Source organism: Pinus tabuliformis, chromosome 1_2 (genome assembly GCF_031772625.1).
Source record: "Pinus tabuliformis cultivar Carrire ecotype Pingquan chromosome 1_2, CPIR1, whole genome shotgun sequence".
Taxonomy (NCBI): domain Eukaryota; kingdom Viridiplantae; phylum Streptophyta; class Pinopsida; order Pinales; family Pinaceae; genus Pinus; species Pinus tabuliformis.
The window spans coordinates 1,018,599,962-1,018,672,050 of record NC_142298.1 but is presented as its reverse complement, the minus strand read 5'-3'; the positions used below and the strand labels follow the sequence as shown (position 1 = coordinate 1,018,672,050).

General features: G+C 39.8%; 3 protein-coding genes across 4 annotated transcripts; all 3 read left to right on the top strand.

The window, feature by feature from the left end:
* Nucleotides 1-21,426: 21,426 nt before the first annotated feature.
* LOC149209567 (disease resistance protein RUN1-like) lies at nucleotides 21,427-23,251 on the top strand. Its single transcript, XM_089398676.1, has 2 exons — nucleotides 21,427-22,117; nucleotides 22,240-23,251. Exons 1-2 carry the CDS (start codon nucleotides 21,570-21,572, stop codon nucleotides 23,249-23,251), a joined length of 1,560 nt encoding a protein of 519 aa, XP_089254802.1. The 5' UTR covers nucleotides 21,427-21,569.
* Nucleotides 23,252-29,659: 6,408 nt separating this feature from the next.
* Nucleotides 29,660-32,130, top strand: LOC149209565 (uncharacterized). Of its 2 annotated transcripts, XM_089394277.1 has the most exons (3): nucleotides 29,660-29,777; nucleotides 29,880-30,239; nucleotides 30,382-32,130. In XM_089394277.1, exons 2-3 carry the CDS (start codon nucleotides 29,997-29,999, stop codon nucleotides 30,625-30,627), a joined length of 489 nt encoding a protein of 162 aa, XP_089250403.1. In that variant the 5' UTR covers nucleotides 29,660-29,777; nucleotides 29,880-29,996; the 3' UTR covers nucleotides 30,628-32,130. The 2 variants fall into 2 exon arrangements, with proteins under 2 accessions (XP_089250403.1, XP_089250404.1); XM_089394278.1 differs by lacking the exon at nucleotides 29,660-29,777 and having other exon boundaries at nucleotides 29,784-30,239.
* Nucleotides 30,724-32,130, top strand: LOC149209566 (protein SUPPRESSOR OF npr1-1, CONSTITUTIVE 1-like). The gene is made up of 3 exons (XM_089398675.1): nucleotides 30,724-30,820; nucleotides 31,010-31,014; nucleotides 31,056-32,130. The coding sequence occupies exons 1-3, from the start codon at nucleotides 30,724-30,726 to the stop codon at nucleotides 32,034-32,036; spliced, it is 1,083 nt and encodes a 360-aa protein (XP_089254801.1). The 3' UTR covers nucleotides 32,037-32,130.
* Nucleotides 32,131-72,089: the final 39,959 nt, after the last annotated feature.

Below are 72,089 nucleotides of genomic sequence, written 5' to 3'. Positions count from 1 at the left end.
TTCATCAAGTAATTACCAAAACCAAAACACAAAGATTAGGGAAACTAAATATATGCACTCAGCCAGGGCTAAAACCCCTATATAGGGGGAAATCCAGTCAAGAACACTTCCTTCAGTAATTCAAATTGAGATGGACCAAGACCCTAGACCAAAAAGCCTTCCTCCTCCAGCAAGTAAACCTTCCAAGATGATATAGTAGTTTCTTCATATCCAACAGCTTCAGCCTAGCAATAATCCAGAGATTCGACTTCCCAATTGCAGAATTTCAACCCCAGAAGAATAATTTCAGCCTCCCAATTACTGTAAAATTTTGGTCCCTTCCAAAAACTACACAACTTCACACATGTGGGGAAAAGTGAGAGGATTTTTACTTTTTATGCTTGAGAAATACCTCCTTCTTTGCTATCCCTCTTCTTCTTCTTCCTTTAATTTCACACTTTTTCTTATCCCAAAAACTGCAAATAGAACTTGTTATGTGTGAGTGACAAATGAGCTCGAGTTTCTAACTTTATATAGTGATTCTACTCCTTAGTTTAGGCCGAATTTTCCAGTTTGAGTTCGACTTGGTGGAAGAGGCCTAAAATACCTAAAATATAATAAAATAAATTTCTTCTTTGACAAATAAATCCCAAGAAGGGTTATTACATTATGACATGGACAAGGACACTTGACATAAACCCTAGAAGCATGCAATGGAGGCTTTGGCCTAAAAGTAATTAACCCAAAGAACCCATGCTTTAATAAGTCAATTTAGTTAATAATAAAATTTATTTTTCTTTCTTTTGCTAAATATATTACACCGTGAATCAAGTATAATTATGAAGACTGACACTAGTTACATTCTTCAACACTCCCTCTTAACTAGGGAGGTATTCATAATTACCTATATATAAAGGTACATGGAAGATCTCTGAAATGAACTACGAAGAGTTCTAGCACACTTAGTGTTGCGGACTAGATATCTGACCTTCGTAATCTATTTAGGTGGGACTAAAATGGACTCAAGCTTTCAACCAGTCTAGGTACCATCAGAATTACTTGTTAACCAACCCAGGGATATAGGTGCATATCCAAGGTCAGAGTTGTGAATATTCTGGAAATCGGAATCCTATTGCAACAACTGGAAATTATTCTCATAATTGCGAATTTTATTTAACAATTTATTTGTTGTTTTCTACAACAAATATTGAATATCACATTGAAACCTTCACAAATAAAATACCGCAAATAAATAAAATGTTGGAAGGTGAGAAATGCTAGCACACACACATAAAATTAACACAATTACATTTTGACAAATGTTCCCAGAAAAACCCAATGCAGTAAAACTAGTGAAAAAACTAAGGTTTTTATTATTATGCAGCATTGAGAAATTTTGAGTACAATTGGATGCCAAAATATAGCAATCCTACAGATAAAAATACTGAAAAAAAACTAGTGAGAAATTTCCTCACCCCACAGGAAATCTTTGACACAACTTTCCTTCATAAATTCATCCCTCTGACCTTCTGCGTCAACCCCTGTGCTTCTTTGTGTAGCCTTCTCAAATTCAAGCCTCTAACTAGTCTCTGATGAAGTCATTATGCCCTCTGATGGTTGGGAAAATGCTTCTTCGAAACTCTAGGACTCCTTCCTGACCTCTGGAATTGAAGACATATTTCCCCCTTAGCAAATCAAACTTACCTCTAGAATTTGTTGCGTTGTCCCTGCGTCATCTTCTTTATGGCTCTTTTGCCTCTCTGCAAATGAATTCACTGGATTTGGAATACTTCCTTCAGCCTCACTGTCTCTACTCGCTCACTCACTCCTTCGATGTCTAACTCTCTTCGGCAACTGACAGCTGATACTCTGGAAATCGTTCTACCAAGAAGTTGAACTGCTCAAGTGTCTTCTCCATCAACACATCGATCTCCTCTTGTAATCGTCTCTTGCAGAACCAACGACTAAGACTAAAACATAATCGATGAATATGATCATCTCTGGATCGATCTGTGTGAGTTTCTAAATGATTCTCTCCTTGACTTAATTAATATTTATTAATTAACCGTATCCCCTAAGTTTAGACTTAGGAAATATTTAAAAATTGGTTAATAATATAATTAAGTCATTTCTAGAAGGAATTTCCAGAAATGATTCATGGGTTTTGGAGATCTCATGTATTCTAGCCTCTCCACCAAATTTCATGGCCAAAACACTTCCTATGCTACAAAAACTAACACTCCCTCTTAGCGAGGAATGTGTTGTAGTGTTGCACTCCTTGCCACAACACACTGTCATTGCATAATCTCTCTTCACACTGTTGATGTCCGGTTGTTGTTTCCCACCAACCATTGAACAATTATGATATATGTTGCATATGTTTTCTATTGACCTTGTTGTATTGTTGCCAACACTACATCTGCAATGGAACTCCCTCTCATCAAGTGTTTCTGCAACTGTGACATATGTGACTGAAAAGCATCCAAAATATTGAATCAAATGTGATCACTATGATGCATTTGTCTCCCAAGTCTTTGACTTATACTAGAATTTTCACTGTCTCTGAAGAATCTACTAGCATTTGCACTGTCTCTGAAGAATCTACGTTGCTACTGACTTTTCACTATGCTAATTGCAATGCTTCCAACTCTGCACTGCACTTCCTAGCATCTTACTACTACTAGTCTGCAACTTTCACTCTGGTACTAACTGCATCAACCGTCACTGATCCATCTTGCTACTGAATATTATGGGCACGCTGTAGCCAAGTAATGATCCATGAGGTGGAATCCTCAAGGATCCTACCCAACTGTAGCACTTTGGAGCCGCAACAAAAAATCACCCCACCTCACTCCTAGAGGTATATCAACGAACATCGCGAAGTCTTCCTCCTACTTGGAGGAGAACCCGTCGATCTCTATTGAAGCTGCATACTTCTCCTCCTTGTCCTTCTTCCTGAGAGGACACTGGGTACTATAGTGACTGAGCTCACCACATCTGAAGCACTTGACCTTTGACAGGTCCTTATTTTTATTTCTTTATTCCCAATGTCCCTGACTAGGACCCTTTGATGCGAGGGCCACATTCTCCTCTTCCTTCAACGTCTTTGATCCGTTGTTGCCGCCACTGATGGAGCTCTTTAATGAAGCTTGTTTCAACTCCTCTTACTGCAAATTATCCCACATTCTATCCAATTGTGGTAGCCTATCTCTACCCAATATGCTTTGGAAAAAGACCTTCCACTCCTCTAAGACACCCTTGAGTGACAATCACACTAGCTCTGTGGGTTAAGGCATTGGCCCAACAACTGACACCTGATCTCAGACTTCCTGAATCCTTGTAAGGAAGGGGTCTATGCCTTCCCATTTATGTATCTATATGAGTCTCAACTTCTCCTCTGGGTACATCTTCAGCTACCTAGAAGTACCCTAATACAATGTGGAGAGAGCATCCCACATCTGCTTGGCAATATCCTTTCCAGCTATATGTGAGACAACATGATCCCTGACTCCATCTAGGATCAACCGCTTCGCCCACATCATCTCCTTCTTGTATTCTTTCTGTCGATCTGCATCCTGAGGAACTTCCACTACAATATCAATATAGGATTTCAGGCCATATTCACCTAGAAGGAAGGACATCCTTGCCTTCCAAATGACATAGTTGGAAGTGTCATCCAACTTGTCTTGATTACAAAGCCCAACAGTGGGCATCTCAATGAACTATCAAAAAAATCCTCTTTCCTTCTACTCAGTTGTTGTTCTGCTACTCGTACTCCCTTACAGAGTGAGAAGATATTCTTCCAACTATTGTCGATCTGCAAGGGAAAATCGAACTTATTGAGACTAGAAGTTCCCTGAGGAAAATTTTCCCTCTGTTTGTGCTATTTTCTCTTCCACAACGACGTTGGCTCTACTCTAGCAAATTGTTGCAAAAATCTCTGCGTCTCACTAGATATTTGCCCAACGAAAAATCTGAGATGCTCCCTCTGCCTCTGGAATCACTCGATCTGGAAGGATCAAATTTTTCTTCCCCTCTCAGAAAAATCGGTCTTCCTCAAGCAACTCAACCTCCTGGCAAAAGAATGCACTTCCCTTGGGAATTTTGGATTGCTGCCCACACTAAGGAGCGGAATTCCTTCTTTTTTCCTTTGATCTCTCTGGCTGGTCAACTGCGCTCTGATACCATGTGAAAATTCCGGAAACTAAAATATTATTGTTGTAACTGGAAATTATTCTCCTAATTATTCATTTTATTTAGTAATTTATTTATTGTTTGTTACGACAAATATTGAATAAATCACACTGCAACCTTCACAAATAAAATATTGCGAAAAAATAAAATGTTGGAAGCCGAGAAATGCTAGCACACACATAAAATTAACACAATTATTTTTGGAAAAATGTCCTCGAAAAAACCCAATGTGGGAAAATAAGAGTAACGACTGAGGGTTTTATATTATGCAACAGTGAGAAATTCTGAGTACAACTGGATGCCAAAATCTTGCAATCCTACAGAGAAAAATACTGGCAAAAAATCTAGTGAGGAATTTCCTCACCCCACAAGGAATCCTTGACACAACTTGCCTTAATAAATTTAGCCTTCACCCACTACGACAACCTCTATATTGCTCTGTGCAGCTTGCTTGACATCAAGCCTCTCACTGGGGTCATTCTACCCTATGCTGGCTGGGAAAATGCTTCTTTGACACTTTGAGATTCCTTCCGGGCCTCTGGAACTGAAGACGTATTTCCCTCTCAGCGAACCGAACTTGCCTCTAGAAGTTGTTGTACTACCCTTGTGTCATCTTCTATGTGGCTCTTCTACCTTTCTGCAAATGCACTCGCCAGATCTAGAATACTTTCTCCAGCCTCACTGTGTCTGCCCCTCACTCACTGCTATGATCTCTAACTCTCTTTAGCAACTGACCACTGCTACTCTGGAAATCAATTTGCCTACAAATGAATCAAGTGATGTAGAGACACCAAAGTCTTTTAGTAGAGTGAATTTGTACGAAGTGCCATGTGTCACCGTTTCAACCTTCGGACCTTAAAACGATGCACATAAAACTACGATCCATACTCTTTCTGTAACTTCTTACGAAATTGTAATCTGATACTCAAAGAGAAATTTATGATGATTTTCCCAAGGTCACATGTTTGGGATGTAATTCGGGAGCCTAAAAAAACCATAACTTCATTAGATCACATCTCCGAAAATATAGTGAGACAAGATCTAAAATTCAGACCTGAGGATCATTGTGATTTTGGGTCAAATGGGGTTTTTTTCCGCCTCTGAAACGTCGTAGAAAAAAAGTTATAGAGAAAATTCCATGATGACCTGTTTGGAGCAGTGAAACCCTAGAGTCCAAAGCTCTGATACCAAATGTTATGAACCAGCTCACAAAAAGATAGAAAAGATAAATAAACGACTTCAAAATCAGCCTCTTTGAGGGGGAAACCTCCTTTACATTACACAAATGAACAATTCTTGGATGATACGAATGACTAAACCTCCTTTCTATATATAGGAGTCTAAGGGGTCACAATATAATCAAAGCTAACATAACAATAATAATATAAGGGCAAAAACACTTCCTTAGCATAGCAGAGGAGCCTCACATTGACAGATCATGGTTCATCAACAAATTCACAAAGTTCATTCCTAAGCTTGTAACCAGGGAAGACAACCACAATCTTAATAGGCGAGTTTCAGAGGAGGAGATTAGTAAAGTTATCAATGAAATGAAAAATGGGAAAGCTCAGGCCCTGATGATTTCAATGTGGACTTCTTCAAAGCTTGCTGGAAAATAGTCAAATAAGATATCCTTGAAGTTGTGGAAGCCTCTAGGAGATCCAAAACTATTTTGAAAGCTCTAAATGCCTCTTTCATAGCTTTGATTCCAAAGTAGGAAAAAGCTATGACACCAGACAGATTCAGACCCATAGCCTTATGTAATGTGGTGCGCAAAATTATCTCCAAAGTGATCGCTAACAGACTCAAGCCTCTTCTTCCTGATCTTGTTTCAGAGGAGAAAACTGGTTTTGTGGAAGGAAGACAGATTCTCAACAACATCATACAAGCTCACAAGGTGTTACACTCTCTTAAGAGCAATAAGCAAGCTGGTATGATAATGCAATTGGACCTAGCGAAAGCTTATGATAAGCTAAGTTGGGAGTACATCAAGGAAGTGCTAAGAGATTATGGCTTCGACCACAACTGGATAAGATGGGTTATGGCCCTTATATCCATGGCTAGCTTCTCAATTCTACTTAATGGCTCTCCATCTAGAACCTTTATTCCCTCTAGGGGTCTTAGACAAGGGGATCCGCTCTCCCCCTTCCTCTTTGTTCTCATGATGGAAGGACTAGGAAGAGCGATCAAAAGGGAAAATGCTGAAGGAAGAATCCGAGGTCTGAATATTACACCGGATGGGGATGCATCCACTCATCAACAATTTGTGGATGATACAATGTTGTAGGGCATTCCTACGGTCAAGGAAGCCAGAGATTTCAAACCAATCCTGAATGACTTTGCTTTGGCAGCTGGTATAGAGGTAGGCCTTGACAATTCAAAGGTTTTTTTTTTAATACTGACATTGGTATTTAGAGGAACCTCACCAGGATTCTTGGATTTCAAAGGGCTCAATTACCTTCCAAGTACCTTGGAATGCCTCTTACTGACAAACCTCTGAGTAAGGGAGTGTGGGAACCGGTCATCAATAAACTTCAGGACAAAGTTAGGAAATGGACCTACAGATCTTTGAACTTGGCAGGACGCCTTGTGCTTACAAAGGTTGTCCTGCAGGCTATACCCATATTCATGTTTTCAGTTCTCCCTGCTCCTAAAGGTGTCATACAACATTCAAAGAGATTTTCTTTGGGGCAAAGGGGAAGAGAAAGAAGTGGGTGCTGGTAGCATGGAATAAGCTCTGCAAACCTAAGGCCCATGGAGGTTTGGGGCTTCATGACCCTGAAATCCTAAGCAGAGTTTCGGGAGCAAAACTATGGTGGAGGTGGCTCAAGGAATCAGAAACTCCTTGGGCCAAGCTTTGGAAGCAGAAATATGCAAGTAATTGGCAGGAGAGGGATCATATCATAATGTCAGGGCTCATCAAGGGCTCCCACATTTGGAACCTTGCTTGGGAGAATAAAGGCATTGTCTAGAAGCATAGCTTTTGGGAGATCTGAGCTGGTAACCTTGCATGGTTTTTGGAGGATAACTGGCAACAGGAAACAAATCTGTTTAGAGAAGATCTAACTGCTCTCAAAAATGACACCGATAACAAAGGTTTACTCATGGTAAGTGACTTCTGGGATCAGGTAAGGCACAATGAAAAATGGAGAATGTGGAAGAATCTTGGATACAGTGAAGAGAGCCCTTTGAAAGCCCAGGTAGACTCCCTTGCTCTAGACTTGGAGAAGAGGAATATTTTAGTGTCTTCCTCATCTGACCAATTGAGATGGGGTCGAAACACTAAAGGCACTTTAACCTCAAAGAAGCTAAACGCATGGCCCTAGGTTTTGATTATCCAAACCCTGACCAGGTTTGGAATAAACTTTGGAGGAACTCGCAGTGGATGAAAGTCAAGTTATTCATGTGGTTAGTGCACCAAAAGAAAATTCTCACTTGGGAGAATTTTCTGAAAAGGGGATTTGTTGGCCCATCCAAATGCCATCTATGTGGCTTATAGGAAGAAACGATGGATTAGTTACTAAACCTCTGCCCCTTCACCTCTACCTTGTGGGATTGGGCAACCTCAATCTTTAGAAAACTGATAGAGACAGACTCAGCATCAACAACACCTTGAAGAATTGGAGGAAAGACTTCTTCGACAATGAAATCATTAACAAGGTTTGGACTCTGGTTCCGGTCTTTATTATATGGGATGTTTGGAAAGAACGCAATGGCGGGATTTTCAAGAACAAAATAGGCTCGACCCAGAATATCATTGCCCAAATTCTAAGACAGATCAAAGATACAGTAAAAGCCCTTATGTGAAAAATTCCTGAGGACCCCCCTTCAACCTAGGAGGCTCACATTTTGAGACAGTTGGATCTCCACTCTCTAGTTGCCCTTGGAACTGTTAAGGGAGGGAGCAAAAAACTACTGGTAAATATTTCTGGCAGCCTCCCACTCATGGATTTTTGAAGATCAATATAGACGGGACCTCTAAGGGAAACCCAGGGATGGCTGGTTTTGGAGGTGTCATAAGAGATGAAAAGGGGAGCATAAAGGATATCTTCCATAGTCATCTAGGGACTGCCACTAATAACATGGCGGAGCTAATGACCTTAGAAAAATGCCTGGAAACCCTGATTGAGTTAAATTTACACAATGCCATCATTGAAGCTGACTCAGAATTGGTCATTAATGCAGCCAAGAAAATGTGTAATGGAACGACACTTGGAAAAGTGTCAAAACACTGGAGACTCTCGCAAGTCTTTTAGCATATTCATTCCCACTTACGAACCCTGAGAACCGTCAGTTTTGTTCATGTGCAAAGGAAAGCAAATATTTTAGCTGATCATTTGGCGAATGATGGCGTGATATGCAAGGAGAGCTATATTTGGTATGACTGGGATTCTATACCCTATGGTAAACTGAGGGACGATTGTCATTTACAGGCAGCAAAAGACATGGAGTACTTCCAGATCATGGAAAATAAGCAGGAGGGAGACTAGTGGGCATGGGCAAGGGTGGAAGTCCTGGAACCTGGTTGAAGTGTCGACGTGATTCCTAACCGTCAATCCTACTGTAACTACTTTTTCCTTAGCCAGCTACGAAAGCAGAGGACATGTTAAACAATGTGCTTGTTGAAGGGCTGCAAACCATAGGTTTTGTTGGCCTTTGATATCGAATGGATATCAGGTTTCATTTTTATCGGAGTTTAAGAGGTTGAGTGGACCCGATATCTTTTTAGACCAAGGCTATAATCTAGATTGGGTCCGTATAGCGGATAATTACCACGTATGTTTCTGAAGCGATATCTTGTGGACTGCCAGATCAAAAGGGTTTAGATAAACGGTGCAGGATTACCGTGCAACTCGATTGATCGGAGTGAGTATCTACTGTCTGATTAAGGTTAGCTCGACGGTGGATCTTAGGAGTGCTCGGTTGATCGGAGTGAGTATCTACCGTCCGATTGAAGGCTAGATCGACAGTGGATCTCAGTAGATCTTGGTTTATCAGAGTGAGTATCTACCGTTTGATTGAAAGGTAGATCGACGGTGGGGTTTGATGGATAAGATTTGGGGAGATTGAGTAGTAAGACTTGAAGAAGAAGAATTGCAAAGTGATCAGCAGTCTGTTCACTTAGCATTTTTTCCCAGGGGGCTTTTGTGGTTATGTATGTAAGGTTTTAGGTTCTGTTAACATGGTTGTTTGTTGTTTTTTCATCCGGTCTATCTTTTGTTGGTCTTTACACTTGTAAAGACGTGTACAATATGTAATCTTTGTTCGGTTAATTGAAGGTTCCACTCTTACTTGACCATATATATATATATATATATATATATATATATATATATATATATATATATATATATATATATATATATATAGATATAGATATAGATATAGATATAGATATAAGGGCACAAAAATAACAATATTGGGCTTCTATGGGGCACACTAATAACAATATGGGGATAATAGGGGCACAATAATAACAATAAGGGCTACAATGACAATAGTAATGGGGGAATCACTAGTATTACAGGGACCTAACAATATAATTATAAAATATGATGAGACAATATCATCATTTGTCATCTTAACAGTTCTTAGTTCATTCTTGAGGCTTACTATTTGACCAATGTTCTTGATTGTGAATAACTTGGAGAGAGGCTCATACATTTCTTCAACATAAATTATGTTGGATATGTATGGAATTAGGTTATTCTTAACTCCATCCATTACTAGGTTCATAGCCAAGATTTCGGTTTCTTTGAACTTTGGTTTCTCTGCATCACTTAATTCATTTGTAGGCTTCTTTATTTTTCCTTGAACTAGATCCAAAAGTTTGTTCTTTTTGAGAATGAGGTCTATTCTCCTTTTCCATGCCCTGTAATTGGATGCCCCTTCTAATTTGTTTTCTCCCTTCATTGAGTTTGACATAGTTCTTGTAGGCAGTGGTGTTTTAACTATATGTGATATTCTCGAATTTTCATTGATCTCTTTTTCCTCAATTGATCTTTAACCTACATTTTTCTTCCTTCTTCACCTTAGCTCTGATCCCATTGTAGAATATAAGAAAGGCATAAATATTTTCTCTAGTTGATAATTACTTTTGATGTCTTTGAATTCTTATTATCTTTCTTTTTTTCCTTTTTTTCCTAGTTCATCAAGTAATTACCAAAACCAACACACAAATATTAGGGACAATAGATATAGGCACTCAACCAGGGCTAAAACCCCTATATAGGGGAAAACCCAGTTAATAACTCTCCCTTTAGTAATTCAAATTGAGATAGACCAAGATCCTAGACCAAAAAATCTTCCTCCTCAACCAAGTCAGCCTTCCAAGATGATATAGTAGTATCTTCTTATCCAACAACTTCAACCTAGCAACAATCTAGAGATTTGACTTCCTAGTTGCAGAATTTTGACCCCATCAGCAAAATTTTGGCCTCCCAGTTAATGCATAATTTTGGCCCCTTCCAACAACTGCATAACTTCACATGTGTGGGAAAAAGAGAGAGAATTTTTCCTTTTATGCTTGAGAAATACCTCCTTCTTGTTTTTTATCCTTCTTCTTCTTCTTCCTTGAAATTCATAATTTTTCTTAGCCTATAAATTGCAAATCAAACTTGTTATGTGTGAGTGAAAGAGGAGGTCGTGTTTCTAGCTTTATATAGTGATTCTTCAGCCCAATTTAGGCCAACTTGTCTAGTTTGAGGCCGACCTGGAGGAGGAATCCCAAAAAGGGATCTTTACATTATGACATGTACAAGCACACTTGACATAAATCCTAGAAGCCTGCAATGGAGGCTTTGACCTAAAAATAATTGACCCAAGCATGGAACCCATGCTTTAATAAGTCAATTTATTTAATAATAAAATTTATTTTCTTTCTTTTGATAAATATATTACATCATGACTCAAGTATAATTATGAAGATCGACACTAGTTACATTCTTCAACACAAGCTACAAAAAAACTCCTTCAAAGGGATCAAAACCCATAAACATTATATTCTTATAGAATCATATCAAAGTGAGATATCCAAGACCCATGGTGATAGAAAAACTTCAACCCCCTAGATGCCAAGTCAGACCCTCCTTCACAATAAATCCATCAGTAAGAGACCAACAACAGATCTTCAATAAGAGATTTGATGAGGGAGAACTTCAACAAATCATACTTTAAGAGAAAACCCTTCTTAAATTTCAGATTTTGGCCCTCCTCTTCTTTGGTATTCCTCTTTGGAATATTTCAGACCAACTCATGTGAAATTTTGTATCCAAATGAGCTCCAACTTCCCTATATTTATATTGTTCAAAGGGGTTTGAATATACATGTTATTTGGGACAGGGCCGACTTGACAAGAAGAGTCGACTTGGCCTCTAGAGTGAATTTTGATCCAAATTACATATTTTAAAATTATTCTTCCAGACTATAAATAAGCCTTTGACTTTGACCAATACAAATCATAATGAGCATGAAGAACATTATTAAATAATTATTATTTTGACTTGAGCATGAAACCCATGCTTGAAAAATAAAATTTCTCTTTCTTCTTTATATATAAAATATACAGTGACATAACTACAAAGATCATTATGAAGGCTGAACCTAGTTATATTTTCCAGCATATGAGAACCATCTCTTCATGTGAGATTTTATATCCTACATGATGCAATTGGTCTTTAATATCTTTAGCTCCATCATTCCATGAAGAGGCATGCTCTCCCTCTACCATCTTGCATGCATTCAACTTGATTTTGAGTAGCATCTTTCTTGACAAGCTCAAAGACTCATATATGTACTTTAACATGTCCCATAAATCTTTAGTTATCTTGTAACTTCCTGCATGCATAACCAAACTCGATATCATATTCACTGAGATGATCATATGAGCCTTGATATCATTCTTACTCCACTCAACCTTTTTAGTGGGATGTTTTGGTTTTGGTTCTATTACATGAAAAAGAAAATAAGCACCTTGTTTAATGTGGATGAGTTTGATAAAATAATTTCAAGAACAATAGTTGGATATTCCTTGAATCTTTTTAGAATTGCTAAACAGTTGTAATTCATTTGCAAATTTTTCATAAAGAAAATAAACTTAGGTTTAAACAAACGCACATGCCTTTTATTTTGCATACAAAAAAATATATATATGAAAATTTCCAAAGACAATGCACATCTAGTAAATTCATCTTACGTTTTCTCACCATGCACATTTACTTTCATAATAACAAAAGATAATATAGGAAAATTATACTATCCAACTTCAATTGGTTAGCTATGTAAACATAAGAAGGAAATCTCTATTTCGGATAATAATGCAACCAACATAATCAACATCTATGAAAACATACAACAATTCTCTAGAAATTTGAGTTCCACAATCAATAAGAAGGTACAACACTAGCAATTATTGCTTCCATAAAAATTAACCAATAGCTACATGGAATATATTGTAACAATATGGCTTTTGCTTCCCTTTCTTTTAGCAGCGCATTTTTGTGTTTCTTCCATGCACATGGGAAGAAAACAAACTTTTCTTGATCTTTACAAGAGGATGAAACTATTCTACCACTAACATGTAGTCTCTCTACTCTCATGATTCTATTTAATTTTTTGTTTTTCATTTTATTTAGGGGATTGAATTTGATAAGATGATAGGAAACACGAAAACCAAAACTTTCTCTTTCATGGTGTCTCCCAAATCCTTTAAAATATCTACTCTGAAATAATTGAAGAAGGAACATTGAAGTTGACATGAAGAGAATCGTAACTCAATAATATTGAATTATTTATCTTATTGAGTTCAAACTTAATTTAGACATAGAGGTCATTATTTAAATATAGACTTACAATCTTATAGAAACATTAAACCCAACAACTCAACTCAACAACTCCACCTTTTAATTTAGGAAAACATCTTATTGATTTATGTAGCTTGGGAGTACCCAAGCCCTAGGGTGCAGGGTTTGGAGGGAAATGCGCCACAAGAGTTACTGGTGGGCTTGGAACCCAAGTATGGGGTTTTGCACCAAATCGTGTTTTGGGAATTTCTAGGAGCACATTTATACATTTGATGGCATGAGACGATGATCTGAAAATGGAATGTACTTGTTTAAGGGTGCAAGGTATCCATTTCCATTAATTTCAACTGTGAGCTAGACACTCCAAATGACCTCTAAAAATGTGTAAACTTCTTATTTCTTATACAGAGATAGACTGTAGGGGCATTCACCGGACATGTCACCTCTAAAAAGAGGATGAGTTCCAGAGGCTACCTGGCCCTCTACAGGCTCTGCCTAAAGAATTAACAAAGTAAACACTTAGAAGTCTTTGACATACACATACTTGAAGTTAAGGTCTTGCGGAATAAGACAAGTAACTTTCTGCAGCTGAATAGGTGATTATGTGTGTATGCAAGTTATGAATATTTGTTGTTTAATACTTTATATCAGTTTTGTTTAGCATATCATCTTCAGCAAATAAATACATCAAAATGATAAAGCAGTTCACCCCCTCCTGGGCTACATCTGCTGGACCAAGCCTCTCCAACTAGGCTTGTCCTCTTGTATTAAAAATGCTACAAAGGCTAATACAAGAATTTGAATGTCTCAAAAGATAGATCTGACTGTAAATACAGAATCAGAAGATAGCAATTAGCTAAACATGCTCTTTCCCAAACACTAAACAGTGAATTTTGTACCTTTTATAGTACTTTCCCCAATTGGCCCTGGTAGCCCTTTAAACTTGCATGGAGAATTTCTAGGTGAATATGACCTCAATTGGTTCTGAAACCTCTTCCATTAGACTCAGAAGGTCGAAAATAGCAGACATAGGCTTTTGAAGCACCAAAAACGGATGAACATAGCCACCAAACAGCTCATGCACTGAAATGGCCCTAGTGGCCCTGAAAGCTTCCCTGAAGCTAAACAGTGAGAAGAATGCCTCAAAAGACAAAACAAACTGTAGAAATGGATTCAGAATGCTGAAAAACTTCAGGAATGGCCTTCGTTCCACATTCACTGGCTGCACAATTCCCAATGCAGCTCCCAAACTGATTTGGCCCTAGTGGCTCCTAGAACTTCCACGAAGAAAAAACACTTGAAAATGACCTCAGATGACTATGAAACCTATTCCAATGGCTTCATAAGGTCGAAGAGACCCAAAATCTAAAAAAAAAATCATCCAAAACGGACTTTCCTAGCCAAAGTTATGGCCAATTAAAGTTTTCCTCTAGTTATGCCTAGAAACACTCCAGCTAACTTTAGTTGGAGACCAGTTAGGCCCGCCAAATATGGCGGGCCCACCAATTTTGGCGCTCCTGCCAGAATCTCTGCCAAACGAAGTGCAGTTACATTAAATGCTTATGCATGGAGGGCGGTTTATCTCGGATTTCGTGCCCGGTGGTTAGGGGGTTGAGCCCACGGTTAGGGGCCCATGGTCATATGGGATGGGGGGTTGGCCCCCTTCGGGCCCCGCCCAATAGAAAGTTCAAAATTTAAAAGACCTTTTTTCCGCCAATATGACAGATCCGCTCCTGTGGCCTAACGGTAAGGTGTTGTATTGTTACAATGGAGGTCGTGGGTTCAAAACTTTCTAGTGCTAAAAAATTTTCATATGTGCCCATTTGGATATGCTGACGTCATCCTTGGGCCACGTGGCAGCCTCCGGGCCTGCCACGTGGCATCTTGTGATTGGCTATGCAAAGGGAATATTTCTGGAATATTCCAAGGAATATTCTGTAGAATATTCCTTTTTTAAATTTTTTTTTGAAAAATTAAAATTTCCAATGTTATTGACAAATTCTTCTTTTTGCCATAACTTTCTCATACGGCGACCGTTTTTCGAACCGTTTGTGGCGCCGGAATCAGGAAGACGAGCTCTATCCAGTCATTTAGGTTCCAATCAATTCTGAGTGCTTTCATTTTTGACCATTTTACGACACTTGGTCCTGAGCTCCTGATCACAGCTCCCAAATGAGAAGGCTTTTGGTCCCCAAAAGCTCACTGAATCTCTGAAATGAACTATACAGCACTTGAGGAATAGAAATATCCTCTTTCATTCAGCCAACAACTGTCACGATGCCCATCCATGGCACCTCCGCTCCAAAAGAATCACTGCCTCCCAAATGAGAAGGCTTTTACAAAGATGAAACACTTCATCATTTCTCCTCTTTCAATCTTGGAGATCAAATTAACTTTTTTCCAAGTCAATATTACATTACATGCATGGTTAAAAACAAATTAATCAACCCTTCAAGTTAATCACACATACATGTTTAAAATACAAGGAAATCATCATGATCCCTGTGCTCATGCATATCATTCTCATGCATGCAGTTTATCCTTCAACTTTCTCTTAAGTACAATCATAAGTACAATATCCTCGATCACATGTACATGTACTTTCAAAGCTGAAATGAATATAACTTTTGTTGCAATAAAATGAGTCTCATACTCAGCTTTTCCATCCTGCAACTTGCATTCCCTTAACAAATAAATGCATTCAATCAAAAGACATGCAACTTTAATTGGATAAGAATTATAACCATTTCTTACCAATCCATTTCAAAGGCGCTTCCTTTAACTGCACATCGATATCAACATGTGTATCATCTTGACACATATCAATGATGGAAACTTCCTTCCCATTCTTGCCATACTCTTTCTCCAATTTCTTCAATTTTCGTGGAAGCATTGTTGGATTCAAAGTCCAACACCTTTCAGCAGTAAGTCCTTGTTTATGGCAATAAGTGCAACACATGTTCATCTTCTTGATAGCATGATTTGCATTGTTCAATGGAACTTTGGCTTCTTGCCTCCTTTCCTTCAAAAGTTTCCTGTATGTTGCCATTCTTTTCCAACATCTAGAAACACTATGGTTAACCAAACCACAAAAAGAACATGCAATTCTTTTCCAATGCTTGTGTGGAAATTTTTCATGCTTTACATGATCAAAGGAAATATGATTGAAATCAGATTTATACCTTTCCCTTTCACCTTCATTACCTTCATGAGGAGGTGAATCAAATGAAGAAGAAGCTCCGTTTGGAACACCATCAATCCCTTCAATGGTTTTAGAGCTTTCACAATTCTCTTGTTCAAGTGCATGCTTATGCACACCTTCCTGCAAAGCATGTTTCAAACTATTGCATTCCTCAAGGATACAACCTTTACAACCTTGAGATAAAGAACCTGAAATGAAACTCCTTCTAGGAACTGTTTCAATTGCCTTCAGAGCTACTTTGGAACTTTCTCCATAAGATTGTCCATAGCCAAGACCCAAATTCTTAGGCCGTACCTCAACCATTATTGGCTCAACTATACCCTGTGCATGTTTGCCCAATCCTTTTCCTTCATATCCCATTTTGGATATCAACTTGGACCCTATGCCTCTGGTATGTTTCTCAAAAGAACCAACATAAAAATTCTTATCAGAATTTGGAGACAAACTAGAATTCTTTACCTCTTCTTCAAGCTGATACTTGGCTAAGGCTTCTTTGACAACAAGGAGTTGTGTCTCCAACTCATGCATCCTTTCCAGATTCCTGTTCGCAATATGAAGTTGGCCTTCCATTTCCTGCAATTGGTTAGAAAGCAACTGCTTCTCTTCCCTCATGGAATTCAACTGCTCTTGAAGTCTAGAGCTCTCTCTTTCATCCTCATACATTTCTCTCACCATATTCATCATGATGAAAAATTATTGCTTCAAGCCTTCATAAAAAAATCTTGTGACGGAGGACGATTTTGAGAACTCACTTATGGAAGTTGTCATTATAAAAATGAACAAAAGAGCTTCAGCAACTCAAACAACAAGTAGTTTGCAAAATAATAAAGCAGTCAATCTTCAACACTGCTTAAGACACCTTTCAAGCTACACAATCAAGCTAGTGATGTCAGTCAAGCAAACCTAGTCCTCTGATACCATCTGATATGAAAATGGAATGTACTTGTTTAAGGGTGCAAGGTATCCATTTCCAATAATTTCAACTATGAGCTAGACACTCCAAATGACCTCTAAAAATGTGTAAACTTCTTATTTCTTATACAGAGATAGACTGTAGGGGCATTCACCGAACATGTCACCTCTAAAAAGAGGATGAGTTCCAAAGGCTACCTGGCCCTCTACAGGCTCTGCCTAAAGAAATAACAAAGTAAACACTTAGAAGTCTTTGACATACACATACTTGAAGTTTAAGGTCTTGCGGAATAAGACAAGTAACTTTCTGCAGCTGAACAGGTGATTATGGGTGTATGCAAGTTATGAATATTTGTTGTTTAATACTTTATCTCAGTTTTGTTTAGCATATCATCTTCAGCAAATAAAGACATCAAAATGATAAAGCAGTTCACCCCCTCCCGGGCTACATCTGCTAGACCAAGCCTCTCCAACTAGGCTTGTCATCTTGTATTAAAAATGCTACAAAGGCTAATACAAGAATTTGAATTTCTCAAAAGACATATCTGACTGTAAATACAGAATCGGAAGATAAGAATTAGCTAAACATGCTCTTTCCCAAACACTAAATAGTGAATTTTGTACCTTTTACAATACTTTCCCCAATTGGCCCTGGTGGCCCTTTAAACTTGCATGGATAATTTCGAGGTGAAGATGACCTCAATTGGTTCTGAAACCTCTTCCATTAGACTCAGAAGGTCAAAAATAGCAGACATAGGCTTTTGAAGCACCAAAAACGGATGAACATAGCCCCCAAACAACTCATGCACTGAAATGGCCCTAGTGGCCCTGAAAGCTTCCCTGAAGCTAAACAGTGAGAAGAATGACTCAAAAGGAAAAATGAGCTGTAGAAATGGATTCAGAATGCTGAAAACCTTCAGGAATGGCCTTCGTTCCACATTCACTGGTTGCAAAATTCCCAATGTAGCTCCCAAACTGATTTGGCCCTAGTGGCTCCTGGAACTTCCATGAAGCAAAAACACCTGCAAATGACCTCATATGGCTGTGAAACCTATGCCAATGTCTTTAGAAGGTCGAAGAGACCCAAAATTGAAAAAAAATTCGTCCAAAATGGACTTTCCTAGCCAAAGTTATGGCCAATTAAAGTTTTCCTCCAATTATGCCTAGAAACACTCCAACTAACTTTAGTTGGAGTCCAGTGAGGCCCGCCAAATATGGTGGTCCCGCCAATTTTGGCGCTCCTGCCAGAATCTCCGCCAAACGAACTGCAGTTACATTAAATTCTTATGCATGGAGGGCGGTTTATCTCGGATTTCGTGCCCGGCGGTTAGGGGGTTGAGCCCACGGTTATGGGCCCATGGTCATATGGGATGGGGGGCTGGCCCCCTTCGGGTCCCGCCCAACAGACAGTTCAAAATTTAAAGACCCTTTTTCCGCCAATATGACAGATCTGCTCCCATGGCCTAACGGTAAGGTGTTGTATTGTTACAATGGAGGTCGTGGGTTCAAAACTTGCTAGTGCCAAAAAATTTTCATATGCGCCCATTTGGATATGCTGACATCATCCTTGGGCCACGTGGCAGCCTTTGGGCCTGCCACGTGGCATCTTGTGATTGGCTATGAAAAGAAAAAATTCCCTGGAATATTCCAAGGAATATTCTACGGAATATTTTATTTTTAATTTTTTTTTTGAAAAATTAAAATTTCCAATGTTATTGACAAATTCTTCTTTTTGCTATAACTTTCTCATACGACGACCGTTTTTTGAACTGTTTGCGGCGCCAGAATCAGGAAGACGAGCTCTATCTGGTCGTTCAGGTTCCAATCAATTCTGAGTGCTTTCATTTTTGACCATTTTATGACACTTGGTCTTGAGCTCCTGATCAGACGATAAAGAGCGGGAGAATTGAATGCTTCAAGAATCATTGAATTTCGAGTTGTAGAAGTGGAGATATGAATTTCTTAAGGTTAATTATGGAGTTTTCACGTATGTGTCAAGGTTGGCTTGGTGTAAAGTTGACATATGACAGTGGTTGAAGCCTCGAATTACAACATTGGAGGAGCCCTTGTGTTGATCTAAATACAAGGTGATTAGAAGGCTTAAAGGCATCCAAACTTGCGCAACACACACAACAATAAGGGACTCGGTGGAGGCTAGGGAGATCTAAATTAGTCACAGCAAGAGGAGGACACCTACAAGAAGGACGAAGGCAGATCAGGGACTATTTTAGGGCTGGTTCAGGGGTACACTAATTGCTGGAAGAGGCCGAGGGAGATTGTTGGCAGGTCGAGGCCTTAAGGAGCTACAACACAGGTTTGTCAAGGATATTTTGTGTGGGCTGAACCTTGATGAAGGGTGTCGTGAACCTACAGGAGTGTTGTGTGGTAGGTCGCATGCCATACCACCAGCACATTTGAGGGTTGTCTTGTGCCCTATACCTTCAGCGAAGAGGAGAAGACCTATACAAGGAGAGGCCGCAAATTTTGAAGCTTGTTTTGCTGACTATTGGAGGGTTGTTACAATAGTGTTTGGTGCCCTAACTAGTCATCATGATGAAAACAACGAAATAGACTTGTTGCAGTAGTTGAATTTGTGTTGGGTCAAGGATATTGACTAGATTTGGATCAGTTTGTTATTGCAACCTGTTGGTTTCTTGTGGAGGACTTTCCGCGGAGGTGAAGAGTCCATCTTAGGAGCAGAACTGACAATGAAGTATTGGGCATCTTTGGATTGTTGGAGGGCAGCGTGTGGATGTCCAAATTAGCCCTAGACTAGCGTCTTGAAGTGACGAAATATCTAAAGATTGGGTGAAGTTTGCAGCCTTATGAGTAGCTCTTTGATGGAAAAAAGAGGCTACTAGAAGGAAGATTGGAGCTCGAGAACTAATCAACCTAGGGAGCAGATTGATGAGCCCGTGTACATGCAGCAGAAGTGACATGCAACAGTGTTAGGTGGCAGCCCTCCTGGAGTCTCAATGTGTTGTCCTTTGAAGGACTAAGGGGTAGCTAGTGAGCAGTACGGGTGTGAAGGACCGACGGGACAAAATACGACAAAGAAGCTACAACGAAGATTGTCATTATATCTTGTATACCATAGTTTGTTGTATTATTCAGATTTGGTTTAATAGAACGAAGATTAAGTTGTACATTATTGTACAATTTTATCGTTGAAATTCTTAGTTTGATAATGCGATTGATTTTAAAACTCTAACCTAAACTCAAAATCTTTGAAATTCAACACATCTCTTATATCTAAATAAGAATATATAAATAAGATTAATATCCATTGAACTTACCACTAACCCACAATTAAAAAATGATAAATGGGCATACGTAGAATTCAATCGCTTTTCGAGTGGCCCGCATTTTGTGGAATTTCTCTTACACCGACGGATGTCGATCATCTCGTCCATGTGCGAGTGACCCCACATTTTGTCATTTTGTCGACTTTTGCATTTATAGACGCGGTAGAGCATCTTGTCTCGTCCATGTGTGACGACCTTTCATATTTTGTCGTTGTGCTACACCAAAGATAAAATTCCACCTGTCAAGGGCATATCTTCTCTTCACAAGTAGGAGGACCATTCTCTTTCACATTTTGCAGTTAAAGGTGTACCCTTTTACGGATCATACAGGTCATACCTGTCCAGGGCTTACCAGGTATACATCTTCTCATTTGCTTCCCTATTGACTTCTCGTTCCTTACATACAGAGAGAGATAGGGATCGGTAGTCGACTTTTGCATCTCCTTCACAAGTAGGAGGACCATTCTCTTTCACATTTTGCAGTTAAAGGTGTACCCTTTTACGGATCATACGGGTCATACCTATCCAGGGCTTACCAGGTATACATCTTCTCATTTGCTTCCCTATTGACTTCTCGTTCCTTACATACAGAGAGAGATAGGGATCGTCTGTTTTGATGCCCACAAAATCGCGTTAAATACGAAAACGCATTAAATTTGTGTGTACATCATCAACATTCTTCACTGCAAATTTTCCCAGAGTTTCTGTTCTTCTCAGACTCTTAGTTAATCTAAATTTGTTGGTGTACATGCACTTAGACTAGCTGTGTTGGTGTACATGCACCTAGATTAGCTCCAGTTAACTTATTGCTTGCATGTGGCACATGTACACTTAGTTTTAGTTAGCTTTAGTTATTGCATGCACAACTAAGCTTAACTTAGTTGCTTTTGTGTATTTATTCTAAAACTCATATTGTAAATTCAACTTTCATTCTTTTCTCAATTCTTGCTCGCTTTCTTCCTTCTCTTGTAAGCTTGTTATTGTTTTTGCAGATCTAGATCTATCTGTGTTTCTCAAAAATCTTACAAAATTTCTCCTCACAATTTTTCACTGCAATTTTCCCCAGAATTTCTGCTCTTCTAAGACTCTTAACTAATCTCATCCCTCGCAAGCTGCTCCAGTAGCCTCAAACATATTTACCTATTTCTCATTTCTATTTGTATTTTGGAAACAACAATGGCTGACTCTTCCTCCGCCGCAGCCTCCACCTCCACCTCCACCTCCACCTCCACCTCCACCGCTCCTAATTTCGACTACGATGTGTTTATTAACCATCGTGGTCCGGATGTCAAGAAAACTTTTGCCAGCCATCTCTACCGGCGTCTTCAATCATATGGTTTGCAAGTGTTTCTAGATCAGCCTGAGTTGCAACGGGGTGAGTATTTAACTCCTCAGATTGAACGAGCTATTGAGTCTGCCTCAGTGCACTTGGCCATTTTCTCTAGCGGATATGCCGAATCAACCTGGTGTCTTAAAGAACTAGTTTTAATGTTGGAGTCAAATTCTCGAATAATTCCAGTGTTTTACCAGGTGAAGCCTGATGAGCTCCGGTGGATACGGGGAGGGTATGCTAGAGCCCTCGAGGGACTAGCAAAAAAGACAAGCACTAATCCTCAAACTGGTGAAGAGAAGTTGCGGTATGGCTCCAGCGTGATTGAAAATTGGAGAAATGCACTTTTTAAAGCTGCAGGAATAAGCGGTTTTGAGCTGGAAGCGTGTAACGGGTGAGAACTTAAAACACTTGTCTACTTATTGTATTGTTTTCTTTTCATAGACTTCTGCTTATATGCATAGACTTCTTTTTCTCATTAGGTCTCTTTATTTTTCTTTTCTTGTGAATAACCAGCGATGAGGGAGAGCTGGTAGAGAATGTAGTTGAAGAGGTTTTAAAAAATGTGAAGAAACGAGCTTTGGCCGTTGCTAAATATCCAACAGGTTTGGATGATAAGGTAACAGACTTTGAAAATACAATTCTTTTGCCGCGACAGCAGAGCGGAAAACCTCAGATGTTGGGGATCGTGGGGTTAGGTGGTGTAGGAAAAACCACATTGGCAAAAGAACTTTTTAATAGGAAGAGTTCTGGTTACAGTAGATCGTGCGTTTTATCTGATGTCAGAGATAAAGCAGGTAAAGGCTCTTTAAATTTGTTGCAGAAAGAACTTCTTAAGAGCTTGACAGAGAGCTTGACAGGTTGGGATAAGCCCATAGACAATATCCATGAAGGAAAAGCGATTCTCAAGGACCATATTTCATCTCCTAACATCTTAGTCATTTTAGATGATGTAGATACGCTGGATCAAGTTGATGAACTTTTGCCTGATCAAACTTTGCTCCATTCTGATAGCTTAATACTTATCACATCTAGGAGCAAAGATGTTCTCAGAAGGTCGGGAGTCGAAGAGTCGTCAATATATAACCTAACTGGCCTTAGTACAGAACAATCTCTTGAACTCTTCTGTTTGTATTCCTTCAACCAGTCACATCCACTCCCAGGGTTTGAATCTTTGGTATGGAAGTTCATAGAAGCATGTGGTGGATTGCCTTTATCTTTAAAGGTGTTTGGGGCACTTCTCAATGGAGAAAATACATGTTACTGGGAAGCCCAAATGGATAAACTTCAACGCATACTTCCCAAGGAGATAAAACAAAGACTTCAAATCAGCTATGAGGCACTCGATATGGAGGACCAGCAGACATTCTTAGATATTGCCTGCTTTTTCATAGGAGAAAACAGGGATATGACCATGAGAGCATTAGATGGATCAGGCCGTAATGGTTTGTGCGGATTTCGAAATCTAGAGAACAAATGCCTCGTAGAGGTGAATAGTGCAAACGAAATAAGAATTGTTGAAATCTAATTTCAACGCAGCTGCCAGAAACCAGTGAATAAACCTTGCCGGAAATCTCTCGGGTTGATTTCAGGCAGAAGGAATAATCCGGCAAGGAGGTCCGAGAAAATATGGAGCTGACGCGTGGTTGACCCCTGACGTAACGCAACGTCATTTTCTCGGAGGTTAACATTCAGCACTTGTTGGTCTTCCGATATGGTTATCCACCGTCGGATCTGCTCCACTCTCCTCCGCCGTTGATCACCTGGAGCTGCATACGGACCCACATCAATTCAATGTTTTGCGTGGAGTGAAAGGTTTATGGGTTGACCGCCGCGAGGAAATTTAATGTTTTTATTGTTGTTCGTAGAAAGTAGGTAGTTTGTTTTTATTTCCTTATGGCGCATGGTATTTCTCATAGTTTTAGGTGGATATCATAAATTTCGTTATGGGCACGTTTTATTTTTTTATATATTTACATACGGCATGTATTAAATGTAAAAAAAACGTATGTAATAAGTTTTTTTTGAGTGTGTTGACTTTTTTTTGTATGAATCGCACATGGGAGAGAACAGAGTGTTTTCTACAGCAGCGTAAGAAGAACGATGGCACAGTAAAAGAAATACACACAGCAGTGTGTAAAATGAGAAGAACCAGGTGATGTAATTTCTGGAATAGCAAAAACCATGTGTGGTTTTGCACAAGCAGTGCATAAAGAAAATGGTGGAGCCTAAGTTGTTTTTACACCAGTGAATGTAAATTTTGTTTTACAGCAGTAAGCTCATGTAAACTTTTGTTACAGCAGTAAGTTGTTTTTCACAGCAGTGAATATGAAAATGATTTTACAGTGGTAAGTCTTTGTATCAGGTTTTAATGAATAGAAATTTTTTTTGTGGTGAAATACTCTGTCTCTCAGTGAAATTTTTTTTGAGTCTTCCTGTGCACAAAAGGATCCTGGAGTAAAGTAAAACAGAGCATTGTCTCTGTGTGTGTTTGTTTATTTGGTTTTTGGTATTTTCCCCATCAAAAATACCCAACAGTGGTATCAGAGCAGGCTTAGGCTCTTTGAAGGTGACAAAGAAGCTGAAGGGAGAAGGTTTGTAGCTGCAGCAAAACTTCTCAGGCAGACAGAAGACTCAGACATCAAAGGATTCAGGTATTTCAAAAGTTTTTTTTGTGTTGCTGAAGAAACAGTCAGCTGTTTTAAACACACAGTCAAGGATTTAGAGACATAGATCAGAATACAAGGAATGGCTAGCACAAGCACTGGTATGGGTTTGTTTAACACCCAGCTCCCACAGTTTAATGGGAAGAACTATGACTACTGGTCAATAACTATGACAGCCCTGCTTGCTTCCCAAGATTTATGGGAAATAGTTGAAGAAGGTTTTGAAGAACCAGCAGATGAAACTGAGTTCAATGCATTAACTCAGGGAGAGAAGGATCTGTTGAAGAACAATAGGAAGAAGGACTCAAAAGCCCGTGTGTTGTTGTATCTAGCAGTAGACCAGAGTATGTTTCCAAGGTTAGCAGCAGCTAAGACAGCCAATGAAGCATGGCAAACCCTTAAGACAGCCTATCAAGGCATGGAGAGAGTGAAGACAGCAAAACTACAATTGCTGAGAAAGGATTTTGAAAACTTGAACATGAAGGAGTCAGATAACATTGACTCATTCTTCACTCATGTGATTGGTGTAATCACACAAATGAGAACTCATGGAGAAACCATTGAAGACAGAAGAATTGTGGAGAAAATATTGAGGGTCTTACCCTCAAGGTTTGATGCCATAGTCACCACCATCGAAGAGACAAAGGATCTCTCAAGTTATTCAGTTGATGAGCTACATGCATCACTGATAACACATGAGCAGAGGTTGAGTAGGAATGAAAACTCATCTCTTGAGCAAGCCTTCAAGACCCAGATGTCCTTTGGAAGAGGAAGAGGTCAAGGCAGAGGAAACAAGAGAGGAAGAGGTAGAAGCCAGAACAGAGGTGGAAGGAACAGCCCAGCAAATGCACAAGGAAGAGGCAGCAATCCAAATCAGAACCAAGGTCAGGGCAGCAGCCAACAAGGAGGACAACATCATGCTCAAGGACAAAGGTATGATAAATCTAATGTTCAATGCTATTATTGCAAAAAGTATGGACATTATGCTAGTGATTGTAGAAAGAAACAGCATGATAAGAACAGCAGACAAAATGCAAATGTTACAAGAGAAAACAGCAGTCAAGACAATGTCCTGTTAGCTTGTAACATGGCTGAAACACATAGTGAGGACATATGGTTTTTAGACTCAGGTTGCAGCAACCATATGACCGGAAACATAGCCTTCTTTTCTGCCCTAGATAAAAATGTGAAATCAGAAGTCACACTAGGAACTGATAGTAAAGTGTCTGTTATGGGAAAAGGAGAAATAAAAATACTTTCAAAGCAAGGAGAAAGGAAAACCATAGTAGATGTCTACTATGTCCCCGGAATGAGATGTAACCTATTGAGTGTTGGACAGCTTATCCAAAAGGGTTACAATGTTTACTTTGTAAATGATGTGTGCACCATCATGGATATACCACCCAGCAAAAGATGCATTGCTGAAGTGAAGATGACAAGGAACAGGATGTTCCCTCTCCGGATCAGGGCAGACATGAAGAACAAAAGGGAAATGGCAGCAGTCACCGAAGAGGCCTTCCAAAGCGTGCCAAAGGATGAGAACTGGTTATGGCACTTGAGATTTGGGCATCTAAATTTTGGAGGTCTAAACTTATTGAGCAGAAAAGGAATGGTAAGAGGATTACCATTGATAGAGAAACCGGACAGCCTATGTGAAGGCTGCATTTTGGGAAAACAACACAGAGAAAGTTTTCCATCAGGGAAGAGCATAAGGGCAAAGGCACCCTTAGAGATCATCCACTCAGATTTATGTGGACCAATGCAAGCTCCATCATTAGCTGGCAGCCTATATTTCTTAACATTCATTGATGACTGTACAAGAAAGACTTGGATATATTTCCTTAAAAACAAAAGTGAAGTGTTTGAGAAATTCCAAAATTTCAAGGCATTTGTTGAAAACCAAAGCGGGCTGCATATAAAAGTTTTGAGAACTGATAGAGGAGGTGAGTATATCTCCAAGGAATTCCTAAGATTTTGTAGAGAAAATGGAATTCACAAACAGTTTACAGCAAGGTACACTCCGCAGCAAAATGGAGTTGCTGAAAGGAAGAACAGGACCATCATGGATATGGCAAGGAGCATGTTGAAGGCAAAGCATTTGCCAAATGAGTATTGGGCTGAAGCTGTACATTGTGTAGTTTATATATTGAACAGGTGTCCTACAAAAGCAGTGATGAACAAGGTGCCAGAAGAGGCATGGAGTGGGAGAAAGCAAAGTGTCACCCACATGAGAGTTTTTGGGTGTGTGGCCTATGCACACATTCCGGATCAGCTAAGGAGGAAGTTGGACAGCAAAGGGGAGAAATGCATCTTCATTGGATACAGTGATGAATCCAAAGCCTACAGGCTATACATTCCATCTACCAAGAAGTTCTTTGTCAGCAGAGATGTTCAATTCATTGAAGAGGAAGCTTGGGATGGAAGCATAGAGAAAACAGTGAATGTCAAAAACTGTTTGTCTCACGATGAAGATGAAGAGGAGGTGGCTGAAATGAATCCCCAAACAGCAGCGCCAACACAAGGACAGCAAGGGACACCATTGAGGATCAATGAGAATGTTTCTCCAAGCACACCACAAGGAGGAAACTCAAGTGCATCTTCAAGCACTTGCACACCAAGTGAAAGAGGTAAGAAGTTTAGAAATCTAAGTGACATTTATGAAGAAGGAATGAATTCCTTATTTGCCTTGTATTGTCATGTTGATGATCCTATTCATTTTGAAGAAGCAATTAAAGATAGGAAATGGATAGAAGCTATGGATGAGGAGATGAATGCCATAGAGAGAAACAAAACATGGGATTTGGTTGAGTTACCAAAAGGCAAAGAAGTTATTGGTGTGAAATGGGTCTACAAGACCAAGAGCAATGCTGAAGGCAAGATTGAAAGGCACAAGGCAAGGCTGGTTGTCAAAGGCTACAAGCAGCAGTATGGGAGAGATTATGAGGAGACTTTCGCCCCGGTTGCAAGAATGGAAACTGTGAGAGCAGTGTTGTCCATGGCAGCACAAAACAAATGGAAAGTCTACCAAATGGATGTGAAATCAGCATTCCTAAATGGAGTGTTAATGGAAGAGGTTTATGTGGAACAGCCTCTCGGCTATGAGAAGAAAGGTGAAGAGCACAAAGTGTGCAAATTGAAGAAAGCTCTTTATGGGCTGAAGCAAGCGCCAAGAGCATGGTACAGCAGGATAGATTCATATCTATTGGATAATGAATTTGACAAATGTGAAGGAGAACCCACAGTCTACATCAAGGAAAAAGATGGTAAAATTTTAATTGTTGTTTTGTATGTTGATGATGTGATTTTCACAGGTAATGATGATCAGCTCATTAAAAATTTTAAATCAGTCATGAAGGATGAATTTGAAATGACTGACATGGGTTTCTTGAGATACTTCTTAGGCATAGAAGTAGATCAAAATGAAAAAGGAATTTTTATATCTCAAGTAAGATATGTAAATCAAATTTTGAGCAGATTTAAGATGGAAGAATGCAAGGCAGCCATCACTCCCACAGTAATGGGATTAAAGCTCAGCAAAGAGGACAGCAGCAAGGATTTTGATCCTAGTTTGTACAAGAGTATTGTAGGCAGCCTCATGTACTTAACAGCTACTAGGCCTGATTTAATGTATGCTGTTAGTTTAATTTCCAGGTTCATGGAGAGGCCAAAGGAGGCACATTGGCAGGCAGCAAAGAGAATTTTGAGGTATGTCAAAGGCACCAAAATGTTTGGAATTTTATATCATGCCTCAGAACATTCAGATTTGATTGGATACACTGACAGTGATTGGGCTGGAAGTGTAGATGATCGGAAGAGCACTTCCGGTTATGTTTTTAATATGGGTTCAGGAGCCATTTCATGGGCTTCTAAGAAGCAGTCCATTGTAGCATTGTCTACAGCAGAGGCTGAATATGTGGCAGCTACAGCAGCAGCATGTCAAGCAGTGTGGATGAGAAGAATGTTGAGAAGCTTAGGCCAAGAGCAGGCAAAAGCAACAGTGATTTTTTGTGACAATAGCTCAGCTATTGCATTGTCAAAGAATTCAGTGTTTCATAAGAGAACGAAACACATTGATACAAGGTTTCACTACATCAGAGAATTGGTGAACAATGGAGAAATTGTCCTAGAACATTGCAGGACTCAAGAACAGGTAGCAGACATCTTGACAAAGCCACTGGATCAGAAGAGCTTTGAATTTTTGAGAAAGTGTCTGGGTATGACCGAATGCCCAGCTGTTGAAATTAAAGGGGAGTGTTGAAATCTAATTTCAATGCAGCTGCCAGAAACCGGTGAATAAACCTCGCCGGAAAGCTCTCGGGTTGATTTCAGGCAGAAGGAATAATCCGGCAAGGAGCTCCGAGAAAATATGGAGCTGACGCGTGGTTGACCCCTGACGTAACGCAACGTCATTTTCTCGGAGGTTAACATTCAGCACTTGTTGGTCTTCCGATATGGTTATCCACCGTCGGATCTGCTCCACTCTCCTCCGCCGTTGATCACCTGGAGCTGCATACGGACCCACATCAATTCAATGTTTTGCGTGGAGTGAAAGGTTTATGGGTTGACCGCCGCGAGGAAATTTAATGTTTTTATTGTTGTTCGTAGAAAGTAGGTAGTTTGTTTTTATTTCCTTATGGCGCATGGTATTTCTCATAGTTTTAGGTGGATATCATAAATTTCGTTATGGGCACGTTTTATTTTTTTATATATTTACATACGGCATGTATTAAATGTCAAAAAAACGTATGTAATAAGTTTTTTTTGAGTGTGTTGACTTTTTTTTGTATGAATCGCACATGGGAGAGAACAGAGTGTTTTCTACAGCAGCGTAAGAAGAACGATGGCACAGTAAAAGAAATACACACAGCAGTGTGTAAAATGAGAAGAACCAGGTGATGTAATTTCTGGAATAGCAAAAACCATGTGTGGTTTTGCACAAGCAGTGCATAAAGAAAATGGTGGAGCCTAAGTTGTTTTTACACCAGTGAATGTAAATTTTGTTTTACAGCAGTAAGCTCATGTAAACTTTTGTTACAGCAGTAAGTTGTTTTTCACAGCAGTGAATATGAAAATGATTTTACAGTGGTAAGTCTTTGTATCAGGTTTTAATGAATAGAAAGTTTTTTTGTGGTGAAATACTCTGTCTCTCAGTGAAATTTTTTTTGAGTCTTCCTGTGCACAAAAGGATCCTGGAGTAAAGTAAAACAGAGCATTGTCTCTGTGTGTGTTTGTTTATTTGGTTTTTGGTATTTTCCCCATCAAAAATACCCAACAAGAATGCACGATCACCTGCGAGACATGGGAAGAGAGATTGCGGACGTTTCATTGCCACGTCGTCTCTGGCGTCCTAGAGACAGAATTGATGATGATATGTTGCAGCAATCATCTGTAAGTACTGAATCATTCAAAACTCTAGAAAATTAAAATTGTTCTACAGAAATCAATTTAGAATTTTTAAATTCTTCTTAATCGTTTTTCAAGACTGAACAGGTAATAAGCGAAGTGCGCGGAATCAGAATGTTTGATCACACGGATAGTGATAGTGATGATCACAGCTCAGTGATTCCTTGGTACCAGAGAAGTGGCGAACTGTTAGGAAGCTGAGGGATGAAGCTTTGCAGTATACCGCCCAATCAACAGAGTATTTGTATGAGGAACTTGCAACTTCTTGATACTAGAGGTGCTCTAGTGGAACGCATTTTGACAAAGGTGCAGTTTCCAAACCTCATATGGCTGCGCTGGCACAACTGTTCCTACTCTTCCCTGCCTTCCTCGATTACATTGAAGAACTTGAGGGTTATCCAAGTGCAAGGGAGGAAATTAAAAAGATTGTGGGGAAAGGAATTACAGGTAAATTATGATTTGTTGAATTATAGATTATGTTGATTAGTTATTGATATTTTACCACATACATGTTCAAGATGATTCTTTTGATGAGAATGATAATTCATTTATATTTTTCTTACAGTTTAAACATTTGAACATTTTGCAGGCACCTTTACAGTTGCGGGAGTTGGAGATTAAAGCTCCCCTCTCAAACATCCCAAAGTCTATAGGGAAGCTGACGCAGCTAGAAAGGATCGTGATTTGTCCTTATAGTTACAAAGGGAAGGTCAATGTGACACAATTTCCAGAAGAATTTTGCTTTCTGCAGTCGTTAAAGGCCTTGGAGTTAGAAGGCTTCTCAGAAATGAAGTCACTGCCGGAGCGCTTTGGTGAGTTAACCAACCTCCGATAGATCAGGTTGTCTGGGTGCAGCGCAATGAAGACACTGCCGGAGCGATTTGGTGAGTTAACCAACCTCCATGATATCAGCTTGTCGGGGTGCAGCGCAATGAAGTCACTGCCTGAGCGCTTTGGTGAGTTAACCAACCTCCGTGATATCAGCTTGTGGGGGTGCGGGACAATGAAGTCACTGCCTGAGCGCTTTGGTGAGTTAACCAACCTCCACCACATCAACCTGTCTTTTTGCTCCGCTTTGGAGAGGCTGCCAGATTCCTTTTGCAAATTAAATAAACTCCAGCATCTTGATTTAAGTAATTGCATTAATTTGATCATGTCAAGCAAAACACTAGGAAATCACTAGGAAATGTAAGCACGCTTTTGTACATAAATCTCAGTGGCTGTAGGAAAGTTGAAGTATTCCCTCCTCAAGTGCTACATTAGGCTTCACTTCGAGAGTTATATTTGACACATACAAATATAAAAGTGTTGCCGAGTGCAATTGGAGAGCTACATGATTTGGAGGTTCTGCATGTAGGCGCTCTGTCTGACACGCAGCCACCGCCTTCACTATGGAACATACAGAGCTTGAAGGAATTGGAACTATTTGAATGTAAAGAATTTAAATGTTTGCCGGCTGCCCTAGGTGACATAAGGAACTTGAAGAAATTGCAAATACATCACTGTGAGGAATTGGAATGTTGGCCGACTTGTCTTGGACTGTTGACTCAGTTGACTCAGTTGTCGGTAACAGATTGTCCGCTGATACGCCAACTGCCATTTAAGAAGGAGGAGGTGAAAGGAGAAAGAGAAACATCGAGCGATAGAAGGGTCTCTTCCATTGACCACTGCATACTTTCGCGGCTCCGATACTTATATCTCAGTGGAACAGGGATATCAGAGGTATCATTTGCTGAAGGTGTTTGCTCCAACCTTCAACAACTTATCATGCACAGGTGTAATAGTCTGGTGGAGGTTGGAACATTGCCAAATACACTCATACATTTGGCATTGGCTAGTTGTCATAGTTTGAGGAAAATGGATAACATTTATGGTCTTGCAAAACTTCATTGTCTGGACATTAGAGACTGCATAGGATTGGAGGAGTTGCCATGCAATGAAACATTGGTATCTTTAGGGGCTTTGCTCGCATCTCGATGTGTGAAGTTGAAGAGGATACGGGGTTTGGGGCAGCTGACAAAGCTCAAACTTCTAAGGGTTGGAGGGTGTTCGGAGTTAGAAGAGTTGGAAGGTATCCAACATTGTATGTCGCTGTGCGAGCTCCTTGCCGAAGAATGTCCGAAACTGCAGTGGGATGCGGCAGTAGTGAAGCAACTCCGTCAACGAAAAGGGTTGGACTTCCAAATTGGCAGTTACGGTCTTTGGAACCGAATGGGGATTAGCTTTTCCAATGGCCTCTATTAGTTACTGTCTCGACAAGGGGTTTATCCATTAAAATCCGTGAAGCATTATTCGTTGCATATTTCTTCCTTTTATGGCTGAATTTAGTTGTAAATCATTAGTTCTGTGTCATGATCATATTTATGTGGTTATTTAAGATAAAAATTTAAAATATTTTATCTAATTGGTCAAAATAATCCATAGCTCGTACTCAGAAGAGACCACACCAACTCGTACGGGTGGATTTTTACCTACAGAATTTAAAACTATTAATTTTTTTCACCATAAAATATTCTACATCTCATAGGCAATAAATACATTTAAATTATTTATTAGATACCAACCCACAGAATTTAGTACTAATTTTTTCACACGGAATATTCTACACGTCATGGGCAATAAATACATTTAAATTATAATAAATTATTTTTTACATATTTATGATAAATATTTTGTTAAAATTAAATTAATAATATTATTTTAATTTATTTTGAATTAGAATAATATTTTTTCCTAAATTCAAATTGTATTTTGAAATCATTTATATTATTTTAATATTTTAAAATTTAAATATTTTTTTATATTTATAATATTTAACATTTTTTATATTTTAAATATTATAGTTCCTCTATATTTATATATAAATTACATTCAAATAATTTTTGACAGTTGCAAATTTAAAATTATTGCATATTAAAAAAAACAATATTATTTTTTCTTCCAAAAAAACACATAATTTGGTGATATAAAAATATTCCAAAATATCGATTGAGAAAGTTAATATAAACTGATATAGCTTACTACTTGAAAAACTATTAAGTTTTATTATTGTTGTTTTTTTTTTTGACAATTGATAAACAAATATTATGCATGATTAAATAATAAAGTTTTTTCTTTGTGCAAAGCTTAATAAACCATTACAAAGAACTATAAAATGCTTTACAACTGAAATTTTAGATATTGATTAGATTTTTTAATTTTGAAATTGAAATTAAAGTTGATATAATTATTTTTAAGTTTATAAAAATTAATAAATTATTAAATATATTTAAAAAATTAACAATAATTTTTTTATACTTTTTTAAATTTAAAACAAATTATTAGGAAAATGATATATATATTATATCAAAATATTTTATGGGCATTGCTACATTGATATATAACAAGTATTAAATAAGAATAAGTGCAAGTTAATGATGATTTCTCATAACAAGTTAGTGGCAACGCAAACAACTATTTTTTAACTTGTATGATTTGAGGTGTTTCACATTGAATTCAAACATAGGGTAAAAAGATAAAATGTAGAAAATTGAATTAGTTTTTTGAGTATATAATTTCCCTTTATAAAATGTCTATGTGACCATTTGAAATTGCTTCATAATAATGAGATACTATTTTTCATGCATATATAATGCATATGTTCATGTTAGTGTAGTTTTTGAGTAAATGAATAATGAAATCTCCTTTAAAATATTGACACAATTGTAGATAACAAATTCTTGTGTATGGATATTTTTTGAAATTTATAATGTTAAATTCACATTTTTTTAGAAAAATTATGAAAGTTATTTTATCCTTGAAATTACAAGGGCATGAGTTAGTGCAAGATGCGATAGTATTGTAATAATCAAACTATTCTATTGTAAATCTTAGTCTATACTAGTGCAATACATAACTTAAAAAAAACGGGTAAGGCAACAAAAAGATATAAAACACACACACACACACATATATATGCAATTTAAGATTATGATGTGACAAGGAAAAAATAAATAAAAATAGTAAATAATGTTATTTAAAATGTGCGTTTGTGTGTTGTTACTCTAAACACAAGCTTAAATCTAGATATGTGCATGGAACGGGGTTCTCCACGGTAGATGTTGGGTGGTTCAACTGTCCTTTTAATTCAAAACATCTAATCCAACTCACACATAAATTGTCAATCCGGGTAGGATTTTTGTTTCAAGGCTATCATGCAAAGTATATGCAGGAACATATGGCAACTAACGCCAATGAAATCTCAAAATCAATCATCGTAATGTCACTCTTAACTGTAACACTGAAACCTTAGTCACACTTTCAAAAAAAAAAAAAGACACACATTGTAGAATAAATCACACTCTGTCACACAACCACTCTTATTCAGAAGAAACAACACTCCTGAAACCATTCAACACTCAAGTAATTGTTGAAACAACCATTCAATGAAATAATCAAACCAAAGAAATGGAACAATAATAAAATAACTACCACAATAATGAAGGGACCGGTCCAGGACTTATGTTGTTACACAATATTAAAGGTTATAATTCTATAACTACTCAATGCATGCAAAAAATCTGTAATGATAACAGTAAATCACACATGAATCACAACTGAGAGGAAATAAATACACAACTATAGTACCTCTCTAACCAGTGATCCCTGATAAGGAGGGCCCTTCCTCCTTAGCCAGAGCTAGTGAATTACACAACACACAAGCTAATCAAGATAAAGATATGGGGATACAAATGGTGGAGATTCACATTAATGAAAGGTTGTGGTACATGATTAAAATGATGGCACTCCCTCTCTTATCTCTATCTATGCATTTGTGGCAAAAGAGTACATTCTTTTATAACTTCAAAATATATTCATATTTTTGAAAAGAAGGATCATCATGAGAATCTCTCAATTTGCATGTGATCTAAACTGAAAATATACAAATTATCTTTGTTGAAACTGAGTTGTAATAGCTTTTATAAATTACAATAATTTATCAATTGGAATCCTAATTGTTTTAACTAAGTGAGCTATGTTGTCCATGAATGTCTCCTTTTAATGGTCGAGTTTCCTTTGATTGGGTGTCTTTCCAAAACATTCTTTGTTACTAAGCATATGAGAAAAAAGTATCCAAAATAAGCTTTGTGTGTAACAACAACATCAATAGAGTCTTTATTCCATCCTCAGTGAAGAAAAACTATAGAGATATTGTCTTGTAACATCTCAAAAACCCACACAACCTGAAATAACCCTTTGTCAATTCATTAATAAAATATCCTAAAGAAATTAGCATTTATTCCAAAATGATTGTCATAGTGTGTTGTAATGGCTACAACTAGACTCAAAATTTTTTCCTATGCTTCAATTTTGGAGCCTTCCTTCTTATCCACAACAGCACATCTCACACTGATCCAGGTATTTGTGCTTCGACTGAGACTCATCTTTTCATTTTGACATGTGTTTTCTTACTTAATTAATTTTATAACTCACAAGATAATCTCCTAACTTGGTCCCACAACAGTTCTAGGCTTGCCTCGAGAAACTGTGCAATCCTTGAGGGCAACTAACCTTGATGATGGAAATTGTGCAGTCTTGACTGCCAGTGAGCCTTGAGCTCCGAAATTGTGCAGTCATGAGGAGGCAACCCAGTACTGAGCCTAGAAATTGTACAACCCTCACTGAGCTCAGAAAATGCGCAGTGCACTGAGCCAAAAAGTTTCCCAGTTCCCAAGAACTGTGTAGTATTTCCCGGCAGTGTGCATGATAAGTTTCCTGGGAAAAAGTAAAAAGAAAAGAACAACCCTAAAAAATAGGGAACTATTTTTAGTATCATGAAGGAGGCATTTGTGTTATTTTTAGAAACTTCTGCCAAGTGTCGCTTTTTGCTTAATTTTAGGCATGCGTGTCATAAACCCTAATTTGTCCAAATTTATTTAATTAACACTTCTAGAGCTCATTTTAACATTCGATCTTAGAGCTATAGAATTCTCGAGGAGATCGAGGATCCTTTAGTGTGATCATCATCACTTTTTTGAGTGAGTTTGGTTTTTTCATCTTTTGCTACTTTTTTTGTCGCTTTTAGTCGTTTGGCTTATGTGAGTGTTGTTTCACTTGTTTCTCTTCATGGTTGCTAGCATTTTGAATCTTTTTAACTTGTGGAAATGTTGTTTTAAGTTTTAGATTGCCTTTCCCAAGTGTCACATTAGTTTTCCTGTTTGTTCACTAATGGTTGTTGTTGCGGTGACTCTCCTCATTTACTTCATTTTCCTTCCATTTGATCAATTGCTACTCTTGATTCACATGCATTCATCTACACTTAGTCAGATCTACACTCAACTTCACACAATCTCTCAGATCGACTTGTTTTTCACACTTCCCTTGAGCAGATTTGGGTTTCCCTTGGCCCAATCTCACTTTGAACATCTGGCATTGCGTAATCTGGAGGATCAAGCCACGAGCTTGGCCTCTAGAATAGCACAGTGTGCAGTTCAATTTGGCTCCAACTGCACACTACATAGTTCGAGTAGCTACCCTCTCAGCTTGGCCATTGAGACTACGCAATGTGCAGTCTCTCCCAGGCCTTTGCCTAGGCTGAATTGCACATTGCATAGTTTCAACCAGTAGGCTTCCACCTTGGCTGCTGGGACTACACAGTGTGCAGTTACCACAAGCAGCCAGTCCCCCCTTGCCAGCAAAAATTGCACAATCCTTCCCAGCTAGTGCCCAATTTGCTGCTTGAAATTTCCTTGTAAGCTGTTTTGCTTTAAACTGACATTTGTTTCCCATGAGTGTCCTCTCTGTCCCATAAGTACAATAGTTGTTGAGCACCTCTCTAGCAGTCATTGGTTCCATGGCATCTAAGACATCTACATCAAAGGAAACCACCGAGAGCAGTACTGGGGAATCAGTTGAGTAGACATCAGTTGATTTTCCAGTGTATGTTGGTATTTAGTTGTTTATAGAGAAGGGATCAAGATTGACATGGAAACAGATCAAAGACACTTTTTCAAAGGACATTGAGGTAGATTTAGAGGACCAACAAGTTTATCTGAGCATCCAAAAGTCAGTTCTATTCAAGGTTTCAAGCAGGTATCCCACCTTCCCATGTGCAAACATCATCAACTGGATTGTCTCACATACAGATGAACAAACTATGACATTGAGCAGTGCCAGTGGGAAGAAGCTTGCTACAGTTAAGGAAAAATACTTTTAGTAGATGTATCACCTACTTGAGCGAGTAAAGCGAATGGGCTCACTCTTTTATGCCACGCATAGCTGCGTGAACACAATAGACATTGTCAAACACTAGGTGAAAGAGCCATCGAAGTTTCAATAGACACCCACCAATGTGTACAAGAAAAAATCCCCCAAAAATTCTTACCAGCTCTTGATTATCTTCGCTTACAAAATCCATTGTCAAGAGAGCACAAAAACCATTCCGGAAGGGTGGGCATCTTAATGGATCAGTTGGTGAATGATGGGAGGCCATTCAACTAGTCAGATCTATTGGCTCAACAATTGAAGGCCCATGTAGCACAAACTCAGAATCTTCCCAAGGATGAGCAAGCAAGGTCTTATATTTCTGCATACTTACTAGATGCAATCTGTGCAAAACAATAGTTCCTTGGCATGAACTGGACATGGAAACCATGAGAGACTACCGTGAACATCTATTACAAGTTTATTTCAAAATGTAGTTATCGAGGAGTAATGGCACGACTAACTGACCACTTTATCATCCTGCTATACAAGCTTATATTTGAACAAGATCCACCTTGCATGTCCCGAGAAGCAATGGAGGTGATAATAGACATTGCAGATTGGTATGCCTCACTAGGTGGCACCTTCATCAGAGTTTTTGGTAGAGAGAAGCCTCCGAATGTATTACCAAGGTATGCCACTGACAAACTGATCATGCAAGAAGTATCATACCATCTCACTACAGGGTTGTCAGCAACATTATATAGGAAGAAGAAAGCACCATGGCCCACTCTTCCTTTGCAGTTTAGATTATACGAGATAAAGAACTTGAAAGTCGTAGATGCCGAGGCTAAGGAAATAGTGAGATTTCAATTCAACTCTAAGGACTTTAATCCATATGACCCCCACAGTATTTGTAAGTACCAATGTACGAGAGTTTATTTTCCATAGATTAATGGGGAATTTCATCGGCTAGAGGAGGACCCTTGTAGGTACTACTACAATGGCTCCAGACTTAATGAGAAAGTCAATATAGCAAGGACTTAAAAGGATTCTCCACATACAACAATAGTTCCAGAAGCAACAACAATAGAAGGCAACAATATTGCGCAGGACAAGGGAAAAAGGAAGATTGCTGACAGTCTAGAGGGAGAGAAAAGATGCAAGATGAAATCAGATCTTATTATCGAGAAAAAAACAATGGTAGTAGAAGAAAAGAGGAAGCAAAGGATGCAGATAGCATAGTGGAGGAAGAGAGAAAAGTAGAAGTTGTAGGAAGCATAATTGAAGTTGCAAGAGATAGAGAAGACACTGAAGGAAGAACAAGGGTTGAGAAGGAGAGAATACAAAGAGAAGAAAAAGTAGTAAGAAGAACAAAATCAAGGCATGATAACATAAGAAACATAACTGATATAGGTTGAAGAACAGGTACAACCTGAAACTGTCAGGAGGAAGGTGAACAAATGCAGGAATGGGAGCTTGCTCAACAGATTGAGCAATTGATCGAAATGACAGACATGGACTCGGAACAAGAGCCACAACATGAATATTTTGACCTAATTCCGAGAGCACCATAGGTCATCCCTCAGTATCCACCACCTTCAGCGGTAGAGCTAGCCCCGAGTGATACGAAATGATCATAAACTAAATATTGATGTAGAATTGATGAACCATTAATGATTTGAATGTTAGTTGAAGCACAAAAACTGAGGAAACACTGCTTGAAAAAAACACTTTATGACAACTGATTAAACATGAAATCGATGCATAACAGAAGTGAAAATAGGAAAAACACAGTGATACCAGACAAAAAATTGATGACGTAGTTCGTCCCTGATGGACTACATCTCCGGGCCCGCTTTCAAGATGGAAGCCATTTTTATTAGGAATGAGAAGAAAGGAGTTGATTACGCAGTGATTTAGTCAGACTGAACTTGCACACAAGCAACTCTAACCTCTGTCATCAGATATCCCTTTGAACCAGCTTTCCAACGCTGCTTACGGTTTCCAAAACCGACCCCAGATGCTCCCGAAACACTGAAAACAAAATCGCTTATGTCCTCCAGAATCTGCATACAAAAGCCAAAAACCACTCTAATCTTCAATGAGGACAAATTCCGCCTTTTAAAGGCCTCCAGGTTCATGAAAAACATTTTTCTAAATACCTGATGAATTTTTTTCTTCAGGATGGCTTTACAAACTCGGTCTAGTAGCATAGGGACACATAGGCTAGGGTTCCATGGTCACCAAATTAATTTGTTGACAAACTATTCAGAAAAACCCAAAAATACCATAGGATAAGATATAACCACTGAAGGTCAGCTAACCAAGTGGAGGCAGTTTAGCTATTTCGTATGACTAGCCACGGTCTAACCGTAGGCTGCCACCTCCGTAGTCTTCCCCGACAATTCGAGCTACCCTCGCGGTGACTGTTGCCATGTGTTCGTGTTCTTCCCGCACGGTTAACCCTGACGGCTTACTTCTAATTTAGTTGCGATTCCAAGCCATGGCGGATGACCATAAATTGTTCACATGTCACTGTATCCGCTATGGTTAAGGTGGTGATCAACTAGCTACGGTTAACTGCTAACCCCGTTGCTTTGTTCACATGCCCAACCTGCTCCGACGCGGTTTGAAGCTGAAGTTTAGGTTAACCTCCGCTGCAATTCTAACCTTTGCCTAACTTGATCACATGGCACAGTCCTGACATGACTAACTCTGCTGTTAGGGGAATGTGTTTGTGTTTTATAATGTTTTATATTACATTTTAACATAGGCCGAGGGTTTGAAAGGCTAGGGTTTTAGGACTTAGAACTTTAGGGTTAGGTTTTGGAACTTGGTTTGAATGCGATGGTTAGGGTTTAGAACTTAGGATTAGGGTTTAGGTTTAGATACATGGCTTGATTGAGTCTAGTTTTAGGATTAGGGTTTTATAACACATTTTTCATAATTTGACAAAACCAAAAACATATTTGTCGATACAAGAGTACTTACAATGACAACCTAAATCCTGAGAAGGTGAACCATATCGAACCCCTACCACAAATGATAACCATTTCGACACTAATCCTGCTTGTCGAACGACAAAACACATATCGTCGAATAATCTTAGGGGAATGTCAATGAACACAAGTCGACGGCTAGGTACAAGCCCATATCAACTGAATGCCATGAAACCATAAAATTTCTTGTACAACCTGATCCATAACCAACATTGTCGCAGCTGAACTGAAGTGACGATGGCACTGAATACTGATGACGACAATTGAACATTTGTGCAATTGAATCAACAGAATCCTCTTGGACAATTCCTCTCCACTTGAAAGCTTTTGGACCACAAAAGTGTTAAAAATAGCAACAAGAAATGATAAAAATAGAATCCAGAATATTTCAATTTTAATTTGTCCTTGAATTAAAATTGAGAATTAAAATTCAAATTTAGTCTCACCAGTAGCTTGAAAAATAATTAACTAATTCATTATGGATTAATTAGTTGGAGAAATTCAAGTTAGAAGTATTTCTGAAGTCATGCAATAGTTATCCCTTAAATTAAGGAGATAAGGTTGAGTTATATTTAAGTTGTAATTAATTAGCTTAGTTTACTGAGTTAAGTCTAGTTAGATTAGTTCCAAACTGTTTGAGGAACTAATTGTGAGTTCAGTCAGTTAATGCATGCATGCATCCAACTAGTGTACTCCAAATAACTGAAGATTCTCTCATCCTTAACTCATGCATGTCTATTGTGAGAAAGACCTAGTTGAGATTAAAGACATGGACAATGTACTATCAGTTGCATGAGTTTTCATATAAAGGAAACTCATCCATGTAGAAGGAACAAGGTTCCTTGAGGATTGTGTAGTTTTACAGGGTGTGAGATTAGTGTGAGTGATCAGTGTTACACTTGGTAACAGTAGGATCACCCAGGAAAAACTACGCTAGGAAATAGGAGCTTGGAGGGCAGTGTGTGGGACTTATGAGAAGTCTATTTTTCCTGTGAGCATCTGTGAGGATTGTACTGAGAGTTGGCTAGCTGTGAGAGCTAAAGCTTTGTGTAATTCTGAGATATTTCCAGATTGTATGATAATACAGATAGTGGGGTTTTTAGCTGAGGCTTTCCACTGAGTATTCTTTTGTGTTTCATGTGCATTGATTCTCCTTCTAGTTATATGTGTTCTGCTTGATCTTGATCAAATCTATTAAGCTTCTGCAAGTTTGATTCTAGAAGTAGATTAAAGTATTTTTCTTTAGTTATATTGCATTATTAGGTTAATCTACAGTCATAATTTATACATGGCATCGGAGCAAAGGTTATTAGAGTTGCGAATAGTATACTGAGAAGAGAATTCAAAGTTTGAAGTTCGGGTTGCAGGTGCAAATCGAATTCATCTCATACTTCAGGTTGGTTAATGGAATTCTATGGCTTGAGACTTGAGTATGCCTTGGAAGGCAGCTCGAATTACATAGCATGGAAAGATAGAATGGAAGTTGTATTAGAAGACAATGGCTTGAAGGATTTCATTGATCAAGAAATCCAAAAGCCCACTGCAGCTAATGCACAAGAGTTGGTTGAGTGGAAGAAGTGTGTAGTGAGGGCGAGAAGGATCATCCTTGAGGGAGTTCAAGACCATATTGTCTTGAGTCTCCATGGGAAGGATACTCCATTTTCAATGTGGAAGACATTGAAGGATCTCTACCAGAAGAGTAGCGACCAGAGGAAATTGGCACTCAAGGATAAGCTTCAGAAAATCAACATGGAGAAGGGCGATACTATTTCCACATATCTGAACTATTGAAAATAGCAACAAGAAATGCTAAATATAGAAGTGCTGAAAATAGCATTGCTATAAATAGCATTTCTAGATACATTCCAATTTTAGTTAGTCCCTGAACTAAAATTGAGAATTAAAATTCGAATTTGATCTTAGCAGTTGTTTGAAAAATAATTAATTAATTCATCTTGAGTTAATTAGTTGGAGAAAATCAAACATGAACTCTATGTGAAGACATGCAACAGCTTTCCCTTTGATTGAGGAAGCTATCCCTTAATTAAGGAGATCAGGATGAGTTGTACTTTGAGTTGTAATTAGTTAGCTCAGTTAACTGAGTTAAGTCCAGTTAGATTAGTTCCAATAGTTTGTGGAACTGATTGTGAGTTCAGTTAGTTAATGCATGCATGCATGTAACTATTGTACTTCAGATAACTGAATATTCTCTCATAAATAACTCATGCATGTTAGTTCAGTTAGAGACCCAGTTGAGATCAGAGGATGGGACAGTGTACTATCAGTTGCAGGAATATTCCATTGAGGATATCTCTTGCATGCAGAAGGAATTAATTCCTTGGAGATTGCGCAGTTACTTCTGAGTTTGGTGAGTTGTGTGAGAGGTGAATTCACACAGGTGGCAGCCAGAGGACTCAGGAGAAACTGTGCAAGGAAATAGGAGGCTTGGAGGATTGAGGGAAGGCATATGTTGTGTCTATTCAGTCTATGAGCAACACTGAGGGATTGTACTGAGAGCTGGATAGCTTGTGAGCTAAAGCTTTGTGTAATCCAGAGATATTTCCACTTGTATGATAATATAGATAGCGGGGTTTTTAGTTGAGGCTTTCCCTAGAGTATTCTTCTGTGTTCATGTGTGATTGATTTCTCATTCCCTATTATATGTGTTCTTATTGATATTTCTCAAAATCGATTAAGCTTCCGCAAGTTTGTTTGTAGAAGTAGATCAAGTATTTTGCTTTAGTATATTGCATTATCTGGTGATTTACAGTGAGAATTTCTACATGGTATCGGAGCAAAGGTGATCAAAGCGAAGAACAGTATACAAAGAAGGGAGAAGTTTGAAGTTTGAAGTTCCTGATTATAGAAATCGAATTGTTATCACATCTCAAATTTCACCAATGTCGTTCAACGGTTTGAGACGCGAGTATGCCCTGAATGGTAGCTCAAATTATATAGCTTGGAAGGATCACATGGAAGCGGTATTAGAGGACAACGGTTTGAAGGACTTCATTGATCAAGAAGTCCCCAAGCCAGTAGTTGCTAATGCCCAAGAATTGGCAGAATGGAAGAAATGTGTGGCTAGAGCGAGGAGAATTCTTCTAGAGGGAGTTCGAGACCACATTGTATCGAGTCTCCATGGGAAGGAGACACCATTTTCAATGTGGAAAACATTGAAGGATTTATATCAGAATAACACCGATCAGAGGAAGCTAGCACTGAAAGACAAGCTTCATAAAATCAAGTGTGAAAAGGGTGACACGATCTCTACATATCTGAACAAGCTCACCACTTGCAGGGATGAGCTTGGAAGTGTAGGAATCATGACAACCGATGATGACATGGTGATTCTTGCTCTCCTCGGTCTTCCTAAGAGGTGGCATGGCTACCAAGACTCGGTAAATGGAAGAGAGAAATTGCCAGATTGGGAATGACTTTGGTCGGATCTGATGCAGAAGGAGATAAGAAGAAGCACCAGAGATGGATCTTCATCAAAGCAAGATGATGAAGAAAATCTAGCCTTAGCGAGTAAGGTGAGGAAAGGGAAGGGGAAGGCTTCCTATTCCAAATCGAGTTCTTCCCATTGTGGGAAGAAGATTGACAAATCGAAAGTGAGATGCTTTCATTGTCATGAGGTGGGCCATTATGCTACAAATTGTCCACAGAAGAAATCTAAGAAGGGATCCTCGAAGGGATCAGATGGTGAGGCACTAGCCTCATAATTCGAATTGGATTTCACCCTCATCGCATGCATGGTTTCATCGATGGTGGGTTGTGCTTGGTACTTGGATAGAGGAGCTTCATTCCACATGATCGACGACAAGAATCTATTTAGTACCTTGGAGGAGAAGGACCTCCAGATGTGCATCGAGATGGGTGATGATGGAAAGTACCATGTTTCAGGTGAAGGTATGGTTGTGTTCTAGAGGGAGCATGGAGCTCCTCTCACCCTGACTGATGTAAAGTATGTGCCTGGTTTGAAGAAGAATGTTGTGTCCATCGCTATGTTGGAAGACAAAGGCTATGATGTAGTATTTATTCAAGGAAAGGCATTCCTGAGGCATATCGGCACTGGACAGACCAAGAGGATTGGGATTCAAGTAAAGAATCTCTACAAGCTAGTGGTAGATGACTGTGCTTCATTGAGTTCCAAAGCAGAGTTGGTGTAGAGCCAAGATATTGGCGAGCTATGGCATAGAATATTGGACCACTTGCACCATGGGGCATTAAAGATCATGCATCAGATTTCTACAGTCTTCCCAAGGGTAAACTGGAGCAAGTGGATACATGCAAAGGTTGTAACTTGGGTAAGTATGTAGAATCTTCCTTTCAGGATCGAGACAGTCGAGCTGGATCAATCCTGGAGTGAGTTCATACAGATGTGTTTGGACCATTCTTGACAGCCTCCACTGCTAAACAAAGGTACTATGTTATTTTTATTGATGATTTTTCTCGTAGATGTTAGATCTACTTCATGCAGAAGAAGGATCAAACCTTCTCAAGGTTTTGTGAGTTCAAAGCCTTGGTAGAGAAAGAATCTGGAAAGAAAATAAGGGCCTTGCAAAGCGATAATGGTGGAGAGTATGTCTCCCAACAGTTTAAGGAATTCTGTGCAGCAGAAAGAATTAAACGGGAGTTGACGACACCCCATAACCCACAATAGAATGGGGTGGATGAAAGGAAGAACAGATCTATTGTGGGAGAAGCTCGGGTGATGTTGCATGACCAAAGCCTACCACTTCATTTGTGGGCTGAGGCATGCAATACAACAATATACTTGCAGAATAGAAGCCCACATTGTTTACTGGGGATGAAGACACCAGTGGAGGCCTTTGTAGGGAATAGACCTATTAGCTCTGCTATAATCCAACAATTCGAGGAACAAATGCAGGCCTGATCGGGTGGTTTATGCTCATAAAAGATTTGCACCAGCCATCATTTTTATTCTCCTTCACTCTGTTTATACTCTCATATCCCTCATCGTCTTTGTTTTTCTCCAAGTCCTGGCATGAGCCCCTTTTCAGTTAACCTCTTGGCGCTATGGTTTTAACCCATATAACCGTGCACTTCCACTTAGTCTTTCCCTATCACATCAGTCAAACAAAACATATGTGTTAGACCCTGCCATCTGATCATTCATGCCATATGATCTGAGGGCGTTCGCTACTCCCGATCCCACAAGTTTCCCACACATTAACTCATGGGAAAAGCAGTATTGACCCTGTCCCACCTGCCATGCATCATCTGCTGAGTGTGATCGCTCACCATGGTACGTTTACCACCCACCTTCAAAAGCAGTGCGGGGAATACCACTTACCGCTCGTTCACTCGTCCCTGCTGGTTAACCTCTGCACATCTTTCCCACCTGATCACCATCGAATCCACCGTGTCCAGATCCAACGGCTCACGATCATCTGCTCCTGTTTCTCCCTGTTATGGACATTTTTGTGCCTTACAGCTCTAAGCATGAAATGTCCATAAACCAAGGGATCCTAAGTCCCTAAAAGTGTTGTTCTGGCCCCTAAAGGAACAAGGTCAACAAATTACAACTTCTCCCAGAAGCTCTCCACCAGAAACTGCTCAGAATCAGTCAAATCAGGATCATTTCAACTGCTCCACTAGCTAGCTGCGTTGCAAAGCACCCAAGTACACTAGCTAGGTGCATTGCAACGCACCTAAATGCACTACCAGGGTGCATTGAGCAGGAAATGACAAATGGCAGTGCCATTTCGCGAGGTGGAAAGATAATGGAAGCTTCCAGAATCTTCTCCAATGACACTTGCCTCACAGAGTTCGACCAAGGATGAGTAAGAGGCTCTCAATCTCCAAGTGGAAGCAAGAACTGACAGAGAGAAGCCACTAGTCAAAGCATAAGCTGACTCATCCTTTTTGCATACATCTATATATGGATCCCTCATCCCAGAGATCCGGAGGCTGGAATTTTGTACATTGCAGAGAATTGCTGTTGGTTTTGAGATAGATATCAGAGTATTGGGTGATTTATGCTTTGTTGGAGGTGAAGAGGGGATTCCTTTGCTGGGAGGTTGATGCTGGATCAGGGATCATCGGTTGTAACTCCTCCTGGACCTTCTTGTTATATCAATAAAACTATTTGAGTTTCTCCTACATGCTGGTGTATCATTGATGTTTGTTACATTTGTATGTTTAGCTTAAATCTGATCCTAAGCTATTTATGAATATAAATCCATGTCTTTGTGTAGTTTTCTTCTTCTGTGATCTTACAAGAACTTGGTGAAGCTGGGAAAGTAAGGGAGCAGGTAGCTGGAAGCTGTCAAAGAGAAGAGAGATTGGATCAAAGGACTAACGCAAGACACAGGTTGGTTCATCCTATTCCTCTTCGTTTATAGTTCATAAAGAAGAATACGAAAGTAGTTTTCCCTGTTTGTTTCTAAGGTCACTGTCACACCTTAGTGGGATAGGGTCGTTCTGAGTAGACACTTTTCCCGTTAACAAAATGGCGACTCCGCTGGGGATCGTGTCTAATTAGTTTGTTTGTGTTTCTCTTGATTGTTTGTTTCATAAACTTAGAAGTAGCAAATCGAACTGCATTTGCCATTAACAAATGCAAAGTAAACATCTGCTACTTCAATCCATTCACTGGATCTGTTTATGATTTGAATAGCTGATTCACAAATGATCTGATTGCCCTTTGTGATAGCTCTTAGACCTCCTTTAAATCTACCCTCTGATTGTGCATTACTGATTGCTTTTACTCGGCCAAAAACCATAGATTAAACTGTAAACCGTGACCCAGAACCCGGATAGAATTCTCGTTTCTGCCCCAGCGCAGGCTCTGTGAAGAGATTCTGCATTTCAACGCAGTTCCCGAGAGGGCTACCTGCGCTGCAATTCAGTTTCTCTGTGTAACAGGTGCATTGATCAGCCTAGCCTTGTGCAGCTGAGGTTCTTTGCTTCATTTTTTTCAGTTTTGTCTCTGATTTTTGCAGCCTGTGATCAGTGTGTGTGTCTGTTTAAAAACCCCTTTTCTTTGCCTTAATTCCGCCTCCTTTGTACAAAAAGACTGTAGATGTTTTTGTGTGTTTGTTACATCATTTACAGTTTTCCATTGAAAAGTAGAATAGTCATACTGTCGTCCTTTGATTTAGACCTGTCGTAAGTGTCGATTTTGGTCTTAGGAGAAAGTTTATTTGCTGTCGACAGTCGATTATGGTTTTACTTTTGCCTTTGGTTTGAATTTGTGACTTTCTAGTGTCGAAACAAGTATTTATTTCAAAATCATAAAGTGTCGTAATCGTCTCTACCTTTTGATTTCGAAAAGAAGCTTGTTTGTGTGTGTCACTTGAAAGCAAATTTAGATTTGTACATCAACTTTCTTTTTAGGCATCAATATTAAGAAAGTGAAAACAAATACATGCACATGTGCATTTGCATATTGACAGTCTGTTTGGCTTGATTTAGGAAAGTTCATTTACAGTGTGCTCTTTGCTCTTTGTGAAAAGATTGTGTCTTTCTTTTCCCCTTGTAGCTAGGATTTTCATTGCTGAAAAGAGATAAAAGTTTGCTTATCATCTTTAGATTGCATTTTAGGAATTACATCTACATCTCGTGGTGAACCCAAAAGGCAAACTTCATAAGAAAGATCAACTTAAAATAAATTGAATGAATCTAACAACGCATTGGAACTTAACGCACAACATTTAGAGGTCTAGGCTAGAGACGTATTCCGGCGTCGTAAAGCCTGGTAACTGTTGTCCTCACTGATGGTTGGGTGATTCCTCCACTTTGAGATGATAAGTGCCAGTACAAACTTGTACTCCCACGTACCGTCGAGTATATATTGGGAGACCCCTATAGGCTTAAATCCTTTTATCCATAGGAAGCCGTGTCGGCCGCCCTACTGATCGCAATGCAGCGAACACAGCATTCGGGAAGATTGACTGTCGTACCGTAAAAAGTATTCTGCAGTTTTGCGATTGGTTTGGTACTCCCTCTACCTAGATCTCCAGAGCAGTCCCTTTCGTTCCTTTTCAGACTCCTTAATGGAAAAGGTCCATCTGAGCACTTGTCACTTCAGGCTCATTAAAAATCGAAGGAGACTAGAGTCATCTTTTGTTTTTTCTCGACTCTTAAAAACTGAAAAAACAAGTTGTGTCAAAAGCGTCTAAAATTCATTTAATTTGGAAATATACTCCCCCTTTTTATTTTAGTTGATCGAGTAATCCGCAATCGTGGAAGAAAGTCAATTGAAACCTCGTTGTTCGCGGAGGCTTACGAGTCAACCGTCTTTTTCTCCGGAATTGAAACCAGTACGGACAAAGCAAACTCGTTTAACCAGTTCCAAATCTCCTATTAAAGTTAGAACAAGTGTTCCAACAACATCAGAGACTCCGGTTACTCCAAACATTTCTGGAATCCCTGCCTCTACAGAAGAAGTTCAACAGCCCCAGAGGGACAGTGATACTAATCCTAGTCTGAGAGTAAACACTTGCGTTACCGAACCAGTTCCATCTACAACCGGTTCGGAGAGTCTTTCTCTTCAAACATCTGTCGCTGTCGATTCCACACCTTCTTCGGCACCAGAAATATTTTACGGACCTGACGGTCTTCCCCTTCCACCTGGTCTGATTGCAATTGAAGAAATTGTAGAAGATCCTCAAACAAGTACTCCAACGCACTTTGGAGTCGGGATCACTCTATATCCTCCTTCATCAGAAGTTAGTCTACCACCAGCGGAAGCTCCTGTAGAATCGCTAGGTAATATTTTGGATAGACTACAAATGTCTGAACAACCGTCAACATCTAGGACTGTGTCATCCGACACAGCGACAACAGAACTCCCTGCTGTCACTCCGACAATGTTCGCCGGCATACCATCTGTCCCGACTAGCTCTCAACCGCTAGAAGGAGCCCACTTAGGGGCTATTTCGACAGTCTAGTCCGTTCCTGTTTGTTCATCCGGAATAATATCCGGAAACTCTTATGTTGAGTCTCAACAAATTGATCCGTTTGGAGGTCAATTTGGGTAGTCCGGTCCCCAAGGGCAAACAATTCCCTTGAGTTCTGGATTACCACCGTATGGGGGGCAGTATGCCCTTTCATTACCCCCTCCGGGAGGATATCCATACGGGAGTTCACAACAACATTCAGGTTACACTGGAATTACCTCAAGTGGTTGGGTACCTATGCTACCTCAACAACCAAGAGTTGTGTATTCGATGCAACAATGTGTACCTATGTCGAGCATCCCGACTACACCAGCTATTGTGACGGTGTCACAAGTTCAAATGCTGCCTGTTGTATGCCAACCTCAGATTTCTCAAGTTGTAATGCAACAGCCCCTTGACCCTACGACTCAACCACAATTGCCAACTAGTGGGGCGACACAGGTCCAGACGGGTACAATTACCCCACACCTTGGTCCAACGGTTAGTATAGCGCAATAGCACATGGCTTCACAACCATGGCTGGTGCAATACCAATAACCACAATTCCAACAAGTATACCAAGGTTCTGAGCAGCAAATCTTTGCAAACAGTGGACAGTCGTACATCCAAAATGGTCAAAACCAACCATTTTACAATGGTCATGTCCACCAACCTATCAAACATACCAGCATCAAATGCATTATGCTGGTATGCAAAGACCAACTGCTCAGGCGATTCCATCGTATCCTGGGTATGCTTCACCTAACCTGAATCAACAGTTACCATTCGTGGCAACTTTAGAGTTACCTGATTTAAATCGGTTAACAAACAATCCAATTACTTACACCCCTTGGTGGCCAGCGATTCCACATAAACTTCCATCAGATATTCCTAAATTTAATGGAAATTCGGGTGAAGATCCATTGAATCACGTGATGACCTCTCATCTATGGTGTTCATCAAACACCCTAAATGATGATTCAATAAGACTTCGCCTCTTTCAGAGGGCGTTAACGGGTCCAGCGGCAAAATGGTACATTGAATTGCCTAGAGCTTCGTTCGACAACTTCAGCACCTTAGCCACAACCTTTTTAACCCATTTTCAATTACCAATAAGGTATGAAACGGGAACAGAACTGCTTACCAACTTCAAACAGACAACGGCCACTCACATATCTGATCATATACATGAGTGGCGATGTCATCGTAGGATGGTAAAAACGTACGTTCCCGATCAGCTATTAGATGAATGGTTTATCAAGTCATTACTGCCTTCCATCACGGAAGATGTGGCAAAGGGGGGAGTCGTAACAGAAGAGCAAGTGATCGCTCGTGCACAATATCTGGACTTTATTTACACTCAGTCCGGCACGCTCTACGACAAAATACCTGACGCCCCTAGACCAGAATTCTCAATTCCTCCTCCTCCTAAATCGAACAATGACTCTCATGCCGGCGATGGCGTGATTGGCACGACAGACACGAAATCGACAAAGGCTACATCCAAGAAAGCCCGTAAGATTTCAGGTCAAAATGCAAAAGAGGAACTTCTTGCTTCGGAAGTAAATGCCGCATCGACAGGTAAGGGCAAAGAAACCAAGCAACTAGAAAGCAAGAAGAAAGACAAAGGGAAGAAGAAGAAACAGGATGAATCATCGCCTGAAAAATCTTCTTCAAACCCTCCTGGAAATAGGAAACCCCCTGCAGGGTGTCATATATGCGATGAGGATCATTGGACGAAAGAATGTCCATACAAAGCTGAGCTTAAGAAATTCTTCAAGAGTTCGAAAACCACAGCAGTATTAACTGATCCGTTTCCAAATCCAGGAACAAATCTGGTTGAAAGTGGAAATGCTTCCCCGTCTCAAGTGCTAATGTTGTCGATTTCAAAACAGCAGAATGATGCTTTAATTTCGACAAGGAACAAAGATTACGGGAATCCGCAACTGTCGAACAACAAGGATAATGAACAACCTAGTAGTTCGACAACAACTTTGACTGAAGTTGTGCCACCCATCATTCCTGAACCAATGATAAAGTCACCAAAGGGAGTAGTACACAAATCGACATTTAATCCTCGTGCAAAAGTAGCACAGGATTATAATATAATAGAGGACCTGGCTCAATCGCCGTCCGCTATGTCGACACTTGAGGTACCGCAAAATTTCCCCTCCCAAAAGCAAGCTTTATTATCAGCAATAGGTGGGATTGGCCCAATGGATTCCAATCTTGTGGCCTTTGATCATAAAGGATATGACCCTCAGTTACCAGCTCAACTAGCTTTCCTTATTCAAGTGAAAGCCCTCAACAAAACCGTTCATCGAACAATTATTGATGAGGGGGCATCTACATGCATTATGTCGATGAGTTGCTGGAAAACTTTAGGATCTCCAACCTTGTCGCGATCTTCGACGGCATTAAAAGCATTCGACGGAAGGACATATACCCCATATGGTATCCTAAGTAACTTGAAAGTTGAACTAGGAGGGAAAACAGTAGAAATTGATGTTGAAGTAATCAACGGAAACCTTGATTACAACATCCTACTAGGAAGGCCCTGGATATATGCCATGGCCGCAGTTGTGTTGACCTACTTCAGGAAGATTGCATTTCCCTTCCAAGGAGGAATTACAATCGTCGACCAACAAAAATTTCTCCCCAACAGTTCACAAGTTACGGGAAGCATTCCAATGATCCATGGAAGCAATAATTCACTCCAAAATATCGGAGTAGGTCTCCTAAAAGACCCTGCCTTAATGGGTACTTTTGCCCTACCTCCTCCGAGTAATCTGGTGGAAGTGGCCACAGTAGAATATGAAATCTTCTATATCTAATGGATTTGGATTTCGAGGACGGTTCTTATCCTGTGTCGACCTCGTTAAAAAATGAAACATGGAGTCATGAGGATAGTTCTTTTACTGTGTCAACCTCATTAAAAAATGAAACAAATCCCCTTTCCAAATCTCAAAGGTAAACCTTCATTCCAACCATCGAATTGAATGCAATGAAGCTTGGGGGGCATGCACCTCGATTTGCGTTATTATGCTGGGGGCATGCAAACTTATCACGAGCAGTGTTACTGCGGGGTTCAAGCTCGTTAAAAAATAAACCTGCCTCGAGCAGTTTTAGCACATAGTTCAAGATGTTAAAAAATAAACATAAGACCGAGCAAATGTTTCCACCCGCGTTTAAGCTCGTTAAAAAATGAACTATCCCTCGGTAAATAACCACCGTGAATGAAACATTTTCAGCCATTAAAGCCTTGGTCGTGTTTGCACCGCCACCTCCACTTTTCCTTTGGCCAATCATTCACCTCCATTTGATAGTTTACCCATTTTGAGCAACAGCTGCGAAGAGTGATTTCACTAGCCATCCTTGTGATGCTGCCATGATTGGAAAATTCCAAACCTTACCTGGAATCAGCTGCTACCCATTTTATCACTCGTTCCTCAAAAGACGAGTCTTCTTTAAGCTCTTTTCAATTGACTCGTAAAATATGAAAATATTGCCGAGTTTTGGCCTTCAAGCTCGTTAAAGTGACCGGAAGCGCTATCCCTCCTCTAGATTTTAATCTTTTTGGACCTGAGGGATTATTGCACAAAAAGATCGAGCGCTTGTTTTGTTCGGCTCATTAAAACTATCGAAAATTCATCCCTTCTATATTGTTTTATACTTTTTCGGACTTAAGGGATTAGATGACGAAAAAGGAATTCCGGAGTTACCTTTACGTACCTTTTCAGACTCTCAAAAAATGAAAAGGACCGAATTATCTTTGTCGTTAGACTCGTTAAAAAGATTAATAGCGACAAACTTGTCTTTAGACGAGAATGAGTTTCACTATCGCTAGGCTCATTAAAACATAGCGATGGGTTTGCCCGAAGGGAAAATTATAGAACAAGCATATGTTATCCTCCTCAAGCTTGACAAAAATAAAGAGGTACTGGTCAGCAATGACTGGGGAAAAATTGGGAATAAAACTCAAAGAATCTTTATTGGTAGCAAGTCGCTCTTGAACATGACACTTCCACTCCGTGCCTGAGTCGGGTTGGGTTGTTTCATTCACCGGTCACATCACCATGGTCATGCCATACCATCCACATTTGGGGTAAATGCTACCAATCCATCACATAAGTGTCACCGACATGTTCAAGAGAAGTCATCCAGAGAAGTCACCCGTGTCCCATCCACTACCATACATTATACTTCATTCTTTCATGACCACCATCCTGAACCATATATCATCAGATTGTTTTCACCTCCATCAAAATCATTTGCTCTGTTCCATGTCATTGATGTGTGATTCATTAAGGCCCTCCTTTGACGGGTCACTTCTTGTCGACATGCTCATTATCCAAGAAGTTGATCTAGGAACATACCCTTCAGTACTTTGAAGCTTGCATGCCTCAATGGCAAGTTTCTCACTTCCTGCGACAGGTATACATCAACGACCTTCGACCGAAAGATTTTGTGTGGTGTTCGACACCAAGTCCTTTATTCACACCACGTGAATTATACTGCAGTACCTTGAGGGTCATCATCATTATCGGTGATTCCTCTTGCGCTTGTTAACAGTTTACATCATTGACTGGTAATCAAGCGATGTCTTTCCATGTTCGACTTCAAAACATCTCTCACATGGATCGACTTATACTTCGAGTGAAGATCGGACGAGATTGAAGACCCCGGATCTAGTTTCATCCATCCGGGCTACGATATATATTCAGGAAAATAAAGACATTGAAATGTACAGCATTGCAGCACAGATAATCATCCTACCAAAAGGATGATGGCTCTATCAGAATCATCAGTCTACCATCAGACGATTGTCTGTCCTATGTACATGAAAATGAATTTATAAAGCTGAGCATGGGAATGCCCGCCTCAGCTAGATCATGAAAACAGTATGAAGATAATGTATTGTATTGTATCTTATTACAAGTCTCCTCCCAGAATTGAAAGAACTTTGGATCCTCCTAATAAAGCATTTCACCCGATAAACGGCCTCATACTTTAGGGGGCAACTGTTATGGACATTTTTGTGCCTTACAGCTCTAAGCATGAAATGTCCATAAACCAAGGGATCCTAAGTCCCTAAAAGTGTTGTTCCGGCCCCTAAAGGAACAAGGTCAACAAATTACAGCTTCTCCCAGAAGTTCTCCACCAGAAACTGCTCAGAATCAGTCAAATCAGGATCATTTCAGCTGCTCCACTAGCTAGCTGCGTTGCAAAGCACCCAAGTACACTAGCTAGGTGCGTTGCAACGCACCTAAATGCACTACCAAGGTGTGTTGAGCGGGAAATGACAAATGGAAGTGCCATTTCGCGAGGTGGAAAGACAATGGAAGCTTCCAGAATCTTCTCCAATGACACTTGCCTCACTGAGTTCGACCAAGGATGAGTAAGAGGCTCTCAGTCTCCAAGTGGAAGCAAGAACTGACAGAGAGAAACCACTAGTCAAAGCATAAGCTGACTCATCCTCTTTTCATACATCTATATATGGATCCCTCATCCCAGAGATCCGGAGGTTGGAATTTTGTACATTGCAGAGAATTGATGTTGGTTTTGAGATAGATATCAGAGTATTGGGTGATTTATGCTTTGTTGGAGGTGAAGAGGGGATTCCTTTGCTAGGAGGTTGATGCTGGATCAGGGATCATCGGTTGTAACTCCTCCTGGACCTTCTTGTTATATCAATAAAACTATTTGAGTTTCTCCTACATGCTGGTGTATCATTGATGTTTGTTACATTTGTATGTTTAGCTTAAATCTGATCCTAAGCTATTTATGAATATAAATCCATGTCTTTGTGTAGTTCTTCTTCTGTGATCTTACAGGAACTTGATGAAGCTGGGCAAGTAAGGGAGCAGGTAGCTGGAAGCTGTCAAAGAGAAGAGAGATTGGATCAAAGGACTAGCGCAAGACACAGGTTGGTTCATCCTATTCCTCTTTGTTTATAGTTCATAAAGAAGAATACGAAAGTAGTTTTCCCTGTTTGTTTCTAAGGTTACTGTCACACCTTAGTGGGATAGGGTCATTCTGAGTAGACACTTTTCCCGTTAACACTCCCGATATTTCCCACCGAGCTAATCTCTGTCGTTCACCTGTGCGATCCAACGGACGAATATCTATTCTCCGCCTGCTCGTGCATCCGCCACGCAGTCAACACACCCTGGTCATGCCGTGCATTCGAAGGACGAAGGTGGCCAATGTTCAGTACTCCTAGCAGTTACTCCTCAACAACCACTTTCAAGAGACAGAATGGCCGAGAAAGGTAAAGATCAACGTCGAGCAGTTAAGCGCATTTATCAGTTATGGAATGTTTTCCATTTTGCACTCCACCTTCCCCAGAAGTACAACAGAGTGCCAGAGAATGTCAAATTAATTCATTGAAGTAGCAGGTCATAGCAAAGGCCCATTTTAGATAGTTAAAATGGTTGGTGGCCAATTATGACCCTCGACGCATAGAATAGCAAAGCAAATTTTGTAATCAACCTCTATATATATCCAGAACACAAATGTAATCAGGGATGATGGTTGATGGTTGTTATTTTGATGTAAGATTCAACTTCTAGAGACTGTAACTACTATGATACTTGCAGCGTCTGGTCTTCATTTTTAGCTAATACAAGCTTCTTGTGCTATTAATTGCTCACTTTCCACTTCTTCTTTGTTCTAGGCTGTGCCTGTAATGCATTTTTCATGTGCTCTTGATATTTAGCATTTGAGGGGCTGTCATCCCACCTCTGTGTTGGAATCTAGTATGTATCATTGAATATGTTATGCAGGTTTCTGTTATCTTAATGCCAGAGAGCTGTCATCCTGTCTATGTATTAAGAAATAGATTTGCAGACCTCTTTACTGGTTGCAGGTCTTGTGCATCTGCTGGTGTGGTCAGTATTCTCCATGTTAACCTATTCCTTAAACTGTGAGTGATTGGTGGTCTAAAGCCTTGTAGTCTGGGGGTGTTCACCCATGTCTGGAGTTAAGCATAGTAGGAGTGGTTATCTGGCTTGAATATGCATCATACCTTCTATTCATCCATTTCCAACATTTTGTTGAGTTTGTAATGTTCCCGAGCATCTCCGAGATACAACCTAGGAGAGTTTCTTAGGGTGATAATATTAATTGGCGCCGCTACTGGGGAGAGGAGGTTGAAGCTCAACTTCCCTGGGAGAATGCCACAATTCTAGATTTTGATGATAGACAAGGTCTGGACACATTTCTGGTTGTAATCATCTATCTGGCGACTCCACTGGAGGAGGACCAACGTTTGGTGACTCCATGTTAAAGTCCTGGCTCAGTTTGTGAGATGCACTCAAAGAAATATTCAGGAATCACCAGCTGTTCCAGTGCCTGACCCTGAGAAGACTATCAAATCGAAGAAAACATCAAAGAAGGGAGCATCAGGATCAGGTAAGCCCAAGAAATCTTATTTGTCTCTGCATGAGAAGTTTTTAGTTGAAGACACACAATTAGAGGATCTAAAACCTCGTACTGATAGTGAAGAAACAGTGGCAGAGATTCATAAAGCTCCTCGCTCATCTAGTTCCCCTTTGAATCTCAGTCCCATACAGTCCATAACATCCCTTTGTCTTTGTCATCCATTTCATTGTTCCATACTGCTCAAGCTACTAGTATCCTTCCACCTACCCCAGTCATGGCAGGCCAATAAGCACCCACGAAGATAGAAAGAATTGTCACTGTTAGATATGGACCTTTGGTCTTGCCCATTCCCTTGAATCCCATGCCTGTGGGAGAATATCATAAATACACGTCTAAGTTTACTGGTATAGAGGGGGTAACAGTGGAAGAACACCTCGAGGCTTTCTATAGTTATGCTGATAACTTAGATATAAGTGAAAATGATATGTGGATGAGAGTTTTTGTCCAAAGCCTCGATGGAGAGGCTAGAAAATGGTTCAGATAATTGCCCTCGGGATCTATCACTAATATTGAAGCCTTAGATGACGCATTTTTGAAGCAATGGGGAGATAAGAAGGACCTGTTATACTATCATACTGAGTTTGGAAACCTAAAGAGGGAAAAGGAGGAATCTTTGCCTGATTTTAATAAAAGATTCAATCGTATGTATAGTAAGATACCTGCAGAAGTAAAGCCAACCCCTACCTTGGCCAAACTCACTTATGCCAATGCTTTTGACTCTGATTTCTGCCTGTTATTGAGAGAAAGAAGATGTGCTACTCTCGCTGATATGCAAGATGCAATGCTAGAGGTAGAATCTAATATTATGGCTATAGATAAACTCAGAAGTCATGCTGATAGAAGGAAGCAGAGAGGTGAGGCTTCTTCTTCCTCTGCCTCATCTTTCGATCCCAAATTTGATAAAATGACTAGAATGATAGAGTCATTGGCCGCTAAGATATATAAGCTGGAGATTGATTAGAACTTAGGAAAGACGAGGTAGCAGAACACATTTGCTCCAAGAAATCCAAATCCGTTCAGAAGAGAAAATGAACAGTTACAAATAATTCAGAGGGGTGAGGAACCAAAAGAAGAATAGAAATTTAAAGCTCCTTTTCAAAATGTAGTCATGGAGGAGGACCAACTTGAAGAGGAGGATGAAATTCATTGCATGGAAGATAAAGGTAGTGCTGCTTTTTTTACATTGGCTACATACGAAGAATCTTTGCTGCAGGAACAAAACAGTCACAGGTGGGACAGAGAGGCTTTTCTACAAACTGAGGAGTAGTAAAGATATAATCTGAGGTCAAATGCAAAAAATGTCAAGGAGAATCCTGCCCAAAGAGCTGTTGTCCAAACAAAGTCACAGAATATCAGACAAAGAATACCAGCAGTTGATCCAGTCATCCTCAAAGCTCCAGTTCAAGAGGTAAGAGGTTCTGACAAGTTACCTCCCTCTTTCAGCATTGAATCATAAGTCTAGAAGTTAAAAATATATGTGCCTCTGGTAGAGTTGGTAAAGAGTGAAGTGTTTAGAAAGCCTATCCTTGAAGCTCTTGAGCTGGAAACCACGCAAACCTCCACTGACTCTGTCAATTTGCAAGATGACAGGCCGACCGTTGTGCTTAGCCCCATGATTGAACCCGTTGATAATAATTCTCCATCATTTTATGTCTCCTTGACCATTCATGACAAAATCCTCCACAACTGCCTACTAGATACAGGGGCCAGCCACAATCTGATGCCTAAAGCTGTCATGGAAGAGTTAGGCCTTGATATCACTAAACCATATCATGATTTATTCTCTTTTGATTCAAGGAAAGTGAAATGCCTAGGATTAATCAAAGACCTGGCTTTTACCCTAACCCAACTGCCCATGAAGAGTATGATCATGGATATTGTGGTAGCAGATGTCCCTCCCAAGTTTGGCATGCTATTGTCTAGAGAATGGATAAAGAGATTAGGTGGGACGTTACAGAATGATCTATATTATGCCACTGTCCCAGTTTTTGGAGGAGAAAGCAGGAGATTGTACAGAGAAGCACAGTTGGCATACATCATCATTGATGAGAAGAATCCTACTAATCATCCCATATATGCTGTGGACACTGATTTTGGAGAATGTATCCTCCAAATAGAAGAATCCCAGAAGGCCTCAATGCAGCTCAAGAAACCAACTAATCCGGCTGAGGGAGAGCAAGGAAGTTAGGTTTGGGAGATGTTTTTTGATGGAGCATGTTCCAAGGAGACTGCAGGAGCAGGGGTGGTGCTTGGCGACTCCACTGGGGATATTCCTCAGTTAATTTCACAAAGAAGGTTGGAAAAATCCCTTGGAAAAGTCGATTTTGTAATTGCTGTATATCCCTTAAAACTACAGATGAAGCCTGAATGTTAGCCAGGAAGCCTTTGAAACTATTTTTGTTTTACATTAATAGAAGTAAATAAAAGCTGCTTCAGTCAATCTTCATGCTAGTTTTAAGCTATACACAGCCATTCCAAAATCTGATCTGTCCCTTGTTAATTACAAAAATATTCCCATAAAAATACCCAAAAAACAAATTTGGAAGCTGGCTCCCAAGAAGAATCCACGATATACAAGGTCAAACTCAGATCCAAACCCTCCAGCTATTTTCGAAAACCCGAACCTAATCCTAAAGTTCCTTAGGAAGCAAGAAAGGCAGGAAGATTTTGCTGATAATACTCCTGAAACAACTCACCCAAGCTGTGTTCCAACTCCTGTCAAGGTTTTATTTCGTTCGACCCCTGCTTCCCCTGGTTCATCATCCACCTCACATAGCACTCCTTCCACACCTCCATTCACTACACATACTACCACTACTGTTGTTCCAGTTATCCCTGTTATCCCAATTGTTCCTGTTGTTCCACTTATCCCTGCCAATATGGCTAATAGATATGCACCCCTGCAGCTACCTGCTAATGTTGGGGCTTTACCCCAAGATTACCAATCTAAAATCACATATTTTGATTCCACCGGTCCTTTCACAGCCATTCAGCATACCAAAAAGATGCAAGATTATTTTGAAAATTACGAGATAGATGATGATAGCATGAGAATGAGAATTTTTGTTCAAAGTCTAATAGGTGATGTAAGAACTTGGTTCAGATCACTTGCTGCAAATTCCATAACCATTCCTGATGAGCTTTACCAATCCTTTACCAACAGATGGGAGAAAAAGAAAGACCCCTTGCACATACTAGATGAATACGATACAATTAAACGAGGCCCTCAAGAAACTGTTTTGGAGTACTGTGCAAGATTCAATAATGTCTATAATGAAATACCACAGAACTTAAGGCCATCCCCTGACCTTGCCTTGTACAAGTTTCCTGATGGTTTTGACCCGGATATGGCATACCAGTTAAAAGAAAGAGCTCCTCAAACCCTTGTAGGCGTGCAAAATGTTGCTGTTACCGTAGAAGCCAACTTAATTGCCAAGAGAAACAGAGCTAGAATGGAAAGAAGAACCACCTTTAAGGAAGAACCCTCAGCTTTTGATCAAAAGCTTGATGCTATTATCAGTGGCCTACAAAGGTTGGAAGAGAGAGTAGAAAATGTTGAGAGGAAAGCATCATGGGAAGGACAACAGTCCAATCCCATAAGGAACCCAAATTTTAGAAAAACACAGAACACAAATGCTGGTAGGTCTAGCCAAGACCATGACATAAGACCCCCTTTTCAAGATAACTATGTTGAAGGATCCACTTCTAGTCAACCCATAGAAGACACTCACATGAATTTAATGGATCTAAAGGGTGAACATCAAACTTTCCTGACACAAGAAGACCAAAATGAGCATGACTGTAATCAGTTTCACACCAAAACTGGTGAGTCTTTTGATTTCAAACAAGGGTATGATACTGCTGTGTATGAGGTACACAAACAATATAAACTGAGAACTAGGACCATTGACATCTCTGAGCCTAGCAAAACAAAGGAAAGCAAACAGCCCAACAAGATTAAAAACAAAGTTGTTATAACAGAACCAGCTGATACAACTATCCAAAACCCGCATCAAGTAACTGTAGAAGACATAACAGACACGCAGCCTTCTGTTGATCAGCCTTTGCCACCTTCATCTTCTGAGCAAACCTCCAACAGCATTGCAAAAAGCCTTCCCGAAGCTGAAAAACCATAGCCAATTAATTCCCAAAACGCAGATAAACGAAAGCAAAACACAGATAATTCAAATGAAAAGGAAAAAATTGTCGTTGTCAACACTAAGACTCCATTGGAAAATCCTTTTAACTTAGAGACAGAGATTGGAAAGCTGAAAATACCTGTTCCTCTTTCAGAACTTGCCAAACATGATGTGTATAGGCAACAAATTCAAAGATCACTTCAACTCCCAGAGAATAAGGACGATGTAAATGTTTTGGATGATTCCCCTGAACTGCTGTTTGGCCCGGAAGTTAATGGAAAATCAACACATGGACCTCTCCCACCCTTTTATATCAGTTTGCATATACATGACAAAGTCTTACACAACGCTATGTTTGACTCAGGGGCATCGCACAATCTTATGCCCAAAGCAGTAATGGAAAAACTGAACCTGGATATTACAAGACCTTACAAAAATTTATACTCATTTGACTCAAGTCAAGTCAAATGTTTAGGCCTCATCAAAGACTTGTGTGTCTCCTTAGTTCAATATCCAAACAAGACCATCCTCATGGATGTGGTGGTGGCTGATATCCCACCAAAGTATGGTATGCTCCTATCAAGATCATGGGGAGCAAAGCTCCAAGGATCCCTTCAACTAGACCTATCCTATGCCACTATCTCAGTCTTTGGGAAACCAAAGAGACTGTACAGAGAAACACTCATGAAATATGTGGTGAGTAGTGAGAGCAAACCTGAAAATTTTCCCATTTACTCAATCCATTCTGATATGGATTCCTTTATTTTGTTTAATGATGACATAAATTCTCTGACTAGTGATAAGACATTGGCTCTAGAACAACAAGCACACATCAATGAAGAATCAGTTACACGCACTCATGAGATTGTCACAACAGTTAACATAACCAGCATGCTAGAAGAACCTCCCCAAACAGAAACTTCAAATCTGCCCAATCCTAACTTAGCTGAAACTTTTAGTACTAACCACAAGCAAGAAATCACATGGTACCTAGAGTTTGATGGCTCTGTTAACAAGTCAGGAGCAGGGGCAGGAGTCTGGATTCACAATACACATAACAACCATGCGGAAGGACATGCCTACAGACTGAATTTCAAATGCATGAACAACATGGCAAAGTATGAGGCTTTGCTTTTAGGCCTTAAATTGTTGAAATCTCTAGGAGCTGTGAAAGTGTCTATCTTAGGTGACTCTGATTTAATTATACAACAGATGAAAGGTAATTTTGTTACCAATGACAATAGAATGAGAGCCTATAGGATTGCTGCAACTAATATACTCAATGCATTCACTGAATTCACGCTTGACAAGATTTCAAGAAATCACAACATTCATGCACACAGCCTAGCCACTTTTGCAAGTACATGCAAACTTCCTTTTGACCCAAACCATCACTTCACAGCTGAAATAAAACATAGGCCCACTGTCCCAAATAACATTAGAGATTAGCAAGTGTTCGAGAATGATGCCTAGATTAATAATTTCCTTACCCTTGAGCATTAATTTTCAAATATTAACATTGATATGGATGCTATGACAGATTCCCAACACCAAACAACTGAAAATCAGCAAGAAAATCAGCATGCTGTAACAGCTGCAACAACCAAACAAATCCTGAACCCAACTGTTTTTGACAATGCAAACATAGAAAAGCTGAAACAAATGCACTTGGAGGAAATAGACAAAACAGAGGCTGAGATTATTGACTTAAAAGATAATTTTTTGCCTGCTGGCCTCACCCCTCTGGAAGACATGTTCGACGCTAATGATGTCCCTAGAAAACCAAAATTGCAACCGTTGAACACTGCTATAGAAGAACACAACATTGGGATGACAGAGAATCCAAAAATGATCAAACTATCCAAAAATTTGCCACCTGATCAAAAACCCAAGTACATTGATCTGTTCAAAGAATTCCAAGATGTATTTGCTTGGAGTTATGAAGATTTGAAATCTTATGATACCTCGGTGATCCAACACACAATCCCCTTAAAACCAAATCAGAAACCATTCAAGCAGAAACTTAGAAGAATTAACCCCATGCTTCTTCCCCCGATTGAGAAGGAAGTAAAGAGGATGTTTGAAGCAGGCATAATAGCACCCATCAGATTTTCCGAATGGGTGTCCAACCTTGTTCCTACAAGAAAGAAGTCAGGTGAAATCAGACTGTGCGTAGATCTGAGAAATTTAAATCAAGTTTCTCTAAAAGACCACTATCCTTTGCCCAAAATGGAACACATCTTACAAATGGTAGTGGGGTCATCTAGAATTTCGTTACTAGATGGTTTTTCAGGTTTCAACCAAATACTTGTTCACCCAGACGACCAAGACAAGACAGCCTTTACCACACCGTGGGGAACATTTAAGTATGTAAAGATGCCATTCAGTCTTAAAAACGTTGGTGCTACGTTTCAACGAGCAATGGATATTGCGTTTGCTAAAGAAATACATGACTTCCTAGTTTTTTATCTTGATGACTTGACCCCATTTTCCAAATCTGATGAAGAACACCTCAAGCATCTCAGGCAATTTTTCATGACATGTAGGAAATATGGCATTTCCTTGAATCCCAAAAAATCTCTCTTTGGCCTTGAAGAAGGCAAATTACTTGGTCACATCATATCAAAAGATGGGATTAGAATTGATCCTGAAAGAATACAAGCCATCCTCCAAATCCCATATTCGAGAAACATAAAAGAGCTACAAGCATTCCTTGGGAAAATCAATTTCTTAAGAAGATTTATTCCAAATCTAGCTGAATTAATATGACTGTTGAGCAACATGCTAAAAAAGGATGCCAAGGTAAAATGGTCCCTTGAAACCAAACAAGCATTTGAGAGCATCAAATCTGCCTTAACCCAAACCCCTATCCTCACCAGCCCACAGTTTGACAAAGATTTTATCGTTTTCTCATTTGCATCTGATCACACAATAGCCGTTGTCCTTTTGCAAAATGATGAGCAGGGAGCTGAAAAGCCAATCGCTTTTTTCAGCCGAGCCTTAAGAGACGCCCCTTTGAAGTACCCAATAATGGAAAAACAGGCCTACGCACTGGTTAAGGCCATCAAGGAATTCAGAATCTATATTTTATATTCACATGTGACTGCCTATGTCCCACATGCTGCTGTAAAAGACATATTGACCCAAGACGGATTAGAAGGCAAGAGAGGCAAGTGGATTGCAAGCATCCTTGAATATGACATAGAAATAAAACCAACCAAGCTAATAAAGGGACAAGGTTTAGCTAAACTGTTGTCCGAAACAAACTTTCAAGCCTTACACATTAACCCGCTGGACAATGAACCGGAGCTGGTGACTCCACAGATCAGTGAAATCTTTTTGCAATGCCCCTGGTACGCTGATATATGCTTTGTATTGTTAAACCTGTGTGCTCCCCCAGGATTGTCCAGGACCAAGAAAAGATTCTTAAAAATGAAGGCTTTGAAATTTTGTGTTATAGATGGTGCGTTATTTTGGAGAAATCATGAAGGTATACTGCTAAATTGTTTAACCATGAATGAAACTAACAATGTCGTGAAAGAATTCCATGCAGGTGATTGTGGAGGACATCTATATTGGAAGTCCACGACTGATAAAATTTTGAGGGCTAGTTTTTACTGGCCCACTCTTTTTGTAGATGTAAAAAAGTTTTCCATATCATGTCACAAATGCCAAATTTTTGAGGGCAAGAGAAAGTTATTGCCCTTGCCCCTAAACCTATCTCAACAGAAAAACCTTTTCAACAATGGGGTCTTGACTTCATTGGAGAAATCCATCCCTCTTCTTCAGGGCAACATAAATGGATCCTAACAGCCACTGATTATTTCACTAAGTGGGTTGAAGCCATTCCCTGTAGGCAGGCCAATGACACCATTATTATCCAATTCCTTGAGTGCAATATCCTTTCTAGATTTGGCTACCCTGAGAAAATCATCACTGACAAGGCCGCTGCTTTTAAGTCCAAAAAGATGATTAATTTCTGCCATAAATTCCATATCACCCTGGGCCACTCTACAACATATTACCCTCAAGGTAATGTCTTGGCCGAATCATCTAACAAGAGCCTCATCAACATCATAAAGAAAGTGCTGGAAGAGAACAAGAAGAACTGGCACAAAAAGCTGGTAAATGCCCTATGGGCAGATAGACTTTCAAGCAAGAGATCCATTGGGATGAGCCCTTATGAGCTAGTATATGGCATGGATGCCAGATTTCCTTCATCCCTGGGCATTCCTACTATCAAGCTATTACAGGAGATTTAGGCTGAACCAAATGACATTCAAAGAAGAATTAATCAGACCATTCATCTTCAACAAACCAGAGAACAAGTTTATGATAGAGTTCAAATTCTGCAAGAAAAGCTCAAAAAGATGTTTGATAAGAGAGCCAAAGCTGAGGATTTCAATGTTGGTGACAAAGTTTTAAGGTGGGACTCAAGAAGAGAAGACAAGGGCAAACATGCCAAGTTTGATCTTTTAGGGAAAGGGCCATTTGTTGTTTCTGCTGTTCAGGGAAATAACACTTATTTTCTCAAATCTATAGAGGGCAATACTGCTGAAGAAGGCCCTGTTAATGGCCATATGCTGAAACATTACCATGATCCCTGTTAAAGGGAAATGATACAGCTTTGTATATATGTTTTTGTACAGTCTTATTTGTATATATTAGCACTCTGTTTTTATTTCTGTATAAGTAGGCTGATTGTTTAAGGAACAGCAGTAAATTTTATGAAGACACAGCCGATGCAAGTATTCCAGTTCTTAAAGCTCTGTCTCTGCAGAAATTTCAGCAAAAAAGAAAAGAGAGAACTGTCACATTACAAGAAATTCATGGTAGAAAGAAACTGTTTGCATTTTCAGTCATAAGCATCGAAACAGAGCATTATTTTCAGTTCATATCAGCACCTTTGATCAAAGCAAAAGGAAGGCAAATACATCAGTTTTGATCCATGTTTTAAAAGGAAATGCTCAGGAAACATTGTACATCATATCAAGCACGTAGAAGAAAGCAGGCGATGCTATACAGTCCACAGTAGCCCAGTTGTTGAGAGAGCTGTTCATATTTCAAAGTTTTTACATTTTTAGCAGCCAAAACAAAGAAGTTTTCCGGTCTACAGCAACAAACAGAAGATCAAGGCAGTCTGACCTGCTGTTCTTGGCTTTTCACAAGGAAAAGCCATCCCCAAGTGGAGCCACTGTTAGCCTCCTGTTGCAACAGGGTTTCATTTTTCATGATTGACATTTTTACATGCCAAATATGTCATACTTTGCAAAGCTGCAGTGTTCCATATTTACACAAGATGCCATGAAGTGTGCTTAGTCCAAATGCCACTGCTGTATTCCAATTTTGATGAGTTGTTCCAGTTTTGACGAGTTTTTCATTTAAGGGAGGTCCAGACAGTCTAATCTTGGTCTCCCTAGGTTTCAATTTCCTGTTTTAGAATATAGAGAATGATATCTTCCCAAACAGTTTAATCTTGGCAGATTTTGTAGATAGGTAGAGAATCAAAGGGACCCAACTGCTTAATCTGGGCCCTTGGCAGAAATAAGTGTAGATTTAGATAGGAAACCAAAAAAAAGAAAAATTGTAAAGCTGGGTCTGCAAGTCTAAGTGCACCCACCCAAAAGAAGAAAAAATGTTAGGAAGGTAGGCTGGGTAGGTAGCTTTGAGGTTGAAGAATGATGATTCATGATCAATTTTGTGTTCCAAAGAGTTATATCTTTTCAGATCATAGTTGCAGGCAGTTTTTCATCCGGAGGAGCTCAAGCTGGACATCACTAACTCCCCCCTTCTTCTTATTCCCCAAGTCACTTACTAACTTCCCCAAAGAGGTCAAGATCTGCTTGATTCCTCTTAGTTTCATCATTCTCCATATCAATTGCCTTGGTGAAGATCTGCTTCACTCAAGGATTTCACTTCTTTACAAATTCTTTTCCCCAAAATTAGCCTAAGGTCCCTGACCTTAGCGCTTGCTGATCATCTCCATATTAACTACTGACGGTATTATATAACTCCCTAGTCTATTCCCTTATCCCCTATTATGCAAAATGTATAAATCCCCTAAAAAATAATAATAATAATAATACCGCCCCCCCCCCCCCCCCCCCTTGACACTATAGCCATATTTTCCTAAGTCCGGGGAAAAATAGTCCATCTGGGGCTGTTTTTAACCCATTCGTGTCATGAAATGGGATTGGTCCAAACCTCTGGTTAGACCAATAGCCTTTGCCCACCTCTCTGTCCTCAAAACCCCCTTTTCGCCCCTAACCCAAGGTTTATTCATAAATTATTAAACCCTCGCTCATAAACCCTCAAAAACCCATGTTTCACTCTTACGCCGAAGCCCCAAGTGTAAATATATTTAAACCCCACTTATTAAATAATCCCATAACCCACATTCCCTAAGTCTAACCCCCCCCAGCCATGCCATATGCAGATCCGAATATTCTGCCTCGCCCATCCTTTATACCTCCACCATATTGTCCTTGCCGCCAGCCATCATATCTAGCCTGCCCGAGATCTACGGTGGGCGGGCCTTCCCATCTCCCAACGTGCCGAAGGTTAGCGTCCGGGAGATGGGCGGTATTGCTACCGTACTCCCGCCACGCGTCGCCTTCCCAAGTGTGGCGGAGCCCCCCTCCCCGAAACCACCTTTGCTCCAAGGCAGTGCGCCCAGAAACCACAAACCACTCTCCCCTGGGTGACGTAAGCCGCACGCCATACTGCTGCGTCATCTGCCTGCATGGCCTCCTGCCGCCGTACTGCCACGTCACTGCCACGTGTCCTGCCACACCATCAATCCTGTCGTACTGCCACGTCACCTCCATACATGCTGACATCATCCTGCCACACCATCCACCGTACATGGTCCCACCTGCTGACGTCATCATCAATTTTGGGCGCGAAGGGCGAAATCGCGACTCTGGAGCCCCAGAATCAGTTTCTGAGGCAGTTTTTGATGCGCTATTTGCGCCATCGTTGGGTAAAATGGTCCAAAATGGAAAATCCCTCATTGCGCAGCCCCAGCAAGCCCGAAAGGCGCAGAATGACCTGTTTTTCTTTGCGAAGCATGCAGAAAGGAGCAAAAGACAGTTCTGAAGGAGATCGAGGGCCGAACAATGGCCATTAAATTTTGATTTAATGCACAGCACATCAGAGCAGCAACCCAGTTTATTGTCAAAGAGTATCAGAGGAAGAAGAAGACGTCAAAGAGTACCAGTCAAGATTTTTAGGGGCTCGAAGCAGCTGGAAATTAATAAGCCCCCCAGAAAGTCAAATCAAGCAGCGTAAGCCCATCCCTGCTTTCAAATCTCAGCTAAAACATTTAATGCCACTAGACGGAAATGGAGCAGACACCGATACACAGTTATTGCAAAATCACTGCACCAAGCCACCGAGGCCAACACATTTATTCAGTTTTGATACGACTGCCCTCAGCTCAGCCCGAGATATTTTCATGCATTTATTTATGATAGGATTAGGTCAAAATAATCAATTTTTTAGACTTGTTTAGACAGGGGAATCAGGAACATAAAGGTGTTTGGAGACACTGATCTAATCATTCAGCAAGTAAACAGAACATTTCAAGCAAAGCACCCAAGGCTGAAAGCATACAGAGATGAGGTATGGAGACTCAAAGATTCCTTTGATAATTTCTGTATTTCATATATCCCTAGAGCCTAAAATCAACTTGTTGATTCCCTCACTGTGTCTACCAGCATGTTTATTCCTCCCATGCCTCCCAGACCAATTTATGAAGTCCAAATGAAGTATAGGCCATCCTTGCCAGATAATGTCCACCATTGGAAAGTTTTTGAAGATGATGATGAATTGAATAGGTTCTTGCAAGTCATTGATGAATTCTCTGAAATGCAAATTGACCAAGAAAATGAAGCCTTGCAAGAAGCCCCCCAATCCCAGTTTAGAAATAAAATTGGTAAAGATAACATTGTCCAACTTCCCAGTAATCACATACCTAAGGGCCTAGTTCCATTAGAAAAGTTGTTTGACTAGAATGATGTGCCGTACAAGGCTACCAAAAAAGAAGATCAATCTGTAGTCTGTAAGCATGACATAGGGAGTCCAGGTCAGCCCAGATACATAAATCTTTCTTCTCATCTATCTGTTGACCAAAGTTCTGAATACTGCAATTTAATGAAGCAATTTGTTGATGTCTTTGCCTGGGAATATAGTGACCTGAAAACATATGATAGGAAGATCATCCAACATAAAATCCCTTCAGAGAAAGACACCGTACCTTTCAAATAGAAGCCGAGACCAATAAATCCTATGCTCCTCCCTCTGATTGAAAAGGAAATTAAAAAGTTGTTGGCTGCCAAAATCATAGTCCCTCTCAGATATTCAAAATGGGTAGCCAACTTAGTGGTAGTGAGGAAGAAAAGTGGAGAAATCAAACTCTGTGTTGATTTCAGGAACTTGAACAAGTGCTCTAAAAAAGACAATTGCCCTTTGACCAAGATGGAGCATTTTCTGCAGAAGGTCTGAGGAGCCAAAGTAATGTCTTTCCTGGATGGGTTTTCAGGCTATAACTAGATTGTTGTACATCCAAGAGAAGACTATGTTCACCACACCTTGCGGCACCTTTATGTATTCCAAGATGACTTTTGGGTTGATGAATGCTGGAGCTACCTTTCAGAGAGCTATGGACATAGCATTTGTGGGAGAGAAAGATAAATTTGTCCTTATCTACCTTGATGATATAACAGTATACTCCAGCAGCCATCAAGACCATTTGCAACATTTAAAGAAAGTATTCCTGAAGTGTAGAAGGTTTGGGATTTCAGTCAATCCAAAAAAGTCACAATTTGCTTTAGAAGAAGGCAAGCTGTTAGGACATGTTGTCTCTGCTGCAGGTGTCCGAATTTACCCAGAAAGAGTAAAGGAAATACAGACCATGTCTGTCCCAAGATCAAAGAAAGACATCTAGTCCTTTTTGGGCAAGATTAATTTTGTGAGGAGGTTTATACCAAATTTTGCAGAATTGGTGAAGCATATTGCCTCCATGTTGAAGAAGGGGTCGGAAATCAAGTGGACTGATTCAGCAAGAAAATCATTTGAGTCTATTAAGAAGGCTATTATGGAGGCTCCCACTTTAATCAGTCCAGATTACAGCAAGGAGTTCCATATATTTTCTGTTGCCTCTAATGACACCCTTGCAGCAGTGTTATTACAAGCAGATGAAGAAGGTTCAGAGCATCCAGTGGCATTTTTCAGCAGAACATTAAGGGATGCTGAGCTGAGGTATGATATTATGGAGAAACAAGCATATGCTCTTATCAAATCTTTGAAAGCTTTTAGAGTTTACATTCTGCATTCCAAGATAATTGCATATGTGCCCTCTGCTTCAAATAAAAGATGTCCTAACACAACTTGATGCTGATGGAAGACGGGCCAAATGGATTATTAAGTTGATTGAATTTAATATAGAACTAAAGCCCACTAATCTTGTCAGAGATCAGGGTCTTGCCAGATTGTTAGCTGAACAAAATTGCAGATCATTGGATATTGATTTCCTGTGCACAATTGCAGAAATTGGTCAGACAGATGAAGAAGAGGGAGCAGCTGAACCAGAGAGAAAGCAGTCAGTGGCCGAAAATCTAGCTTCTTGTGATTGGTATTCTGCAATAGTTAAATTCTTGTTGAATCTAGAAATCCCTCCAGGCTCAAGCACAAGTCAAGCCAGAACTATTAAGCTTAGAGCAGCTAAATATCACATTAATGAAAATCTGCTCTACTGGAGGGATCCATCTGGAGTGATTTTGAGGTGTCTGGATGAAGAACAGTCAATAAAAGTTATGCAGCAGTTTCATTCCAGCATGTGTGGAAGAAATCACTATTGGAAAACCACTGCCATAAGATTCTCAGAGCTGGGTACTATTGGCACACTTTATTTTCTGATGTATTTTCATTTGTTAAATCTTGTGACAAGTGCTAAAGATTTGAAGGAAAGCAGCAGTTGAAGTCCCTACCCTTAAAACCAATACATGCAAAAGGACCTTTTCAGCAGTGGGGCTTATATTTTATTGGAGAAATCAATCCACACTCCAGTGTCCAGCACAAGTGGATACTAGTTGCCACTGATTATTTCACTAAGTGGATTGAAGCAATCCCTACCAGGAAGGCTAATCATAATGTGGTCATGAAGTTTTTGATAGAGAATATCTTCACCAGATTTGGTTGTCCACATAAATTAGTCACAGACAATGCAGCAGCCTTTAGGGCAAAAGAATTGGTGGAAATGTGTGATTCAATGGGTGTTAAACTGGTTCATTCCACCTCATATTACCCTCAAGGAAATGGTCTAGCAGAATCTTCTAACAAAAGCCTGATAAGAATAATTAAAAAACTGCTGGAAGACAACAAAAAGCACTGGGATTCTAAGCTCAAATATGCACTTTGGGCTGACAGAGTGACCATTAAGAAATCCATAGGGAATTCTCCATTCAAGCTGGTATATGGCACTGAAGCTGTATTCCCAATTCAGCTAACTCTCCCTGTGGCGAAGTTCCTGCAACCAAAACAGAATGAGGAAGAAGACATGGCACGAAGGATCACTAATTTAGCAGAGGTACATCAGATTAGAGAACAACTGGTTGAAAAGGCTGTAGCACATCAGAGAAAGATCAAGGAAGATTTTGAAAAAGGGACAAAAGAAGATAATTTTCAGGTTGGAGACTTGGTTCTAAAGTGGGATGTATTAAAGGAAAAGAAAGGCAATCATGGAAAGTTTGATGCTTTCTGGACAGGGCCTTTTATCATTTTTCAGATTCAAGGAAACAATACCTTCATGCTGGAAAGCATGGGAGGAGAAGCAGTTTTTGATGGTCCAATCAATGGGTATTTTTTGAAAATTTATGTGATTTAAGGTCTTTTGGCCTTAAAGTTGTAAATATTTTATTTTATCAATTTTAGTGTAGGTTCAGTCCAACTCCATGCCCAATGGAACACTAGGAATTTTGGCTAATTTGTTTTCATCAGAAAGGCATTGATCTGCAGGTTCTTGAGACCTCACAAGGAGGATCTCATCCCCAGAAGGAGCCAGTGTTAGCTCTGCTATAATCCAATAATTCGAGGAACAAATGCAGGCCTGATCGGATGGTTTATGCTCATAAAAGATTTGCACTAGCCATCATTTTTATTCTCCTTCACTCTGTTTATACTCTCATAGCCCTTGTCATCTCCGTTTTTCTCCAAGTCCTGGCATGAGCCCCTTTTCAGTTAACCCCTCAGTGCTATGGTTTTAACCCATATAACCGCGCACTTCCTTTTAGTCTTTCCCTATCACATCAGTCGAACAAAAAATATGTGTTAGACCCTGCCTTCCGATCATTCCTGCCATATGATCCGACAGCGTTCGCTGCTCCTGATCCCGCAAGCTGCCCGCACATTAACTCACGGGAAAAGCGGTATTGACCCTGTCCCATCTACCACATGTCATCTGCTGAGTGTGATCGCTCACCATGGTATGTTTACCACCCACCTCCAAAAGCGGTGCGGGGAATACCGCTTACCACCCATCCGCCCGTCTGCTCTGGTTAACCTCTGCACATCTTTCCCACCTGATCACCGTCGGATCTGCTATGTCCAGATCCAATAGTTCATGAT

Bases quoted from the DNA above. Each gene is read 5' to 3' on its own strand.
- LOC149209566 (XM_089398675.1), top strand. From the start codon at position 30,724: ATGAAGTCACTGCCTGAGCGCTTTGGTGAGTTAACCAACCTCCGTGAT.
- LOC149209565 (XM_089394277.1), top strand. From the start codon at position 29,997: ATGAAGCTTTGCAGTATACCGCCCAATCAACAGAGTATTTGTATGAGG. The intron at 30,240-30,381 runs GTAAATTATGAT...AACATTTTGCAG, and splicing joins TGTGGGGAAAGGAATTACAG to GCACCTTTACAGTTGCGGGA.
- LOC149209567 (XM_089398676.1), top strand. From the start codon at position 21,570: ATGGCTGACTCTTCCTCCGCCGCAGCCTCCACCTCCACCTCCACCTCC. The intron at 22,118-22,239 runs GTGAGAACTTAA...GTGAATAACCAG, and splicing joins GAGCTGGAAGCGTGTAACGG to CGATGAGGGAGAGCTGGTAG.